Source organism: Malus sylvestris, chromosome 4, assembly GCF_916048215.2.
Source record: "Malus sylvestris chromosome 4, drMalSylv7.2, whole genome shotgun sequence".
In the NCBI taxonomy this organism is placed as follows: Eukaryota; Viridiplantae; Streptophyta; class Magnoliopsida; order Rosales; family Rosaceae; genus Malus; species Malus sylvestris.
The window spans coordinates 16,700,781-16,772,869 of record NC_062263.1 but is presented as its reverse complement, the minus strand read 5'-3'; the positions used below and the strand labels follow the sequence as shown (position 1 = coordinate 16,772,869).

At 39.2% G+C, this 72,089-nt stretch overlaps 3 protein-coding genes and 1 pseudogene across 7 annotated transcripts; 3 read left to right on the top strand and 1 right to left on the bottom strand.

Annotated features, from left to right (window-relative positions):
• Positions 1-5,054: 5,054 nt before the first annotated feature.
• On the top strand, positions 5,055-8,121 carry LOC126617792 (isocitrate dehydrogenase [NAD] catalytic subunit 5, mitochondrial-like). Its single transcript, XM_050285846.1, has 7 exons — positions 5,055-5,391; positions 5,933-6,253; positions 6,338-6,499; positions 6,589-6,663; positions 6,945-7,054; positions 7,137-7,209; positions 7,616-8,121. Exons 1-7 carry the CDS (start codon positions 5,080-5,082, stop codon positions 7,805-7,807), a joined length of 1,245 nt encoding a protein of 414 aa, XP_050141803.1. The 5' UTR covers positions 5,055-5,079; the 3' UTR covers positions 7,808-8,121.
• A 9,013-nt stretch (positions 8,122-17,134) lies between these two features.
• Positions 17,135-27,559, top strand: LOC126617793 (adenosine kinase 2-like). 4 transcript variants are annotated; one of them, XM_050285849.1, is made up of 11 exons: positions 17,140-17,193; positions 17,563-17,609; positions 17,720-17,751; positions 17,837-17,939; positions 26,018-26,083; positions 26,228-26,304; positions 26,394-26,491; positions 26,593-26,663; positions 26,754-26,820; positions 26,921-27,104; positions 27,236-27,559. In XM_050285849.1, the coding sequence occupies exons 4-11, from the start codon at positions 17,869-17,871 to the stop codon at positions 27,376-27,378; spliced, it is 777 nt and encodes a 258-aa protein (XP_050141806.1). In that variant the 5' UTR covers positions 17,140-17,193; positions 17,563-17,609; positions 17,720-17,751; positions 17,837-17,868; the 3' UTR covers positions 27,379-27,559. The 4 variants fall into 4 exon arrangements, with proteins under 4 accessions (XP_050141804.1, XP_050141806.1, XP_050141805.1 ...); XM_050285847.1 differs by having other exon boundaries at positions 17,135-17,193; positions 17,720-17,939; XM_050285848.1 differs by lacking the exon at positions 17,140-17,193 and having other exon boundaries at positions 17,232-17,609.
• A 10,758-nt stretch (positions 27,560-38,317) lies between these two features.
• Positions 38,318-41,742, top strand: LOC126619418 (uncharacterized). Of its 2 annotated transcripts, none has more exons than XM_050287784.1 (3): positions 38,318-39,942; positions 41,022-41,119; positions 41,226-41,742. In XM_050287784.1, exon 1 carries the CDS (start codon positions 38,482-38,484, stop codon positions 39,865-39,867), a length of 1,386 nt encoding a protein of 461 aa, XP_050143741.1. In that variant the 5' UTR covers positions 38,318-38,481; the 3' UTR covers positions 39,868-39,942; positions 41,022-41,119; positions 41,226-41,742. The 2 variants fall into 2 exon arrangements, with proteins under 2 accessions (XP_050143741.1, XP_050143740.1); XM_050287783.1 differs by having other exon boundaries at positions 41,220-41,742.
• A 649-nt stretch (positions 41,743-42,391) lies between these two features.
• LOC126619419 (indole-3-acetic acid-induced protein ARG7-like) lies at positions 42,392-42,928 on the bottom strand (annotated as a pseudogene).
• Positions 42,929-72,089: the final 29,161 nt, after the last annotated feature.

Below are 72,089 nucleotides of genomic sequence, written 5' to 3'. Positions count from 1 at the left end.
GGGCTTTGGGGAAAAAATAGCCCATGTAGGTCTAGAGGGCTACAGGCCCAGAAAAGAAAGAAAAAAAATTGAAGCCCAAGTGGGCTGAGTACCGAGAAGCCTAAGGCCTCGATGGGTGTATCCAAACAAATTGCAGCGATGCTGGGTATGTGGTTCATCGAAGAAGACGGTGGCACCACCACTAATAATGGTGATCATAGACGACGAGACAAGCCAGGGTTTAACAAGGACCTAGGATTCACGATGGAGTACTTTCTCGACATCGGTAGTGGTCCAAAACTAGTGAGATTCTCTGAGAATCTCCAAAATACAATCGATTTTCAAATTTAATCTCGAGGTTTCGAGGTCGGGGACAACTTCCGATCGTCGTAGGTCACCGGAGCTCGACTGCAAGCGAGTTGGCGTCGGGTGTAACGAAGAAGAAGACGCCAAAAACTACGTCATATGCTTCTGTGTCTGGGTTTTGGACTTGGCTTAGAAATTAAGCGGCTCGGCTTGGCTTGGGACGACCGAGGCTTCAAACCGTGGCTCCAACGCTTTTCTGTTTTTTTTTCTTTTCAAGTTTTAGTTTTAGGGTTTTCAGAACCCAAAGGGAATCAGGGCTTGAAGCCCAGCAAAGAATGAAGGCCCATGCGAGTAAGCTTGGTTCTCACGCACAGCAAGCCCAAAAAGGCTGCTTGGTTCCCTTTTTTTTCAGGTAGGGTTTGGAAAAAAAAACCCAAAATTGCTTCTATTTTATTTTGATTCTTTGACTCACAAATTCCACATGGCAAAAATTGCGTAATGCATGAAACGTGTGTGTATATATATATCGAAAGGTAAATATAAATGTACGGGGTTCATGCATTATGGGGAATGTTTTCATGCTTCACCGTCGTTTCAAATATCGTACTTTATTTTAAGCGTACCTGATTGGCAGAAAACAACAAAAGCTTTTGAATTTGTAGAAGATCTTTCTCGGAAAGCCGAAATTGCATCTCCAATGCATTGTATCATGTTCAACGCAAAAAAATTAAATTGAATCAATAGCATATAGATCAATTCAATAAAATAATAAATTAATCATAAAAAGACAATTAAAAAGTAATGCTCCCCTGATTGGAGATCAAACTCTCTTTAGCGCAGCGTTAAGAGTTTGCTGATAACGTGTTGTAGGCATAATTTACTGAACAATTATGGAGGCCAGAGAGAGAGGGGATGCAGCATAGATAGAGAAGAGAGAGATGTGTAATTGTGAGGTGTGTTGTATCACATTGTGCCTTTATTTATAGTAGTAGGGAAGGTTAATTCCTTACCCTTTTAGGATTACAACTCTAATAGGATATTAACTACTAAAGGGAATATTCAAAGATATCCTTCGATACACTAGGATTTACACAATCACATTCCTAATCTAATACGACTGCAACACTAATGAACTTTTATTGATAACAAGGAAAATGTGTGGCATTTTTGTAAATAAGTTGAAGTTTAGGGCATTGACATTTTTATAAATAAGTTGAACTTTGGTAGCGCTAACTATTTCTGCATAATGTAGGTCAATAGTTTCTTAATATGAAGAAAATATACCACCACCTCTTTGTTTTTCTAAACTTCAACTTATTTACTATATTGTCATCGAATTCATGGTGGGATTTACTTGAAAAATTATGCGAACAAAAACTACAGTAGAGCAAATATGGCCTAGGAAATTCTGCGCACAAAAACTACAATAGAACGAACATGACACTTTTTAACAGCCATCAATGTTGACTCCAAATAGGATCTGACAACAAACCAATTAATATCCAAATCAACATAAACTTTCTGATCAAAACCAACAAAGCTACCAAAAACATCGAAGTAAACCTAAAATGAGTCAATAACACACTAACACAAAACTAAAACACTTACTACAAGAGACTCATGAATAACCACATTGAGACTGCACTTATTGACGGTAATAAACAAAAAACAAATCTACGATGATCTATGACAAGAGGAAGGAGGAAGAATAGGTGAAAAGGAAAAGTGATTGCCATCAGCTCGAAGCCAAAGCTACAGACCGGCTATCAATTTCAATTTTAAGGTCGTGTGTCTGCCGTTCTAGTTGTGATTGAATGAAAGGAGAAAAAAAAATATAATCTAAACTACATATCAATAGAACTCCCTTTGTTAACCAAAAACCAATAAAATTACAATTTAACCTTTAACACATAATTGAAAAAATGTTAGAAAATAAAAAAATGTGAGCATTAAAGTAGTTTCGCATAAGCAAGTTTTTACCTTTTTTTTTTGTTTTTTTGTAAACCTCACAGCCACATCATTTTATCATCCTCTAAACTAGCTCTATCTTTCTCTCTCTTCCTAAATGTCACCCCTTTTTTAACGAATGCCTGCCAATTCAGTTAAAAAAAATTGGCTCCTCACATAAAAATTTATAGAACAATATTTGAGAAAAATATAAATAAAAATTATATTTCTGCAGTGTGTGCCTTTTGCTACGTTTAATTGAAGAAAGATTATTACTAGTCAAAGAAATTAAAAGAAATTAAAAAAAATGAAAACTAAAGAATTTTTTTTGAAATTTTTGAGTTTTAACGATGAGGATAAAATAAATGGTAAAATGAATAGTACCAAAATTGATTTTTTAGTTTAAAAATGTGATTTTTCGTTAAAGTGAACAGTACCGGTAACTTTTCGTTAAAGTTCTCATAAAAAAATGGAATTGTTATTAGCACTCCAAAAATCACATTTGGCACTCCAAACTTTCTATAATTAGAAAGAAAAATACATCTTGTGAGGAGTGTAGAATGAGATTTTTCGTTAAAGTGAACAGTACCGGTAACTTTTCGTTAAAGTTCCCATAAAAAAAATGGAATTGTTATTAGCACTCCAAAAATCACATTTGGCACTCCAAACTTTCTATAATTAGAAAGAAACATACAACTTGTGAGTAGTATAGAATGAGATTTTTAGAGTGCTAATAATAATTCCCAAAAAAAAATTATTATTAAACAACCAAATATTCCTCCACTCTGTTTGTTCATTTGGTTCGGACTTGGATCCTCTCCTGAGCCCAAGGAGAGGATCCTCCTGACCAAAGAACTTGGATTGTTAGATGAAAATCCAACGATTATAATTATTATAATTTAAAAGACCCTGTTTGTAGCGAAGTCCTTAGGCCATCTCCAACCGAATGGTTCAGAGGGCCAGAGGGCCGAAAATAGTCGTAAAACCGTCTCCAACCGAGGGCTAGGTCAGATGGCTCGGGAATCTGGGAGGGCCCCACGGAATTTCAAATGGCCAAAGGGCCAAAGGGCTGGCTATTTTTTTTTTTTTATAGTTTTCCTATTGCTGTCGGTTATAACCGACAGCATTAAAGAAGGATTTTTTAATAATGTCGGTTATAACTGACAGTAATAGGTATGCATAGGCAAATAATTTTTTTTTATTTACTATTAGTGTCGGTTATAACCGACACTAATAGTTTGAAATTTTTTTAATATAACAGCTAGCTGTTGGATTTTTTTTTTTTAATTTAAACATTTCTTTTCTTCTATAAATATGGTGAAGTTCTTTCAATTCTTCACTTCATTTGCAATATTTCCTACTTCAATATTTTTCAATATTTCCTTCAATATATTTCTCAATATTTCCTTCAATATATTTTCCAATATTTCCTTCATCTATAATATTTGTTTCAATTTTTCAATAATTTCCTTCAATATTTTTTCAATAATTTCCTTCAATATTTCCTTCATTTTTTTTTCAAAAAAATGGCCTCATCTGCAATGAAAGGTAGGGCTTGGACCCGAAAAGAAGATGAAGCTCTTTGCAAGGCTTATAGATGGGTCTCAGAAGATAGTGTGAGGGGGATTTCTCAAACCAGTGAAGGTGTTTGGACCTATGTGTCCAAAAAATATTTAGAGTTCTACGAAGGCACCATTCCACCGAATACCCGAAACCACGAAAGTTGTTCTTCAAGATCGAAGAAACATCTTCATCCAAGTTTGAATAAATGGCATCAAGCACTATTAGCAGCCGCAAGTAGACATGAAAGCGGCGCCAATTACTATGACGAAGTTAGTGTTTTCACAGTTTATTTTAAATGTTTAATTATATTACATTTAATTTTTGTAATTATATGTCATTATATTACATTTAATTTCATGAATTAATTTCCTAAAATTTTTGTAATTATATTTTCTAGGTACACCAAGCGGAGGAATTGTATATGGGCAGCTCAAAACCCTTTCAGTTTCACGGTTGTTGTGAAATTTGTAAAGGGTGGGTGTTATTTGAAGATCCACCTCAACATAGAGTGAATCCTTTGGGAGCTGCATCCCCATCTGTAGATATGAATGAAGATGAATCTCCTACCATTCAACGAACAAGGGTAGAAAATCCGACTCCGTCCGAAAGTTCTTTACCTAGGGCTATGGGACGAAACAAGGCCCGAAGGTTGAGGGAAAAGGGCAAGGCAAATGCTGATTACGCCGCTCAACATGAAGTGGCGGCCTCATTGCGATTACTGGCGGAGCAAAATGCCCTTGAGGCAGAAGAAAGGAAGTGTAGACATGAAGAACGGGCCAAACAAATACAAGAAGAGATGGATGATAAGAATATGGAAATGAACACTTCGAATTACACTCCAAGGAGTAAGGCCTATTTTGATAGGAAAAAAAAGGAAATTATGTCTCGGCGGCAATTGTTTACCTCTGACTATACTCCTACAATGGCGGATGATGAAGATGATGTTGATTATGGATATTAAATTGAAGTCGTTGTAATTTTTAAATTTAAGTTAATGTTGTTTTTAAATTTAATTTGTAGTTTTTAAATTTAATTAGTAGTTTTTAAATATAAGTTGTTGTTTTTACATTTAAGTTGTTGTAGTTTTTAAATTTAAATAATAAATTATGTTTGGCCCTCGGTTGGAAACGATTTTTTGTGACAGGGTTAAAACGAGCCCTCTGGCCCTCGATTGGAGACGGAGACAAATATGGCCCTATACTGTTCATTAAAATATTAATATCTTGAAAAATCTTAAAAGGTCAGAAGGCTAAAACGAACTCTCTGACCAGCCATCGGTTGGAGATGACAAACCTCTCCTTGGGCTCAGGAGAGGATCCAAGTCCATTTGGTTGTGAGAAGAAGACCAAAAGTCGGGACTTATTCTTTTCCGATCGCCAAATTACACACAATCAGCTGCAAATGGCTTCCCACCTATTGAGGCGCGCCTCCAGCCACTTCCTCTCCGGCGCCGTCAACCCTGCCCATAGCTTGCTGTCGTCATCGTCCCCGTCATCTCAGTCAGCTAGGGTTTTCTCCTCCGCTTCCACTCCGATCCGAGCCACCCTCTTCCCCGGCGACGGTATCGGCCCCGAGATTGCCGAGTCCGTCAAACAGGTTAATCTCCGATCTCCATCGCTTCCTTCTTATCAATTTTTCGTTTACGCTCCGTTTCTTTTCCGTCAAGATTGTATGTATATGTGTGTGTTACACAGATACACACACTGGCTCTCAAAAGTCAAATCCACTTTAAATTTAGGGTTTTGAAATCTAGTGAAGTTTGTATCTTTCATGGAATATTAGACTGCGATGAAGACAATATTATTATTTTTTGCTGATCGAGTATGTATGTATTTGTCGTTTATTCGAAACCGTTTATAGTTGGATGATATGATCTGTTGTGAAGATTTTCAACCGAATTGTCTTTGTTTGTTGATGTGGTTATCCATTTTTGTATATGCGAATTCGAGAGCTAGCTACTCATCGTAAAGATGTGATTACATCAAAGATCGATAATTTAAATGCGAAAAGTCGATAGCAGTGTGTTATTAGTACTATGTCCTAGGTGAATAACCATCGGTGTGCGATGGAATTTGTTTGTATTTTAGTTTGTTATGGTTTGAAGTGTTGATGCAGTTTGCAATTTGCACTGGTGCAGGTGTTCAGAGAAGCTGACGTGCCAATTGAATGGGAAGAACATTATGTTGGGACTGAAATAGATCCGAGAACGCAGAGTTTCCTAACATGGGAAAGTTTAGAGTCAGTGCGGAAAAATGGGGTAGGCTTGAAAGGGCCAATGGCCACACCAATTGGGAAAGGTCATCGTTCCTTGAACCTTACTCTGAGGAAAGAACTTAATTTGTATGCAAATGTCAGGCCTTGTTACAGCCTTCCTGGCTACAAAACTCGATATGACAATGTCGATCTTATCACTATTCGTGAAAATACAGAGGGAGAGTATAGTGGACTTGAGCATCAAGTAAGTGTTTAAAGAACAAGCGGATGAATATACTCAAATATTCTATGTACAAAAGTTTGATTTAGTTCTTTGTTTTGGTGGTAGGTGGTGAGAGGTGTTGTTGAGAGCCTCAAGATCATCACCCGTCAGGCAAGCTTGAGGGTGGCTGAGTATGCTTTTCATTATGCTAAGGCCCATGGAAGAGAGAGAGTCTCTGCAATTCACAAAGCAAACATTATGCAGAAAACTGATGGTCTTTTTCTTAAGGTCTGCCAATTGTTCATGCAAAAATTTTATTCTTCTCGATTGTTTTTCTAAGTATGCTCATATCAAAACTGGTTTGGTCTTTGTTTCAGTGTTGTCGTGAGGTTGCAGAGAAGTACCCTGAAATCAAATATGAGGAAGTTGTCATTGATAATTGCTGTATGATGGTATGAATAAATTTCTTGATAAAACTTTTACGGAAAGACTATTTGTGTGCATGTAAAACTTGGTACTTGGTGTCAAATGATGCTACAGTCTTTGATCTAAGGGAGCATTTATGATATGCCTCGCAGACTTTTAACAATACATTGAGAAATTTTGAAAAAGACATATTAAACATGGAGTTTTGGATTTTTCTTTAAAAGAACAAAAGAACACAACTAAGGCAACACCACACTAACTAATGATAAAACTAAGGCAATGCTAATTGAAGGATTTATTTTTGCAGCTTGTGAAGAATCCAGCACTTTTTGATGTGTTAGTGATGCCTAACCTCTATGGTGATATTATAAGTGATCTTTGTGCTGGGTTGATAGGTGGTTTGGGCTTAACGCCAAGGTATGGTGTATATATGCATTTTTTATCACCTACTGTAATAAGAATAAAAAATCATCTAACGTTGGTTGCCTTTCATATGCAGCTGCAATATTGGAGAGGGTGGCATTGCCCTTGCTGAAGCTGTACATGGTTCAGCACCTGATATTGCTGGAAAGGTGAACATTCTTGAACCTTTTGATGTTCAATCTGCTATGTATATAATTTCATTCTCCGCGGGTGAGGAAAGTGCTTATGTGAGGCCAGAGTCTCTTTTTTAAGTTTTCTTTAGGGACAGGCTCATCTCATCTGTCCTATCCCGTAGTTTTGTATATCGTAACTGTAGGTGTAGACCTCCTAAAGAGGATTAACATAGAAACCTGCTTGGTATGGCTCTTGAATGGGAGGAATTGACGATGTTGGTAACTTGATAATAAAAGCCATTCTAGTATTCAAATCATTGATTACATTTTATTGTGACTTGTTTCGTTTTTTAATTTGTTCATTACTTAGGAAGCTCTCCCGTAGAAATATGTTTTACCAATAAGTTTCCGCCTAATTCATTCTTTGGTTGAAATTTTGTAGAATTTGGCAAATCCGACCGCCCTGCTTTTAAGTGCTGTTACAATGCTACGCCATTTGGAGCTCCATGATAAAGCAGATCGGATCCAAAATGCAATCCTCAGCACAATTGCAGAGGGGAAGTTCCGAACCGCTGACCTTGGTGGCTCTTCATCAACTTCTGACTTTACGCAGGCAATCGTCGATCATCTTTGAAAGGATACGGCTAAGTAGGATTTGTAGTCAACAGATTGTTGCGACTCCTTTCGGAGAGCCCTTCTGAAACCTTTTTATTTATTCAGTTGTTTTTGAAGGGGAATAATATCACTTCGCTTCGATGATCCAGAAGAGATTTGGCCAGTCGAGGAGAGATTTGAAGGGCAAAAGTGGAGAAATTAACATATTTTGGTATCCACATATTCATCTTCTTATACAAAAGTTTTGAAATAAACTTATTATGTTCAAGGGGCTTTCTTCTGTACTATTGGTATTCGTTTATTCTGTCAATAATTCATGAAATAATTAGACAATGATGTCTTTTTTTCCCCTCTCTCCTAGGGATGGGCAACGGTTATAGCGGGCGAGGAACTGCAGTTATTTATCCATAACCTTTTATTTTTATAAACGCATAATCGTTTACCCGTTGGGTAATTGTCTAAACGGTTATACCCATACCCATAACCGTTTATAAACGGTTAACTATACTCATAACTGTGTACCCATTTAATCGTAATCATTTAGTACCCGTTTACTCATTTATCATTTTTAAATCCGTTTATCTTTTCTTTTTTACCATTTACTCATTTTTCATCCGTTTACGTGTTTTTTTAACTTGAAAATTAAAAAATAAAAATTTGTCATAATTTAGTTTTTTTAACAATTAAACACCATTATAGGTACATTCATCATACATTTCCGTATTTAATTTTTTAAGTCCGTATACCATTCCAATAATTGAAATAATAGTTTACAGACGATATTTTTAACTGTTAGCAATGAAGGTAATATAAAATTTGTTAAGTATTCTTGGATTACGAAAACTGTTAAAAGACATTATTCTTGGATTATTTGACTCGGAATGTAAAATATTAACATAATATATATAATGGACCATGAAATTTAAAGTGGTTAAGGAAAACTATATTATATTAGCTATAGAAGTCATGCACTATAGTCAATAGCATTGATCTAAGTTTTGTCATATAGGGAACATGGTTTGTGTTAATTTTACATATATAAAATAAATAGGTAAATGGTTACCCGTTTATAACCGCGGTTAATACCCATAACCGCCCATTTAAATTTCGCGGGTAAACGGTTATACACATAACCGTTTATTTATCTAAACGGTTACCCATAACCGTAACCGTGAAATTTAAATGGCCAGGTAATCGCGGTTACCCATTACCAATGGGTATTTGCCCATCCCTACTCTCTCCCCTTAAGTTATAGAGAAATGCTAAGGAAACTCTCAATGGACTTTATGTCGTTTCATGTTTTTGACATAATATTTTATAATGTAGGCAAGACAATTTTACTAAAAACATAAGATAATGAAGAGTATGTGGATAATCTAATTTTTTTTCTAGTCTCCTTAATTCGACTGGCACAAAAAAGAAAAAAAAAAGAAAATAATTTTGTACTTAAATTATCGTCTTTTTTATTTTTTATTTTTTTATTTTTTATATCCTACACTTGTTTACATTTAATGCAGTGGAAGGTTTGAATACTAATTAATTAAATTAAATTCTTAATTAAATTTATATAATAAAATTCATCTATATAAGCATGTATAAATAGGTTTTATTTATTTATTAAAAGATGGCAAGAATGATGTTGAGTCCATATAAGTTGTTTACTAATTTACTTCAATCGGAATGAAAACTAAGTTGATGACTAAATTGCCCTTACATAAATAAATTATTTTCATACTAATTAATTAAATTAAATTCTTAATTATATTTATATAATAAAATTATCTATATAAAAATATAGAAATAGGTTTTATTTATTTATTAAAAATGACATAATGAGTGTCAAATGAAGGGCAATGTTGGGATAATAAAAAACAAGTGAGGGCATAATTAGAATAAAAAATGCATTCCCGATTCCCTTACCCTCAAGGAATTCAAATACCTCACAAAACTAGGGAATCCGATTTCTCCAATTTCAGGAATTGAATTCCTTGTTTCATATGGGCTCCATCACTTTTTAGATTCCTTAATATTTAATAAACAGAAAAACTAATGAAAATAGCTTGAAAACTTTGAGGTTTAATGATAAGGACAAAATAAAGGGTAAAGTGAATAATACCAGAATTTGTTGTGGTCTATTTTATCTGACAGAGGGACTAGGGCCGGCGGCAGAGAGAGAGAGGAGAGAGATGTGTGTTTGTAGAATTGTAGGGGAATGTGTGTGTTGTTATCCCTCCTACATTGTGCCTTTATTTATAGTAGTAAAGGGAGAGAAGATATTCCTTCTCCTCCAAGTAATACAAGTTGTAATAGGAAAGGATAACTAGAATCAAATCTTATCTAGGATTTACACAATAATACTTAAACTAGGAATGTTTACAACACTCCCCCTTGAGTGGGTAAATACTCAAGGTAGATTCAGCATCATGCAGAAGTTGAGGAAGTCGACTCGTTGGCACTGATTCCAAGGAACAACGCTTATTCTCAATAAGGTAGGAACTTGCATAAGTAGTAAGTCTCACTAAAAACCCTAAGGCTATGACAAAAACCCAAGTAGGGACAAAATCCATAGTCTAAGGAAAAATGCGTGAGAAATGCAAAGTCAAAAGAAACGTCTACAGGACGTCATCAGGGATATGACCAGCCCAAGGTGGGTGCCTCGTTAAAACCTAGTTAGCTAGCAAAAACCCAGTGGGAAAAATGCTCCTAATCGTAGGGAAAAAGAGTACATTAAGATCAAGCAAGTATCCAGAAGATACTCCCCCTGAGTTTGACATAATTCCACAGAGAAATAGCAAAGTTACAACTCAGAAAGTTTACGCATACCAATTCCATGAACAAGCTTCTGAAACGTCGCCTTCGGTAGTGATTTGGTGAAGAGGTCGGCCAGATTGTCTTGTGATCGGATTTGCGTGACTTCAATCTTCTGATGCTCTTGTTGTTGATGTGTAAAGAAGAACTTTGGCGCAATATGCTTGGTGTTGTCTCCTTTGATGTAACCCTTCTTGAGCTGTTCGATGCAAGCTGCGTTGTCTTCAAAAATCGTCGTCGGGGCATTAACGGCGGAATGAAGATCACAGGAGCTTCGAATATGGCCCACTACTGCTCTCAACCAAAAGCATTCCCGAGTTGCTTCATGTAAGGCGAGAATTTCAGCATGGTTAGACGAAGTGGCAACTAAGGTCTGTTTAGTTGACCTCCAAGATATTGCGGTGCCTCCAACGGTAAAGACATAACCCGTTTGAGAACGCGCCTTGTGCGGATCAGATAAGTATCCAACGTCGGCATAACCAACAAGGCGAGAATCAACCCGATGAGCATAGGGTGCGGCATCACTCGAGGATTCGTAGGGATAGAATAAGCCCAAATTCGTAGTACCCTTAAGGTAACGGAAGATGTCTTTCACGCCAGTCCAATGTCTGCGTGTTGGTGCATTGCTGTATCTTGCCAAAAGATTAACAGCGAAGGAGATGTCGGGTCTAGTGCATTGAGCTAAGTACAATAAAGCGCCTATCGCACTTAGATAAGGAACTTCAGGCTCCAAAATCTCTTCATCATCCTCCTTCGGACGGAAGGGATCTCGCTTTGCATCTAGCGTACGAATGACCATAGGAGTACTCGAAGACTTCGCTTTATCCTCATTAAAACGACGCAACACCTTCTGGGTGTAGTTCGATTGATGTACTAGGATTTCATCCGAACAATGCTCTATCTCGAGACCGAGACAGTATCGAGTCTTACCTAGATCTTTCATCTCAAATTCCGACTTCAGGTGCGAAGCAGTTCTCGCGAGCTCTTCAGGAGTTCCGATGAGATTCATGTCATCGATATATACTGCAACAATCGCAAATCCGGAATGTGACTTCTTAATGAACACACAAGGGCATAGTTCGTTATTCACATATCCCTGACTAGTCAAATACTCACTTAAACGGTTATACCACATTCTTCCGGATTGTTTCAAACCGTATAGTGAACGCCTCAGCCGAATTGAGAGCGTGTTCCGGGGTTTGGAAATATTTGAACCAGTCAATGTAAGTCCTTCGGGAACTTTCATATAAATTTCCGTATCAAGATCCCCATAGAGATACGCGGTTACTACGTCCATCAGCTGCATATCCAGTTTTTCGGAAACTACCAAACTGATAAGGTATCGAAAAGTAATCACATCCATAACGGGTGAGTAAGTTTCGTCATAGTCAATCCCGGGGCGTTGTGAGAAACCTTGTGCTACAAGACGAGCTTTGTAACGCACAATTTCGTTCTTCTCATTACGCTTCCGAACGAAAACCCACTTGTAGCCAACGGGCTTCACATGTGGAGGAGTAGGAACTACAGGTCCAAACACCTTACGTTTCGCAAGTGAATCAAGTTCGACTTGGATTGCTTGTTTCCAGTTTGACCAATCAGCTCTACGTCGACATTCATCAACGGAACGCGGTTCAATGTCATCGCTCAACATGATCTCAGTAGCTACTGCAAATGCTAATGCATCGTCGACAATCATCTCATTTCTACGCCACACATCATCTAAGCTAGCATAATAGACCGAAATCTCACGATTCTCGGGATGAGGATTCGTCTCTTCAAGGACGCTTCCATAATCTAGAATTTCCTCATGAGTTGGGTAAAATGAGTAAGCGATAGTCGGATTCACGGTAGGCTCTTCAGGACCTTGTGCCGTGGTTTTCCTCTTCCGGGGGTGTGAATCCTTTGAACCAAGGGGTCTGCCACGCTTTTGTGTAGGGGCAGATGATTGGCTAGCCGCTAATGTACGTGGATCACCAGAATTGGCATCCCGGGCTTCCAGGAGGGTAGTCCGTCGTACATTTGGTACATCCATCTTTGCAGGCGTATTCGCAGCTGGAATATGTGATCTTGTCACGCGCGCTAGATCGGTGAAAGCATCTGGCATGCTCTGAGCTATGCTCTGGAGATCTAATATGCGCTGCACTTCAGCTTCAGACTGAGCGGTGCGGGGATCTAAATGAGACAAAGTGGGAGTCGTCCACGATAATTCGCGTCGTTCATTAGGAACGTTGACGTTCTTATCTCCCCTTAACGACGGGAAGACTGTCTCATAGAAGTGACAATCCACGAAACGAGCGGTAAACAGATCGCCTGTCAAAGGTTCTAAGTAACGAATAATCGAAGGAGAATCATATCCGACATAGATTCCCATCCTTCGCTGAGGCCCCATTTTTGTACGTAAGGGCGGCGAGATCGGCACATAGACCGCACAACCAAAAACGCGCAGATGTGATATGTCGGGTTCGCATCCGGTGACCAACTGAAGGGCACTAAATGGTTGTGTCGCAACAGGCCTCAGGCGGACCAACTTTGCTGCGTGCAATATTGCATGGCCCCAAGCAGCGATCGGGAGCTTGGTACGTATGACCAACGATCGAGCAATCATTTGTAAACGCTTAATGAAAGCCTCTGCCAGGCCGTTCTGGGTGTGAACATGGGGTACAGGATGTTCAACTTCAACCCTAACCGACATGCAATAGTCATCAAAAGTTTTAGATGTGAATTCTCCAGCATTATCCAATCGAATAGATTTGATCGGATAATCAGGGTGGTGAGCCCTGAGCTTGATAACCTGAGCCAACAGTTTGGAGAATGCAGCGTTCCTTGTGGACAACAAGCACACGTGTGACCAACGTGTAGAAGCGTCAACCAAAACCATAAAATATCTAAATAGTCAGCAGGGAGGTTGAATCGGTCCACAAATGTCCCCCTGAATCCGTTGTAGAAAAATGGGAGGATTCGAACGAATCTTGTCATAAGAAGGCTTAGTAATAAGCTTTCCCATAGAACATGTTTGGCATGCAATTTCATGGATCGAACCTAAGCTTCGGGTTAGTGGATGCCCGTGTGAAGTTTTGAGGATACGGCGCATCGCTATTCGTCCAGGATGTCCCAAACGATCATGCCAAAGTGTAATTTCGTGCGCGGTCCCTGTGGTAGGGCCGGCCACATAGTGGCATTCTATGGGGCGTATGGTCGTAGTATACAGACCACTCGGGTTACGCTCCATCTTCTCTAGAATACGCTTCTGGCCATATTCGTAGGAAGTTACGCACAGAAATTCAACTCCGTTTTCTACGTGGGTTTCAGCGTGGTAATTGTTATCTCTAATGTCCTTGAGACTTAGTAACGTTCTTCCGGAACGTGGAGAATAGAGTGCCTCAGCAATGGTCAAGATTGTACCATTGGACAACATTATACGTGCCTTACCGTATCCTTCGATCAGGTTGGATGGGCCTGAGAGGGTTGTCAGAGGTGCATTCTTAGGTACGAAGTTAGTGAAATAGATGCGTTCACGCAAAACAGTATGCGTGGTTGCACTATCTGCCAGACAACTAACTTTCCCACTAGTCATACCTAGAATGAAAAATTAATTTGAATCGGTCACATGCATAAAAGTTTATAAAAACAAGTATCAATTCGAAATAATTTCATTTATTCAAGGAAAAAACTTAATATCCAAAATAAATCGCCAACTAATAATCCAAAACATAAAGGAAAATTGTTCAAAATCAACCAAAAAACAAGGTGGGGTTCGGCCACAAGGTGGAATTCGGCCCCAATTGTCTTATTTTAACTGAAAAATAAGTCTATGTCTAAGATTCTAATCTTCCATAGGAGTGGTATCCTCCTGAAAATCAGAAACCTCCATCTTTGTAGTCTCCGGTTCGTCCACTTGCAGGAAGTTTGATTCAAACTTCGTACGACGAGAATGATATGCATCCACAACCTTCTTGGGAGCACGGCAAATACGGGACCAATGGTCCTTGGAACCACAACGATAGCACATATCGTCATTCATTGTGGCAGGTGCTTTGCCCTTATTCTTGAAGTTCGGGGCCTTGGGAGCGAGGTTTGGGCGCTTCTGGGCTTTGTTTCCTCCCTTGGATGGGCCTTGGCTCTGTTGACCTTGGTGGGATGGCTTCTGGCCGCCCTTACCACGCCTCTTTTGGCGTTTTGGGTGCTGATTAGTGCTATAATGTGCTTCAGGCACAACAGTAGCCCCAGTAGGTCGAGCTTGATGATTCTTCATCAACAGCTGGTTCTGCTTTTCAGCAAGAAGTAAAACAGAGATCAAATCCGAGAACTTAGTGAACGTCTGAGCTCTATATTGTTGCTGCAGGACAATATTAGAAGCAGAGAAGGTCGAGTAGGTCTTCTCCAGGAGATCCTCTTCAGTCAAAGTTTCATTGCAAAACTTGAGAAGTGATCGGATTCGACAAACTTCAGAATTATATTCATTCACAGACTTAAAGTCTTGGAAGCGCAAGTGCTGCCAGTCGTGTCTTGCTTCAGGCAAGAATATGTCCTTTTGGTGATCGAAACGATCAGCCAAAGCGACCCATAATGCACGTGGATCCTCCTCAGCAAGGTACTCAGTTTGTAGAGCGTTATGGATATGTCTTCGGATGAAGATCATAGCAGTGGCTTTTTCAGCCTCGCCAACAGGTTTATCTGTTGCTTTTTTAATAGCAGGACGCAAGTTCTTTGCAGTGAGGTGGAGCTTCACATCTTGAACCCACTTGAGGTAGTTCATTCCAGAAACCTCCAAAGCGGTGAAGTCGAGTTTGTTCAAGTTCGACATGGTCCTATCAAAATAGATGGACAAGATGTGGTTAGTGTAATGGAGAAAAATCAATCCATTCACATAGGAGTAGAACATACAGGTTCTAATAGACATGTATTGGTTTAATTTTGCATGAAAAACTTCGGGTTTTCATGGGTGATATATTTAAGTGAAAACTTCGGGTTTTCTAACAAGGCATGTGTATAAGAAACTTCGGGTTTCAAAGTAATTATGAACTTCAGGTTCATATATTCCTGCAGGTAAACACAAATATATATGCAAACAAATATGCAAAGAATATATGCAGAAATATTGTATAATGATAAGTGAATTAATTTATTTTTGGTCTTCGGGGTCAAATTAAAATGTGGGTGAAAATATAAAAACCCATATTATTTTAAAAAAAATTAAATAATAAAATCTCGGGGCCTAAAAATATAGGCCAAGAACCCTCGGGTGGGATTACAGGCCCACGGGGTGAGAAGAGGGGAATGGGCTGCTGTGTGCAGCCCTAAAAATTTATTTATTTTTTTTCGTTTTTTTTATTTTTTATTTTTTATTTTTTATTTTGTATTCAATTATATTATATGCATGTATAATTTTAATGAATCACATATTTACGTTGATGCATATGCAAATAATAGTTTCAATGCATGTACATATGTAGGATTCAATTCATGACAAATATCAAATTCACATAATTGTAGCAATTTTGATTATGAAGCATACACAATTTATGTAGAATCTAAAATACGTAAAACGTAAAGTTGGGTCATGCATCATGGTGAATGTTCATGCTATCAGGGCTTGCAAAATATCGAGTTAAAAGCCGTTGTTTGGAAAGAACCTGATTGCGTGATGATATGGATGAACTGGTTTGATGCAGAAAAAATCTCCAACGTCAGATTCCTAAGCGCAGCGGTAGGAGCGTGCTGATAACGTGTTGTGGTCTATTTTATCTGACAGAGGGACTAGGGCCGGCGGCAGAGAGAGAGAGGAGAGAGATGTGTGTTTGTAGAATTGTAGGGGAATGTGTGTGTTGTTATCCCTCCTACATTGTGCCTTTATTTATAATAGTAAAGGGAGAGAAGATATTCCTTCTCCTCCAAGTAATACAAGTTGTAATAGGAAAGGATAACTAGAATCAAATCTTATCTAGGATTTACACAATCATACTTAAACTAGGAATGTTTACAACAGAATTGACTTTTTAGTGTAAAAATGTGATTTTTCGTTAAAATGAACAGTACATGTGCTTTTTGTTAAAGTTTCCTTTAATAAACGTCGGAATACTCCGTAATTGAAATTCAACTCCCTTTCTTTATTCCGATTACCCTTCCGTAAACATTCCTACCAATAACCAGAGATCTGATCTGATTTCTCCATCTTTGTAATTGCTACGGTTTCTTAAGCTTAAGCTCTCGCTGCGATGGTGTCCGAGGGAATTCTGTTGGGGATGGGCAACCCACTGCTCGACATCTCCGGCGTCGTCGACGAGGAGTTCTTGCAAAAGTAAGTCGCATTCTCTCAAACCCCTTTTGTTCTTTTTTTTTTTTGCTTTCTTTCGCTCGGGGTTTAGGTCCATGAAGCTTGATGTTGCCCACCAGCTGTTTGATCTATTGCCTAGGCATTTGGGCTTTCTAGCTCAACTGTATGGATGTAGCTTATACTCTACGCTTTGGGTCACTGTACTGTGAGCTAGAAGAACACATAATTGGTGTGGTGGCATTGATTTTGTTTGCTTTTTTGTGTCACAGATATGAACTCAAGCCCAATGATGCGATTCTTGCCGAAGACAAGCACCTGGGCATGTAAGTGATTTAGTTTTCGCCTTTCGAATTTCTACTCTTCTTGCATAAATATGAATCTGTAGCGGTTTTGAGGGTAATTTTTTTTATTCTCCATTTCAAAGAGAGGGATATTAGATTGTATTTTGGTATTGCACCGACACGAAATTATTGAACTTTAAAGTGTGTCCCTATCGTAGTTAGATTCAGTGCCTTATTTATCTGGGTGACCACGCAAAAAGGATTGTGTTCATATAATATATCGGTAACAAAATGTAGTTCCATTAATGAAAATTAAGTCCCCACACTTCCGTCTGACTGCGAGACAATTTTCCATGGGTAAACATAGTTTTTACTAGATGCAATCTTGACCAACATGGATGTTTGTCTCAGGTATGACGAAATGTCTTCCAAGTACAATGCGAAGTACATTGCTGGAGGTAGGGCACTGAATGTGTATTGTCTGGTTTTGAAATAAATATTGTTGCAGATGTGCTAAATTTGTGAATACTACGAGAATAAGTTGAGTTTTAACTTTTGAATTGTGCAGGTGCTACTCAGAATTCCATCCGAGTTGCTCAGGTGCTTGATGAATTGCTCTTTTGATCATTTATATCCTTAATGAATTGTTATCACCATTGGGCGTATTTCTCTTTACCTTCTGCAGTGGATGCTTCAAGTACCTGGACAACAAGTTATATGGGCTCCATTGGAAAGGACAAGTATGGGGAAGAGATGAAGAAGAACTCAAAACTTGCTGGTGTTAATGTAAGTTGTTCTTATATCGATCTTGCTTTATTCATTATATAATATTTACTTATGCATGCCTAAAAAGAAAGGAATTTTTGTCAACGAAAAAAGAGAGAGGGACTTTTATAATTCATAGTATTTAAGTTGCGGTTTGAAAGAGTAAAGTCTTATTTTTTTTCCTCCTAAATTGTCTATCCACCCATTTTTGGTCGAAGTCTCTCCACCTCAAATTTCCCAATTTCACCCCAACGGTACTAAGTGGGTTGGTAGTAAGGCAAAGGATCTAGAAAACTCAGGGTTTAAACTTTGGTATTCGGGCACAAATAGAACGAGAAACGGTGTTGGCATCATCGTGGACAAGACCTTGGTACAAGATGTTGTAGATGTCAAGAGGGTAGGAGATAGAATCATGGCAATCAAGATTGTAATAGGACAAGAACTTATCAATGTGATTAGTGCGTACGCACCTCAAGTAGGGTTGGATACGAGTTCGAAGGAGAAATTTTGGGAAGATCTTGGAGACTTGGTGCAAGGAATTGCTCAGACGGAGAAGTTATTTATAGGAGGAGATTTAAATGGACACGTGGGCAGGGAGACAGGCAACTATGGAGGTTTTCATGGTGGCCATGGTTTTGGGGAGAGAAACGAGGATGGGGAAGCTATCTTGGATTTTGCAATGGCATATGATCTCTTCTTAGCCAACACCTTCTTTAAGAAGAGAGAAGAACATGTGATCACCTACAAGAGTGGGTCGTCAAAAACACAAATAGATTTTCTTCTAATGAGGAAAGGGGATCGTATAACTTGTAAGGATTGCAAAGTTATACCAGGAGAGAGCGTGGCTAATCAACATCGCTTGTTGGTGATGGATGTACATATCAAAAGAGTAAGACAAAAGAACAAGACTTGGAAGTGCCCAAGGACTAGATGGTGGAATCTAAAAGAAGAAAAACAAGCCATTTTCAAAGAGAAGGTAATCACCCAATGTGTGTGGGATAGAGCGGGGGAAGCTAGCCAAATGTGGGATTCCATGGCTAGTTGTATCCGAAAAGTAGCAAAAGAGGTATTAGGAGAGTCCAAGGGCTTTGCCCCACACCAAAAGGAATCTTGGTGGTGGAATGAGGAGGTACAAACAAAGGTGAAGGCTAAGAAGGAATGTTGTAAAGCCTTATACAAGGAGAGGACTGATGAAAATGGTGAAAGGTATAGAAAAGCGAAGCAAGAGGCGAAGAAAGCTGTCAGAGAAGCTAAGTTAGCGGCTTACGACGATATGTATAAACGACTAGATACCAAAGAAGGAGAGTTGGATATCTATAAACTATCTAGAGCAAGGGAAAAGAAGACAAGGGACCTAAACCAAGTGAGGTGCATCAAGGATGAGGATGAAAATGTTCTTGCTACAGAGAACGCGGTTAAAGACAGATGGAGAGGTTATTTTCATAATCTTTTCAATGAAGGACATGAAATGAGTGCTTCTTTAGGGGAGTTGAGTAACTCAGAAGAGTGTAGAAACTACTCTTTTTATCGTCGAATCCGGAAGGAAGAAGTGGTTGTAGCTTTGAAGAAGATGAAGCATAAAAAAGCAATAGGCCCAGACGATATACCAATCGAAGTGTGGAAACTTTTGGGAGAGACAGGTATAACATGGCTCACTGACCTTTTCAATAGGATTTTGAAAACGAAGAAGATGCCAAATGAGTGGCGAATGAGCACTTTGGTGCCTATCTACAAGAATAAGGGCGACGTACAAAATTGCATGAACTATAGGGGTATTAAGCTAATGAGTCATACAATGAAGCTCTGGGAGAGAGTCATTGAGCATAGATTGAGGCAAGAGACACGGGTTTCGGACAACCAATTCGGGTTCATGCCAGGGCGCTCAACCATGGAGGCAATCTATCTCTTACGAAGATTGATGGAAAGATATAGAGATGGGAAAAAGGATTTACACATGGTCTTTATAGATTTGGAAAAAGCGTATGATAGGGTCCCAAGAGACATTCTTTGGAGGATTTTAGAGAAGAAAGGAGTACGAGTAGCATATATCCAAGCTATAAAGGATATGTATGAAGGAGCAAAGATTGCCGTAAGAACTCATGAAGGACAAACCGAAAGCTTTCCCATAACTGTAGGATTACATCAAGGCTCATCCTTAAGTCCTTACCTTTTTGCGTTGGTAATGGATGAGTTAACACGACATATTCAAGATGATATTCCTTGGTGTATGCTTTTCGCAGACGATATAGTGTTGATAGATGAAACTCAGGAAGGGGTAAATGCAAAGCTTAACCTTTGGAGAGAAGTGTTGGAATCTAAAGGTCTTCGCCTAAGCCGATCAAAGACAGAATATATGGAGTGCAAGTTCAGTGCAAATGGAGGCCAAAACGAGTTAGGGGTGAGGATCGGAGATCAAGAAATACCAAAGAGCGACCGTTTTCGTTACCTAGGATCTATCTTGCAAAAGAACGGAGAATTAGATGGAGATCTCAACCATAGAATACAAGCTGGATGGATGAAGTGGAAGAGTGCATCCGGCGTGTTGTGTGACCGCCGTATGCCACTGAAGCTCAAGGGAAAATTTTATAGGACGGCAATAAGGCCGGCGATGCTGTATGGCACAGAATGTTGGGCGGTGAAACATCAACACGTACACAAAATGGGTGTAGCGGAGATGAGGATGCTTCGTTGGATGTGTGGGCACACGAGAAAGGATAAGATTAGGAATGAGGATATCCGGGGTAAAGTAGGAGTAGCCGAAATTGAAGGAAAGATGAGAGAAAATCGGTTACGGTGGTTTGGACATGTGCAAAGAAGGCCTACTGACGTTCTGATTAGAAGATGCGACTATGGGACAGAGGTTCAGGGCCGAAGGGGTAGAGGAAGACCTAGGAAAACTTTGGAAGAGACTCTAAGAAAAGACTTAGAGTACTTAGATCTAACGAAGGACATGACACAGGATCGAGCACAATGGCGTTCTAAGATTTATATAGCCGATCCCACTCAGTGACTTGGATTTTCCAAGTCTCCAACCGAGAAGTTTTCCTCACTCGGGAAATTAAGGGAACACTACCCCAACCTACATGCTCCACTCAGAAAGCTTCAACATACAAGCTTTAACAAAAGAAAATTCAAAGAACTTAGCGAAGAAGGCTTTGGTGTATTTAACACAATACGTTGAAATGAAGGAAAGCTTATTTATTGATATCCCCGATAAGCTACAAATATGTACATATACATGAGTCAAAATAAGCACACAAGAGGGAGCCTTCACAAAGGTTGCTTAGGAGAAGTCTCAGCAGTCGGTAGAGCCCCAGAAAGAGAAGGCACCGGAGGGGGATCATTTGGAGCCTCAGTACTGGACAGAACCCTAGAAGGAGGAGGCATCAGAGGTTGATCATTTGGAGCTTCATTACGCGGTACAGCCCCAGAAGACGAAGGCAATAAATGCCTTTGGAACAAACCCACAAATCTCTGATGATCAAGTAAAACCTGACCATCAGTTTCCTTCATCTGGTCAAGCTTCCTCTTCATGTTTGTAGCATAGTCATGTGCGAGCCGGTGCAACTGTTTATTCTCATGCTTGAGCCCTCTAATCTCCTGTTTGAGACTCATCACTTCAGCCGCCAATGATTCAACTTGGCGGGTTCGAGCAAATAGGCGTTGGGCCATATTAGACACAGAACCTGCACACTGAACACTGAGAGCCAGCGAATCCTTAACAGCTAACTCATCAGACCGTTTGGAAAGTAGTCTGTTATCTTTGGGAGTGAGAAGGTTCCTGGCCACCACCACAGCGGTCATATCATTCTTCATCACGGAATCCCCAACGGTAAGAGGACCAGTAGGGGAGACGAAGGATGGGCGCCATATGTTGTCTGGAGAAGGCGGGGCTGCCTCTTCAACAAGGTTCAAGTCAAAACGACGGTCGGAGGGGCCAGACATTTTCAAAGGTGTTGAAGAGAGAAGAGGTCGGACAAATCAAGATCTTAGAAGTGCAAGAATGAAGCTTCTACTGGTGGAGATTCAAGTGTGCTTTGGAACTTAATGCCAGCCCCTATAAAAATCTGCACTCGACGAAGCTTCAGAAATCGAAGAGGCGCCTGCTCAGAAATCGAAGAGGCGTTTGCTTTCTCAAAAGCTGGGCTGCTTAGAGATCACGAGGGTTGATCTCAGAAATCGAAGAGGCGTTTGCTTTCTCAAAAGTTGGGCTGCTCAAAGACCACGAAGGCCGATCTCAAAAATCGAAGAGGCGCTCGCTTTCTCAAAAGCTGGGCTCCCCAGAGACCACGAGGGCCGATCTTAGAAATCGAAGAGGCACCTACTTTTCCAGCCTTTTCCAGCCTTGTCAGCACCTGTCACACGCACACTCAGTTTTGCGGAAATTATGGGCATTCTGTCAAAGACTTCTGGGGAAGTAGAAAACACATGAATCTTACTGTTCAATCACCCACTTCTCACACGCAACAATAGCTCATGGGTACCACAGATAACTTTGCCAAAGTTCTCTGCCAAAGTTGAGCACGTGAAGCTTGCAGCTCCCACTACATCGCTCTGACCAAGAAGGGTAAAAGAATAGCAAAGAAACAGCACTAACAAAGTTTAGACCCATAAATTTTGAAGGTCTAGCTACCATATTATTACCCACAAGGGTAAAGGAACAGTACCACTGCTGGATAATTGGAAAGTCCCTGTGTGTCAACCTCTGTGCTTCGTGGCAAGGTAGACTAGCAAACATGCCCAACCTTTACTCACATTCGAGAAAACACTCCCAATAAGATTGCTTGCTCCAAAATCGAAGAGGCACCGTCCTCCGAATCTCGAGAGCCAGACTCCCAACATGACTACTTTCTTAAAAATCGAAGAGAGGGTAAAGGAACAGTACCATTGCTGGATAATTGGAAAGTCCCTGTGTGTCAACCTCTGTGCTTCGTGGCAAGGTAGACTAGCAAACATGCCCAACCTTTACTCACATTCGAGAAAACACTCCCAACAAGATTGCTTGCTCCAAAATCGAAGAGGCACCGCCCTCCGAATCTCGAGAGCCAGACTCCCAACATGATTACTTTCTCAAAAATCGAAGAGACACTGCTCCCCGAATCTCGAGAGCCAGACCCCCAGCATGATTGCTTTCTCAAAAATTGATGAGGCATCGTTCTCCGAATCAATCGAAGAGGCGCTCGCTTTCTCAAAAGCTGGGCTGCTCAGAGACCACGAGGGCCGATCTCAGAAATCGAAGAGGCACCTACTTTTCTAGCCTTGTCAGCACCTGTCACACGCACACTCAGCTTTGCAGAAATTATGAGCATTCTGTCGAAGACTTCTGGTGAAGTAGAAAGCACATGAATCTTACTGTTCAATCACCCACTTCCCACACGCAACAATAGCTCATGGGTACCACAAATAACTTTGCCAAAGTTCTCTGCCAAAGTTGAGCACGTGAAGCTTGCAGCTCCCACTACATCGCTCTGACCAAGAAAGGTAAAAGAATAGCAAAGAAACAGCACTAACAAAAGTTTAGACACATAAATTTTGAAGGTCTAGCTACCATATTATTACCCACAACTGTAAAGGAACAGTACCACTGCTGGATAATTGGAAAGTCCCTGTGTGTCAACCTCTGTGCTTCGTGGCAAGGTAGACTAGCAAACATGCCCAACCTTTACTCACATTCGAGAAAACACTCCCAATAAGATTGCTTGCTCCAAAATCGAAGAGGCACCGTCCTCCGAATCTCGAGAGCCAGACTCCCAACATGACTACTTTCTCAAAATCGAAGAGAGGGTAAAGGAACAGTACCATTGCTGGATAATTGGAAAGTCCCTGTGTGTCAACCTTTGTGCTTCGTGGCAAGGTAGACTAGCAAACATGCCCAACCTTTACTCACATTCGAGACAACACTCCCAACAAGATTGCTTGCTCCAAAATCGAAGAGGCACCGCCCTCCGAATCTCGAGAGCCAGACTCCCAACATGATTACTTCCTCAAAAATCGAAGAGACACTGCTCTCCGAATCTCGAGAGTCATACCCCCAGCATGATTGCTTTCTCAAAAATCGAAGAGGCATCGTTCTCCGAATCTCGAGAGCCAGATACCACAGACCACTTTTTCAAAGTGCTCTGACAGAGTTAAAACATGTGAAACTGGCAGCTCCCACTACCGTGCTATGACCAAGCAGGGTAAAGGAATAGCATTACTACTTGTTGTTAGGGAGACTCCTATATATGTCGACCTCCATCCCCAACGGACAGGCAGACCTGCAAAAATGCTCAACCCTTCATCATATCTGAGAGGGCACTCCCAACGAAGCCTTTCGAAATATTCAGCTTTCTTTCCCCCCGATAATACCTCTGCAAACAAGCTATACTAGAGCAAGAATATCTCATATCATCAGGGTTAAAAGCAAGAGTATCCCATATCATGCTTTTTCCCTGTCTTTTCTTTTGGCCTTGTTTTTACCTGCAAGACAAGGAGAAAGAGAGCAATCAGTCAGCACTTGGAATCAAGCTTCCAGCCAGGAACTGACTGCCTGGAACCCCTTACCTGATTACTTACCTGGCATTGCTCTCGAGTACTCATCTTCAACATCTTATGTTTCCAGGGAAGATTCCGCATCTGCTTGAGGAACAGATAGGGCAAGTGCGAAGGATACAAGGAAGCATGTGGAGACAAGCGTAACAGCACACGTGCCGATACATTCATTACTCTGTCAAAAGCAAAAGTATCCCATATCAGCAGGGTGGAACGTACTCTAGATTTGATGGACTTGTTTTGACCCTCAAATTCTTCAGTCGGCCTTATACTCTGGAGGAAACCAGAAAACCCTCCAGCTCAGTTCAAGAATAAGCCTGTGGAAAGTTACTTCTTCAAAAGCAAAAGTATCTCATATCATCTCTTCTCATTTTTCTTCTCTTTATCCTTCATGCTGCTGCAAGATGGGGAGAAGGTGAACAATCAGTCGGAGCTCTGATTGCTTACCTTGTCTGTCACCTCTTTCAGCAGACCCCCTAGCTCGGCGACTTGGGGGACTCCTACTACATGGTTTGTATCGCGCTTGACCAAGCCTGAAACTACAAGTAAGCTTCAAGTGAAATTGATACATTACCTTGTGCATCTCCACCAGTTAAAGATACCACCCCTGGATGGAGGAAGAGTACTTCCAGAGAAGATGCCACATCTACCTATGAGACAGATAAGGCAAGTCAAGACGACACCACACTCCGATACTTAGAAGTTTCGTGATTACGAGATCATTCTCCCACAATATTTCCTAATGTCATTTGTACTAAATCATTCACTTGTACTCACTAAATGAGAGCTTGAACCTATGTACTTGTGTAAACCCTTCACAATTAATGAGAACTCTTCTATTCCGTGGACGTAGCCAATCTGGGTGAACCACGTACATCTTGTGTTTGCTTTCCTATCTCTATCCATTTATATACTTATCCACACTAATGACCGGAGCAATCTAGCGAAGCTCACAAAAAGCGATCGTTTTCGCTACCTAGGATCTATCTTGCAAGAGAACGGAGAATTAGATGGAGATCTCAACCATAGAATACGAGCTGGATGGAAAGAGTGCATCCGGCGTGTTGTGTGACCGTCGTAGGCCACTGAAGCTCAAGGGAAAATTTTATAGGACGGCAATAAGGCTAGCGATGTTGTATGGCACAGAATGTTGGGTGGTGAAGCATCAACACGTACACAAAATGGGTGTAGCGGAGATGAGGATGCTTCGTGGGATGTGTGGGCACACGAGAAAGGATAAGATTGGGAATGAGGATATCCGAGGTAAAGTAGGAGTAGCCGAAATTGTAGGAAATATGAGAGAAAATCGGCTCCGGTGATTTTGAACATGTGCAAAGAAGGCCGACTGACGCTCCGGTTCGAAGATGTGACTACGGGACAGAGGTTCAGGGCCGAAGGGGTAGAGGAAGACCTAGGACAACTTTGGAAGAGACTCTAAGAAAAGACTTAGAGTACTTGGATCTAACGGAGGACATGACACAAAACCGAGCGCAATGGCGTTCTAGGATTCATATAGCCGACCCCACTTAGTGGGAAAAGGCTTTGTTGTTGTTGTTGTTGTTGTTGTTGTTCACTATTATGAGGATGAGACTGCCCCAACAGGAACTTGTGCTGTCTGTGTTGTTGGTAGTCACTGGTCAGTTTATAATTAAGCAATTTTGAAATTTCAAACTTTGCTTCCAATTCGCTAGTCATCCGTTAACTGTTAATATAGTTTGAAATATTCACTCATAATTTTCAACCTAGTGGACTGACAGCATTCTACGGTGTGTATATTTAGGTCACTTGTTGCCAATTTGTCAGCTGCCAACTGCTACAAAATTGAGCATTTAAAAAAACCTGAAAATTGGGCACTCGGTACTCTTTCAACCTTTGTGTTTAGGCTTGTACTTCATTATGCAGTAATTCATTCTTGTGACTTGATTCTTTGAATCCTGTTTGGACAGTTGAGAAGGCCAAGTACATCTACATTGCTGGGTTTTTTCTAACTGTATCCCCAGACTCCATCCAGCTTGTTGCTGAACATGCTGCTGCAAATAACAAGGTATTTGAAATTTTATTTCTTCAAATTGTTTTCTTATTTGCTGCTTTCAGTAGCTATTGCTAAACAGCGTCTTGACTCTTGAAAATTCCCTTTATCTGCAGGTTTTCTCAATGAACCTTTCTGCTCCATTCATCTGCGAGTTTTTCAAGGATGCTCAGGAGAAAGCCTTGCCGTAAGCTTTTCATTTTGTTCTGGGCATAATAATCAAGTAATAAGGACATACTTAAGTAGGGCATGCCTTTTTTTATTTATTAAAATGTAGGTATGTGGACTATGTTTTTGGAAACGAGACGGAAGCAAGAACCTTTTCAAAAGTTCATGGCTGGGAGGTAAAATTGCCTATTACAACATGAGGATTACTGTTAATCTATGTTTTTGGAAATTGTTTACATTCATATCGTTAAATTATTTTGACTTGTTGAATCAAAGACCGATGATGTCGAGCAAATAGCTCTAAAGATCTCCCAATGGCCCAAGGCATCAGGGACACACAAGAGGATTGCTGTTATCACTCAGGGTGCAGATCCCGTAGTTGTTGCTGAGGATGGGAAAGTGAAAGCTTTCCCAGTGGAGAAGTTGCCCAAAGAGAAATTGGTAGACACCAATGGAGCAGGTATGTTTTCTGTAACAGTTAGTAGCATGTATAAAAAATTTAATACATTTGAAAACATCTAGTAGCACACTACAGTTAGAAACGCTCCACTGCGAGTTAATTACTAATCTATTGTGTTACTTTTTGTCTAGGGGATGCTTTCGTTGGAGGTTTTCTGTCTCACTTAGTTCAAGAGAAAGCCATCGAAGACTGTGTCAAAGCTGGCAACTATGCTGCAAATGTTGTTATCCAGAGGTCTGGCTGCACCTACCCAGAGAAGCCCGATTTCAATTAAGTCATTCATTCCCTTTGTTCTCTAGTAAGTGTTGTTTAAATTTTGATTGCTCAGAAGTCTATTTGATTGGCAATGTTATCTTTGTATTTGCTTATTTGGAGTCGGATTTGATTTTGCACCCGCTTCTTTGAACAAGGGGGTTAAATTGTGTTAGTAGAAATGAAATGTAGTTTTGCAGCTCTGCTTGATGTCTGTCCAGTAGCAGGTTTGAACATCTAATATCGGTCATAGATAGTTCAATCAAATAGTTCAAATAGTTCGAATTGGTTGTGGTCCAACCAATGACATACTAAAACAGTTGATTCTATACAATCAACAATTTGCAACGCATCCTTTCTAACTTCTAAGAGCAATTCTACCCCAGTGGAAATTGCCCAGCACCAAGTCCAAAAAACAGCCCAGCCCCTTGTCAAGTTGCTCCAGCCCGCGAAAGAGCCTGGGACACAGCCCAAGCTGGGCAACGGGCCAACCTATTTCGGACAGACCCAGAGACCGGCCTGTTTAGAAGGCGCGTGCAGCACAAGCGCGCAGAAGCACGAGTAGGGAACCGGGTTGCAGGCGGGAGGGGCCCGCTTGTCAGCCCACTTGTGGAGAACCCGGAATAGGGCTACGTGGCCCTCCTCAGTGCCGTTGGATTTCCAACGGCTAGTTTTCTAGACCGTTGGATTTCCAACGGTAAAAAAAATTTAAATTTTACTTTTAACATGGACCGTCAGATCAAAAATCAACGGTCCACGTTCTTTTTACAAAAAAGTAAAAAAAAAAAAAAAAAAAAAAGGCCCCAACGGTCAGAAATATGACCGTTGGCCACGTGGCAAGTCCCTGGCTCTTGCATTTGAATATTTTTCAAATCCAACGGTCCAGATTAATTAACTATATTAAAATTCATTAAACAATATTAAAAAATACAGAAAAATTATTAAAAAATACAGAAAATTTTAAAAAAATTACAGAAATAATTGAAAAATCTTATTTTTTTTCCTATAAATACCTAACCCTCATCTTTCACCTTTACACCACATTTCAATTATCGAAATCTTATCGAAATCTTGGCTAAATTATTGTACCACGGAAGTGACACGTGGCGTGTCGGGATTGGTTGAAAATAATATCGGAAATTTATTCACAAAATAGTACGTTCAGATAATGACACGTGGCGTGACGAGATTAAAACTATTTTATTTTTTTATTCTTTATTTTAAATGGGTTAAAAATCTTATCCGAAATAAACTTAAAAAAAAAACACACCAAATAAATGCGCTGGGTGCCAGCGCATTTTTTTAGGGGTGGAGATGCCTTGGCCTATTACTGTTCACTCCAGTCTATTACTGTTCATTTGAGTGGATAAATGCGCTGGGTGCTGGCGCAAAGTCCACAGGGGTGGAATTGCTCTAAGGGAACTTTGATTGTTTGAAGTGGTGCTGCGCGACGGGGGTTCTCATCCTCTATTAGAGCACTTCCACCGGGGTGCAAATGTGCCAGCACCCAGTCAAAAAACCAAGCTGGTGGTCAGTCCATTCACTCCAGCCCACAAACTTGCTTGGCACCCAGCCCAAGCCAGGCAACAGATCAACCCATTTTTGACAAACCCAGAGACCAGCCTATTTGGCTAGCATGTGCAATTCACTCGCGAGTGAGCGCGAGTAGGGGACATGGGTGCAGGCGGTGGGGCCCGCTGTCAGCCCACTTGTTCTTTACCCGGAAGTAGGCGATGTGGCCCTCTCAGTGCTGTTGGATTTCCAACGACTAGTTTTTCTAGACCGTTGGATTTCCAACGGTAAAAAAAATTTAAATTTTACTTTTAAAATGGACCGTCCGATCATAGATCAATGGTCCATGTTTTTTCCCCAAAAATAAAAATAAAAAGTCCCAACGGTCAGAATTATGCCTGTTGGCCACGTGGCAGCTCCTTGGCTCTTGAATTTGAATATTTTTCGAATCCAACGGTCCAAATTAATTAACTACATTAAAATTTATTAAAAATTATGAAAAAAATATAGAAAACTTATTAAAAAATACAGAAAATTTTAAAAAATTTATTTATTTTTCTATAAATAAACCCTCATCTTCCACCTAACACCACATTTCAATATTTTCAACACTTTCTACATTTCAATATTTTCTACACTTTGAGAGAAAAAAATGTCTACGTGGAAGCTCATTGAAGATGTTACATTGTGTGAATGTTGGGTTCACACAACTCATGACCAATTACGAGTAATGAGATGGATAAGCGAGAAATGTGGAGTAAAATTATGAAAGCGTTTTGCGATGTACATGGAAAAGACGCCAGAAGCAGTCAAGGTCTTCAAAATAGTACGTTCGGATAATGACACTAGGCGTAATAAGATTGGTTGAAAATCTTATTGTAATCTTCGCTAAATTATTGTAAACAAATAGTGACACGTGGCGCATCAGAATTGGTTGAAAATCTTAACGGAAATCTATTCACAAAATAGTACGTTCGGATAATGACACGTGGCGTTACGAAATTGGTTAAAAATCTTATCCGAAATTAAAACTATTTTTTTTTATTTATTCTTTTATAAAAAAATTTAAATGGGTTAGGTGCCAGCACATTTTGTAGGGTGGAGATTGTTTGTGCCAGCGCATTTTTAGACTGGGTGCGAGTGCATTTTTTTAGGGGTGGAGATGCTTTGACCTATTACTATTCACTAGGGTCTATTACTGTTCACTTGAGTGGATAAATACGCTGGGTACTGGCGCAAAGTCTTTAGGGGTGGAATTACTCTTAGAGGGGGTGTGACCTCAATGGTTCGCAAACTCTTCGAATGTGAAGAAGTGTAACCCAGATCATTTGTTGGGGAACGAACTTATCTCTTTTGTTTGGGAGCTTAGTTATAATCTTAGTTACCCCTCTTTTGTTTTTTTTTTTTTTTGGCAACTGGTAATGCATTACCGAGGCTAAGAAGCCAGAAAGTACATGGAAAGCCTACAACGAGGCAAATAGACAACAAAGCCAAAGATAAATGACGGACAGCAGAGGGAGTAACAAGAGAGATGCTATAGCCAAGCTATCACGTCTCTCCCTTCGCTGCCCAAAATACATTATGGAGGACAAGGTAAACCATCATTTTGAATCACAAAAACCAACGAAGATGGGGGTCTATTAACCCATGAAACATCGCACATCTTTGAGCTCCTCTACGATGCCAATAGGTCCACCGCTTTGTTGGCTGATCTTGGGATCCAAAACCAGCGACAGTCCTAGAAAGACACCCCCAAATATTTAGCTTTCACCAAAGAAGGGAAAGCCTCCCATCTGCCATCCTCAATTGAATCCGATAAAACATATATAGCTTTGTAAGAATCAGACTCCACAATCACCCTTCGAAGCCCTAAGGCTAGACCAAACTCATAGCCTTTGAGAATAGCCACAGCTTTAGCTGCTCCCACTGACGGAGCCCGAGTGGCATGCCTGATTGCCGCAACGAAAGAGCCTTCATGACTAGCAGAACCACTCCCACAAAGCCAGAGCATGTCGACGCCAACCAGCTGGTATCAACATTGATCTTAGTAAATAGCAGAATATGAGGAGACCATCCAAGCACACGATCAGCCCTCATCAAAGGTTATGGAATAACCGGATTTCTTCTGATAGCATCGAGAAAGGCCTCAACCGAGGAATTGATAGCACATAGGACCTGTACGGGATTTATTTGTCACTGACTGTATAGAAGGTTGCACCTGGCTTTTCAGATATGCCAACATGAGAAGGTTACATAGCCATTCGGTCACTGCGGGTTCTCGCATGCAGGTTCGAAAGAAACCACTCCATCTAGTTCGAAACCCCACACTTGTCAATCTTTAAATATTCCCTCCAAACCAGATAGACTCTACCCATGGGCAAAGAAGAAACAAGTGTTCGATCAACTTCTCCTGCTTATGGCATATTGGACAAAACGACATAGGAGTAGATTGCCGATTGAACAAACCCTCCATCGTAGGGAGAGCTCGGTGGAGGGATTTCCACATGAAAACTCGGATCTTCGCTGGGGTTTGGAGCATCCAGATAAGCTTCCACACCCTGCTCGGGGTAGCCTGGGAAGATGAGGGACGATGAACCACCTGGGGACAGATCCGAGCTTACATCCAAGGATACCCAGTCTTCACCGTGTACTTTCCGTTCTTAGTTACCCCTCTTTGGCTGTGTTATGTTTATAAATTGCAAGAGTGTGTTTAATCTACTACAGATTTCGTATTGGTCTTTGTGTTGGCGAGCAAGAATTTCAATAATCTTGTTGGCTCATTTATGTGTGAGCGAATTTGAGTGTATTTGGGACTTGTGTTTGTGAGAGCTTGAACACTCTTTGTAATCTTCTTTGTTACTAATGAAATTTCTCTGCCATCTCCGAACTAGATGTAGGCTTGATTTATTGCATTATAATACATGGTAAGAGAAACTTTTCTACTTCTGGAGATAAAAAATCTAATGTATTGCGAGTCATGACTTAAAATACTCTAAGTGGCTCAATGGGCCTGATTAGGCCCGAAACTACATGGAGGCACCCCATTCTAATTAATCACATTAATTACTTCACAGTTTTTTTACCCTTGATTCTAAAATTGGGAATGTGATTAGTATGTTCTAATTGATCAGATATTGAGACGATTATATTACTTTAATAAATGAATTTTAAAACACCCTTTTAATTCAACTTTTTGATAAGGATAATAGAAATTATCATCTAGGGTCTCATAGTCGGTGATGCCTAGTTGCATATCATACTCTCAAGCCAATGTGAAATTATAGGTGAGAACCTATTTCATTGGAATTACAGAACAATATGGTCTTTCTCTAAAACAATGCTCGTAATCACTTTAATTTAGCCTATATCATGTAAATTGCCTAAGTGATCGATCATCTAATGTTTCCACGAGTTGTGTGATTTACAAATTTCTTATAATGCTCTAGCGAGAGACTACCGAATCATGTAGAATAAACTTTTGACTATGTTGTAGAATTACAAAGTCAATGATTTATCCATAGGAACAACTATGATGCCTCGGGTTTAATGATAAATTTGTATTACAATGAATAATTTCTTATTGACATGAGTGTATCTTCTTGTATACACACATAATGACTCTTATTATATGCTCGTGTTGAGTGAACTTAATCTTCATTAAGCACCTATGGGTATGTTTTAGGCTATTTCCAATGCATTAGAAAAGTTAAAAAGTCACATATATGTTTTGACTTTAAATTTGACAATTTTTTTCTATTGCAGTTAAAAAGTTGGAGTCATACGACTCTAGAGACAAGTGCAAAATCAATATTTGATTAGGCATTTCGCTCAAATATTTATATATGACCATGCGTTTGACTTTTATTTGATGTGCATTAAAGAGATTATACAATATTTGGAGTGAACTTTGACTTTAAATTTAATTTTATAACTTTTAATTTTAGATTGAAGATATCCCGTCTCATGTCATCTGACACTTGCTCCTTCAAACTTGCACATTATTGATCAAACTCTTGGGCTTCTTACCCGAAATCTACCGATACATGTTTGACTTAGAAGTGAGTCGAAAAAACTCACCGTGGATCAAGCGCCAAAGTAAAGCCAAATCCTCAAAGAGAAAACAATAGCGGGACATGGATAGCTCGAATGAAGGTAAGCTGTCCATGGGATTTCTGACTAAGAGCATTAGCTACGACATTTGCCTGACCAAGATGATACTCAAAAGTGCAATCAAAATCACCGATGAGTTCTATCCACCTCTTATGCCTCAAACTCAACTCATTTTGTGTGAAAACACACTACAACTTCTTTGGTCAGAAGGGGTGCTGTAGAGAAAACATCACCAGATTTTACAGCAAGGGAAATTGTTACCAGCTCTAGGTCATGAATAGGATAATTCTTTCAGTGAGGTTTGAGATTTCCTGGAGCATAGGCGATGACCTTCCCATGCTACATTAGAAAACAACCCCAAACGTGACACGGACGCAAAACAAGAGACTTAAAACTCATCTTCCCATGCTACATTAGAAAACAACCCTAAACGTGACACGGACGCAAAACAAGAGACTTAAAACTCACCACCAACGTCAAGAAAAATAGGGATGGGAGCATGAGTAAGACGATGTTCCAAACTCCAAAAAGTTTCGTTCCCAACTTTTGTCCCACATAAATTTCTACAAAGAAAGGGTGTCATTAGGTTTTCAAGTAAGACAGTAACCACTGGCTCAAGGCCGTAAATAGGATGGTTCACTTCATGCGGTTCCAACCGTTAAGAGGCACACACGTTACTCGGTCATGATGCATTAGCGTGCAGCCAAACATTCAATAAACATCACCATAGAATTCGAAATTTATCGATGTCATTGAAAAGTGTAAGAACAATGATGAAGTGAGACAATACTTTAGTTGTCAGAAACTTCATTCACCTTCAACATGTCAAACAAAATTGACTTGTTTCTTAGCCAAAAAGGAAATAGGGTTATGCTCAAAGAATTGTTAAGAACTGTTGATAAAAATTGACAAGACCAATGATATTTCGTATTTCACAACACCTTGTGAGGATTTTCAATTTTCAACAGTCGCAACCTTTTTGGAAATTGATAAGAATAGATTCTGCTACAATATAGTCTCCCAAGAAAAGTATCTTATGTAAACAAAACCAACGTTTGAAGAATTTGGTGTAAAGCTGACTGTTGATGTTTAGTGAACTTGACCTCGTTGTTGGAATAGATAAGAAGATTATCGATAAGAAAATCACAGAACCGTCGGAATATGGGTGGAATAACTGGTCAGTTAGGTTCATGAACGTCGCTGGAGCATTCGTCCACTTGTTAGGAAATGCAATCACCGAGAAATCTTCGAGGGTCCACACGAATTTCCTCAGCAGAAACAACAAGGTCGAGGACATTGAGTCGATCTAACCAAACTAACACTTGCTAAACTTTGCATACAACTAGTGCTTACTCACTTTCTCCACACGAACTTCAGATGTTTCAAGCAATCTCCATATAGATACAACTCTGCCCACTATTCCTAGGGAACACAAGTTGCAGAGTATCATCATTGTTTTAGATCTTCAGCTGGTTTTAATCAGACTTCCTCTCATAGAGATTTTTTTATCTTTCGCAAAGTATCGATCTGTTGTTGAAAGTCGTCCATCATTCCATTTCATCACCGATGAGGCACAATCCCAACATGAATTTCATACTTCAGATAAGGATGTGGCAATTCAGACAGAAAGAAGATTACACAACTACGTCGAAAAAGCACCAATAAATGGAAGCCGTGACATCCAAATGATATCAAGGTCGACAAACTACTAGAGTAAGAAACGATCATAAGTATGCTTTGAACAAACCATGCTCTGATACCAAATTGACACGCTAGAACCCGATATTCTCCAAACACCAGGGTAGGCACGTGCTGGCTGACGCCCGAGGGTGACGAAGCCATATTAACATGCATGAGAGTTATGAAGAAAGAACGAACACAAAATAAAACACGTAAATTTAACTATAATGAATATGCAAATGTAAGAACGTTTTCAGAGCATACAACTAATCAATAATACTGTAGAAGAAATACTATGAAAAGGTATGAACAAAGGAATGGGTCTTACACCAAGAAGACTCGAAGATGCCGATGCAGGAGTGCCCTGATGCCGGGATTGTACGACTCGATTCTAAGTTCTGAAGGAGGCGCAAAACAAAGCATGAGTGGACCAAGTTTATATATAAGCAATACTAAAACAATTACTCTTCAAATGCCTAACCCCCAGTTTTAGAAAAACTCATATAGCTAATAAGTAATAGGTTTTCCATAGCATGCCATAAAAACTTCGTAAAACATATGTCGTATATAATGTGCTTAGTAGTGGTATCACAATCACCTGAAGGCACTATATCGCCCACCTGAAGGCATATATATTTTCTACCCGAAGCATTACATCGCCCACCCAAAGGCATATATATTTTTCGCCCGAAGGCACTACATCGTCCGCCTGAAGGCATATATATCTTATGCCCAAATGCACTACATCGCCTGTCTGAAGGCACATATATCATTAAATATCCACAAAGTAAACACAAAAAATCATGAACATAATCTTTCCAAAATATATACCATAAGAGCTTAATAGCTCAAACATCATATCATAAATCATATTCATAAATATCTCAGTAACGTAAATTCAATAAAGCATGATATTTCATAAAGTGTAAATCCGATAACTCAATAAACATTATATTATAAAAATAATGCTTTTCATGTATGCATTTTTAGTAATAAAAACATGCATTTTGGAAGGGGTCTACTCACAGTACTCCGTCACCGAAGAACTGTTCAAACTAGGGAGGATGGAATCACCACTAACAAATGCACCTAAGCACATAAAAGGACCAATTAGTAAAACCCCATTAAGACGATTAAATTTGGGAAAACGGAGCGTGAATTTAGAATCAGGGCGTCGAATTATCCTAAGTAGGGTCCCGAGAAAATTTCGTAAAAGTCAATGCAAAGTCAATGTAAGGAATATCCCCTAACAAAATATTTCAAGAATATTCCCTGATGGAATATTCCCCAAAGAATATTCCTTAACGGAATATTCCCCAAAGAATATCCGGCATTGACCCGGTTCGCCGGAAACCCAACAGGAACTGGGTTTTGGCCGAATTTTTGGGTATTATTCAAAGCTCCATAACTTCTTCAATACTCAACGAAATTGAGTGATTCCAAAATGAAAGTCACACCTTGGAACGAGACAAACAAATTAGTACCCTTCTCGATGGCTAACTCATTGTGGTTTGACCGAAAAATAGCATGAAAGCCGCGGAGGTTGCCTGAAACTGGGTAAACTTTAAAAGGTTATAACTTCTTCATTTCTCAGCCAAATCGAACCCATAATATGTCAAAATGGCTTAAGATGAGAGATTACCTATTTGGAAGCCAAAAAGTGGCCGGAGATGGCCAAAAAATGCCTACAAACTCACGGGTGTAGCTGAAAAATTGGGGAAGAGTCCCCTCGCCCTTTTTGGGTTCATGGGGTTCACATAGAGGGTGAGGGATGGTGGTGTGAAGCTGCTGGTGTTGTTGTTATGTTTGTGTGCTTTCCTAGAGAGGGGAGGTTAGAAAGGGATAAGAGAAATGAGAAAATAGAGAGTTTTAGATAGAGTGAAAGGAGGGAAAGAGAATGACAGGGAGAGAGGGTCGACAAACAAGGGAACATGTGGGCCCCTAGTGGATCACAAAACAAGGTCCACTAAAGACAAAAATAAAAGATATCTCCCAAACGTGAAATTACAAATTGCCCTCAAAGTTCCATGTTTCGTAAAATCTAGGATGGGTTGTTACATAATCACTCTAATTTAGCCTATATCATGTAAACAGCCTAAGTGATCAATCATCTAATGATTCCATGAGTTGTGTGATTTAGAACTTTCTTTTAATGCTCTAGCAAGAGGCTACTGAATCATGTAGAATAAGCTTTTGACAATGTTGTAGAATAAGCGCTAGTTGGGTAGCGAGCTGGGGTGTAGTGCCTAGGCGGCTAAGCGGGGTCTAGACGAGGGCCTAGGCAGACTAGGCGGATTTAAGTAAATTTATTGTATGTTGTATAAATAAGTGCCTATTTATACTTTAAAAACATACATAATTATATTGAGATACCTAAATTGCAAAATAAAATGACGTATAAATTATAAAATATTAGACCATATTGAAAACATGGGGAATAAGCGTATAATGAGTGTTCTTCCAAGTATTCAACAAGTCTCTTACATTTTATTGAAAAATTAAAATGCAAAATGAAAGTGATCTATTTTATGTCTAAGTTTATTGAAAACATGGGGAATAAGACGTTAGGCGCTAGTCGGGCGGCGAGCTGGGGTTTAGCACCTAGGCGGCTAAGTGGGGGCCGTCTAGGCGAACTAGGCAGATTTAAGTAAATCTATTATATTTCGTATAAATAAGTGTCTGTTTATACTTAAAATATATATAATTACATCATAAATTATAAAATAGAATGTCATATATATTATGAAGTATTGAAACATAATTAAAACATGGGGAACAAGCATATAATGTGTGTTCATTTAAGTATTCAACAACTCTTTTACAATTTATTAAAAAAAATAATGCAAAATGAAAGTTATCTATTTTCTGTCTAAGTGAATCGCAACCTAGGTGAGTCTGGGCGGGCTAAGTGGGTGCCTAGGTGGTCTATGCAGGTACCTCAATAGGTCTAGACGCCCTTTTTAAATTTTCAAATGCCTAAGCATTAATCGGAGTGGTGACCAACCGCCTAGCGCCTAGGCTCCTAAGCGGTGCTAGGCGGGAATTTTTAAAACAATGTTAGAGTGTTTATACAATATTTAGAGTGAACTTTGACTTTAAATTTAATTATATAACTTTTAATTATTAGATTGAAGATAACCAAAGAAATTCAAAACCAATTAGTACTTGACATATTGTAATATTCTTATCCACTTCTTGGGTTAATATATCAAAACAAAATTTAAAATTAATTAGTACTATGACATTGACATGGTAATACAGGAAGAAATTTGTAACGTCTGTATCACCTATCTTATTTTCGATCATTTCGTTTCACTTTTACGAAATTTTTTTTAGTGTATCTAGAACATAAAGTAGTATATTATATGTAAATTTTATTTTTTATTTTTCAAGTATTCGTTTACTTACAAAATAATATAGGGAACTTTAACGAAAAGCACCTGGTACTGTTCACTTTAACGAAAAACCACATTTTTACACTAAAAAGTCAATCCTGCTACTATTCACTTTACTCTTTATTTTGTCCTTATCATTAAAACTCAAAGTTTTCAAACCCTTTTCATTAGTTTTCCTAATAATATATGATTACATGTGGCGTACCAGCTTTATTACGAACAAACTAAAAATCTCTCCACCTTTTGCATCAGTGTTGTAAACACACGCTAGTCGCTTTCTCTCTCTCTCTCCCTCTGTATCTCCTCACAAAGTCGTCGCCACGACAACTAACACCAACGAACAACACCACAAACAAATAAATAGAAACGCCGAGAAATACCAAAAATAAATAAAAAAGGAGAAACGTTTCTTTTCTAAAAAAACCGCGATGAGCGATCAGCATCTACGGCTGAACCACCTCCGCAGCACCTCCCAGCTCCTCCGACAAGCCACGACGTCGTTCGCTGCCAACCTCTTCACCTTCGTCTTCCTCTCCCTCCTCATCTTCTCCTTCCGCACGGTCGTCGAAAATGGGACCCACCTCCTCACCTCCTTCGTCGACCGCGACCCTTCTCTCAAATCCCTCCTCTCCCGCCTCGACCTCGCTGGCGCCGGCAATACCAACCACCGCTCTCCCAGATCTCCAGCCGAGTCCCCTTCTCCAATCACTCTCCGCCGCCGACACCGCCCATTGCTTCACCTCACCCGCGTCGGAACCTTAGACGATGATTTCTTCTCCGGCGATGACGACGACGCTCGCTCCCTCTTCGGCCCCAATCGGATCGCCCCAATCCTCATTTTCTCCTCCTCCTCTCACTCCACCTCCAAATTAGGGTTTAATGGAACTTACGGGACTAGGGTTTCTGAAATTGTGCGCTCCAGCCTCACGTTCAAGGCCGAGAAATTCACCATTTCCAATGACAGATCTAGAGGTAGGGATGGCGACGGAGAAAGCAATGAAGGGGAGGAGAAAGGCGGCGATGAAGAAATGGACGATCGGGCCGTCGATTTGCAATTCTTGATCAACGGATTGGAGCTGGGTCGCCGGGACGTGGCGACGTTGTTCTTCCTTGTGAGTTTCTTATCTGCAGCTTACGGTTGGGTAATTCTAGGGTTTCTTGTAACGTATTCATGGGTTCTTGGCATTGTTTTTACAACAGTTGTGAATGATCTGATCGGGCGGTTTACTTCGTTTTTTGGTCTGGTTTGGGATGGGTCCAGATTGGGAATCAAGAGGCTCTCTGGGTTCATTCTCATGAGGTGGGCGGTGAGAGATGCTCTCACTCAGCTTCTGGGATTGTGGTATTTCGGCGAAATTGAGGACCAGTACTCTTTTTTCAAGCTGTTTATTAGGTTAAAGTTGATGCCTTTTTCGGTTATGCCTCCCTGGATTCGAGGTTATGAGAAGGAGCTTACTGGGTTTTTGTTTGTGTGGTACTTGTTGGACACATTGGTGGCATTCGTATTTGCTGTCGATGCTTGGGTAGCTATAGTGGATTCGAGGAAGAGTGGGAGAGAAATTGTCAAGGAGGGCTGTTATTTAATGTTGTCAATGTTGAGCCAAGCTATCCAAATCAAGTGTTTGGAATCGGTACTTTGTGGGGGATCTGTAAGATGGGTTTTAACTCGAATTTGTGGAAGATCGTTTGCCAAGCTCTTTCAGTCGACTGTTGAAGTTTATTTTATGGTATCCTGGCTCATATTTTACTTTGCAGCTAGGGCGAGGTGTCGAGATGCTAGTTCTCAGGGGGGGAGGATTGGAGCACTAGATTGAGGGCCTTAGGTGATACTTGGCAGTAATTAGCTGGCAGTTTCTCTTGCATGCTTCAATAGTAACACTACATTCCTGGTAATCTTTCAGTGCTCTGTGTTCCTGCTTTGGATTCCCTTATTCCGCACTGCCATTGTTTGGTGTAGTTTGCTAGACAGATGTTGTATGTACTTTACCTTGAGCCAGTATACTACTTGTGTATTACCTTGCACAAGAATCCTTCATGTGTAAATGACGTTGCAATCATTGTTTTAATTCTCCGCAGTGTATGTTACTTTTTATGATGATAATGAAAGAAATCAGAGTCGTCATTGTGATAGTGACTTAGATTGTTGTAGTATTGATCTTTATGTCATTTCAATTATGGAAGAATTTCTTTTTAATTATACCATTTTTACATGTTTGTTATACACATTGCACATAATTTCTGAATGTGCCTTAATTTACTGTTATGGATCACCATATATGGATGTATTAGTGTTTGTCTTATGGTAAAACAAATGTGATGCGAAAACTAGATGACCCTTGGGAGTGTATATATTTGCATATTCTTGAGGTATGCTGTGCAGGTAGACGAGTGTAGGGTTATTTTGCTACAACAATCATATGAAATGTGTATAAGTATCAAGGACCGTTTTCAGAGGTGGACTCGGAATACTATGTACTTTTAATATGGTCTTTGCTGATTGAATAGGTTTTTTGTTGGACATGCCAATCATTGATTTAATGTATTTTTACATTAAGAAGTATTTAAATAGTGAATTTTTTTATAACCTGCATGGATTCATTTCTGGTCTTCTTTAAGGATGAAGAATTTATGTTGGAATAAACGTGACTGGCACCAATTGGAGATCACCGTGTATATGTAGATACTTGAGTTCTCCTGCTTTCTTTGTGGACTTTCTTAGGGTTGGTGGATGCTCTGGAAAATGATTTAAGCTTTGGGTGTAGAATCATTCATAATATTGCCATATATATATATATACGCACACACACACACATATATATTCATTATTTACAAGGACTGTTGTTTACATAGGATTAGGACCCCTGACTTTGGTGTTGGATCCTTTAGATCACTGTCAAACTTATTTCTCCTATATTGAATATGTTTGTTTGTTATTCGTCTCATTTGTTATTCGTCTTGCATGTTCAAGCTGCATCTGTCAAGGCTATGCGAATTTGGCATGCGGTTTAAGGTGCTAAAAAATGCAATGAATTGAGCTAAACAGTTGAGAGGTCTGGTGCTCTAAATGTAGGTGAACATAGTTTACAATCATATATTTTGAAGTTTCTTCTCTTCTTTTATGTGGTCGGTGTACAATTTGAGGTCTCTAATAGCCTGTTTTATGTAGAAACAGACTTTGATGTTGAAGAAGGCAAGTCTATATCGTCTCCTTTCTAGAATTGAAGCCGCCGCTTGGCTGAAACCCAGTTTTTAAACCAATTTTGCGGCAGTGATGACCGATGAACACTCACTCCATTAGTCATGTTCAAGTTGTCGTTCCACTCAGACAAAATCAAGAAAGAATTTTTTGTTAGTCGATAACAAGTCCCGTCTCTTCAAACAAACATAGAATCTGGTCATTGCGGTGCTTTGAAATTTCTTCCAGCTTCCACTGTTGAATTTGATAGAGTTTATGTCTGAATAAGTGATGAGTTTTGTAGGTTTAACTTGTCCTTGGCTTCTCTGTTCATTTCCTAATTGGCAGCATTCCTCTCTGTAATTTCATGTCCATAAGACCTTGGCTTGAATTCTGCAAATCCCACACTGCTAACAAACAATGACTTCAATATTTTGTATATCAGGAAGCTCATTAAGCTAAGTTGTCATCATATTTTCAGGAATTAATACGACAAACATGTCACTTGGTACTAGTGGTATTCTTCTTTATTTGTAATTGAGCGGTCTTAGGTTCGATTCTCGCAAAAACAAATTTGAACCACATTATTGCTAGTTCATTGTGAGACTAAGTTCACATCTTCCCTTTAGTGAGATAATATTGTTTGTTCAAAAAAAAAAAAAAAAATTCCAATAGACTAAAAATTAAATAAAAATCTCAAATATTTAGACAGCAACTACAATGTGGGAGATGAGAAATCATAGGGATTTAAATTAAGAGGAATGACTGGTGAAACAATGAAGGGCATAAAGAGAAATGGTAGTGCGAAAATCATTTTATTTTCCTTTTATTTTCAGTGAAATATGTGCAACTATTTCAAAATTTTCAAGGTTCCTTACTTCCTTTCCATCAATATTAAAGATTACGAGATGATTATTTTAGAGTGCTGATAATGATTCTCCTGTAACAATGTCGTACCAATAGAAGTTGGAGTTTCGTTCATAAAAGTTGAGCAGTGGTCCAGTACTGTACTTCAGATTTTGGTGCTGATGTACTTAGTTTGGAATCTGAACCACTCCAGTTATGTTTCATACACACCAAATTCCAAGCCTATAAAAACAGCAGAGGAAGCAGAACAGAACTTACTAATTTTTGAACTGAGTCACAATTTGGTGACCTACAAATTAGAATAATATTAATCTCTTACAACTCTCCATATTGTACAACAACAATAAGGCCATATATTTCTCCTGATTTATTATGATTGGAGCAGAGACCTCATGAATCAACTAAATACCTCAGTGTTCTTTGTTAGTGCACTCAATTGAATTCTCAGAGACACAGAGGAATCCTTCGATGATCATCCGGCGAGCTAGCACAGCGAACAATGTCGAGGAAAAGGCTCTCATCACACGGGATGTAGAGCTTCGAATCAGCATTGTAATCGTATTCTTCTTGAGCTTGATCGAGCAATGCCTTGAAGAGAGGGTGGTTAAGCAAGGTGATTTTGATCACAAACCTCTTGTGATTTTCACCTACGTAGATTACCAAGTGACCCTTTGGGACATCTTTTGGGATGGAGTTTTCTTCTTGCATGGAAGGCCAGAGAGGCCATTGGCAGCAGTTTTCACAGCACGTGGAAGAAGGTATGCTCCCTCCACTCCCTATCTTCCTCCACTTGTTTCGTTTGCACACACCCTTACAAACTTTCCCTTCATCATTTTTTTTTCTTTAGCTAAGTATACCCACAGAGAGAGATGAAATAGGTGAGGTGGTAGTGGTTAGTACAAAGATGAAAGGTATATATAGATGTGGGAGAGGAAGCTGAGATGTGATAATTGTGATCATCATGGGGCAACTTCTAAGAGATGGTGTTCTTTTCCTTTCAGATTTGCATATTTGCTATCACCGGTTAGATCTGTTATTAGCATTTTAAAAAATTATTCTGCAATCTTTCTTATTGCTTGTAGAAAAGAACAAAAGTATACAAAATGACTATTTTGAAGTGCTAATACCATATCACGATAATATGTCAATATTTGTTAAGTTATCTAAGCATGTTATAGATTATTGATAACCAATAAGTTATATTGACTTATTATCAACATGTTATGTAACGGTATATAAATGCTTTGCAGTACCATGCTGTACCCCAAACTTTATAGTAATGCCTCTTGATAGGAAATTCTACGAACATGCATGTCATCTCAAAGATTATAATCTATAAAACATGGCACATTTGGCGGCAGGCTTTTTCCCCCTTCTGTTTTTCACAATAAATCATGGTGCTTGATGAGTGATTTTTGAAGTTCTCGAAGTTAAGACCCCACAAGTTGGGAGAGGAAAAGATAACATATGAGATTAGGATGGGACTGGCGAAGTGTGCGATCCCACTTGCTTGTTCTCCAATTATTTTTGCTCAATTTAATATATAAATCTGCCGGAAAAAAAAAAAAATTCTGCACAATGATGATTCATATGCAAGGTTCTAAACATCGCTAAACGCTAGTCAGACGGCGGGTAAGGGTCTAATGTCTAGGTAAATTTATGTAAATTTATTATATATATTGTAAATAAGTGCCTATTTACACCTAAAAAAAACTATCCTCGTATGGATAATAAAAGAATGATAAAATGCAAAAATAGAAGTAGAAGAATACACAAATTATATACATAAAAAAAGTTCAATATTTAAAAAACAGTAAGTATATAATCATAATGAGGATGATTTGAATGATGGACTAAATTTTTCTTCTTCATGATCTTTCTATTGGATTGGACATAGACTAAATTATTTAACCTTGTTGTATCTAGTTTATTTCTTTTCTTTGTATGTATCCTCTCAAAAGTGCTCCAATTCGTTTCACTATTGGATGAACTTGTAGTAAATCCATCATTTGCAAATTAGGTACACCATTTCCATAAGTATACAATCATGAAACCAAAAAAGAAAAAAGCACACAATTAATAAAAAATATAAAAAATATTAAAAGAAAACCGTCTAGGACCGCCTAGCTCCAGATCGATTTTTCGAAACGATTTTCCCAAAATCGGGGCGGGCCTTCACCGCTTAGTGCCTAGGTGACCATCTAGGTTGATTTTTAGAACATTGGTCATATGTAATTCTTCATAAACAATGGATTAAATTGTGAGAATTTTCTATGGTGTTTTAGCGTACTAGAATTTCTTATATTTTAGAGTTTAAATTATTAAAATTTTGATCAAAGATACAATAATTAATATTCAATGGTTAAAGATCTGGAGTATAAGATACTCTAAAACTCCATCGAATTTTTGTCTTTCTTTTTTTTTCTTTTTAAAATATATTTATTTCTCCACTAATAACTAGTGACATAAAAGATTTGATCAATAATGTGATTATTCACTAGACATTTGAAAATTAACAAATGACGTCTAGATCTGTTTAGGCATCCGTCTAACTCGCCTAGACACCAGCCCGCCTACGTCACGACTCTTAGTTCGAAAAAAATAAAAAACTTTCATTTTACATTTTATTTTTTCAATGAATTGTAAGAAACTTGTTGAATACTTGGATTAACACTAATTATGTTTGTTTCCCATATTTTCAATGTATTTTAATACTTTATAATCTATGTATTTTATTTTACAATTTATGTATCTCAATATAATTATGTATTTCTAAAGGATAAGTATACATTTATTTATATGTTATATAACAAATTTAATTAAAGGTAAAAAATTGCCTAGACGCCTAGACACTAGGCTCCTGCTCGCCGCCCGCGGCCCGCTGCCCGACTAGCATCTAGCGTCTTTTAGAACGTTGTGTGGTCAACAACATTTTGTTGCTTTTTTGAATCGAACACTTAAATTAAGTTGTATATATAATGTTATAGCATGCATGCATGTACTATCCGTACAACATTGTTGCTCTGCAGTCTTAAAACCGTTAGCCTGCAGTTTAGATTTGGATAAGTTTTTGCGAATCTCTTCAATATCTGACCTTATAAGCATTCAGGAGAAGAGATGGGCTATATGAGTAAGAGAGTACCAAAGGGGATGGATGGATGTATCCTGCCGGGTTTGCAGAGCATAAGATGGGAGTCACATTTTTAGTCTTATATGGAGAGAGACTAGTTCTCGATTCTTTCAACATTCTCCATTTGCTCACCAACCAAAAGGATCAATTTTAAGGTTTCTCTCTTCCGAAATCATGCATAGATAAATTATACATAAAGACACGATTTAACCTAAATTCGTAAAGCATATTACCTTACCATACTATGAATATATAAATCATTACACTAATTAATTCTTTGCCAAAATACAACATTCATATTTGTCACAACATAAGCATTGTTTTCTGATAATAATATTAGTTTGGCAAAGACTATCAATGTAGAATAAATGACTGAAGGGATCGAAAAACAATTGAAACCATGAACCACCATTTCGAATAGAACAGCAAAGGTGAAGAAGACTCTGTGCCGACGTATGGGAATTTTTTGTCGATTCCTTCATAATTTACTATCCCAAAAGGGATTATAAGACTTTAGGACCTTTATGGTATGTTTTTTTTTTAAATTTATTTATTTATTTATTAATTGTATACAAGCAACCTCTAGGTTGGTGGGGCCGTCTCTTTTCGATTAATAAACTTATCTCAAAATTGGGTAGATTTCAAATTGTTAGTTGATTCTAGTTTAGGATATGTCGTTAAGTTTTTCTATTACTTTATCACACTGCGTCAGCTATTATCTATTCTTGATTTGACAACATTAGCATTTCCTTTTTAGAAAAACACGATATTTATTGAAATAAGGGAAATATGTACATTAATATGGAGGATGGGGTGCACTATGGAGCCCGATAAAGCTTTGTTTGAAATTTCAATCCATACGAAAAGAAAAAAGTGTCCCGCACAATTAACAACATAACCATCCTCCAAACAATACAATCATCACAAATTAATTAAGAAACATCCTCAGTTAAAGCATATTCTAACGAGTTTAGTAATTAGCCAAGCATTTTCTAGGTATATCCACATATCATCTATGGCTCGACCTAGTTATTATTGCGGAGTACATACAACTGTACAAGCATCTTAAGGCGTTTAGAAGTGTTTTTAAAATAAAGTGGTGTTTTTAAGGAAAATAATTTTGGGTTCTAAAAGCACTTGAAGTGCTTTCGGCAAGAAACACTAGTTAAGTGTTTTTCGAGGATTTACTTGCATTTTTACTAAAAATTAGTTTCAAAAATACTTTCACCAAAAACCCTTTAGTTATTTTAAAAGCACTTCAAAATAAACTCTTAGATAAGATAGACCTCTTTGAATCAATCCATATTTAAAATAAAACTTGAAAATGCAAGCAATTGTGGAATGGTGCAGCTTTGTGCATGGTGGATTCTGTGGTTGTGATTCTGAGTGGGTTCAGATGTTTGAATTTTGAAGTTGATTTGCTGAGAGATGAGTGAGTGTCAGCACACTGATTCATCCTCCCTAGAGACAAACTTGGCTGTGCTAGGTTGGTTGAAAGAAAGAGTTCCTCTTTCCGACAATTTATCAATTTGACTCAAACTGGCAACACTATTTCTACAGACATGGAGACGGACTGAAAGAGGAGTTAGTATCCTTGAACTATTCCTCCTGTCAAATCTCATTCAACATTTTCATAAACTCTTCATATCCAGCTATAACTTTTTCCTCTCCGATTTCTTAATCTAAAGAAAAGAAGAAATAATAAATCAACTTCCATTTGTTCAAGACTTTGAAACTATATATGTTTAGAAGCTTTAGTTAAAGCAAGTTAAGATAAATTATTAACTAAATTCTTTGTTCATTGCTACTTCTCTTCTCAATACCAAAAGATATGGGTCGGCCGAGATTAGAGAGCAGACCCGAGAGCATTCCTCTCCCACAAATGGTTGAGAATATCTCGTTGACCGGTCTCACGTAAACTAGTCTCTTATACAAGGTTGATCTCATTTAAAAAATAGAGAATTAAAAAAAGATAGTCCATAACTATCTATATATAATCATATGGAATTTTAAATTTCACTTTGTTGGAGTAAAGTTCAAATATCATGGACAAACTTCTTGTATTGAAAAATCAAAACAAACATCACATAATGATGCATATATATCATATCATGTATATATAGAAATTGAAGCATGCATGCATGCATGCATGAAGATGGTGGGATCTTATGAGGTGGGTCGTAGACAAAGGTGATAGGGTGGGGGAGCTTAACAAAATGATGTATGTAGTGCACATGAGGTTGGGCAAAAGAAGGCTAGCCTCTCACGGGTGGGTGAGACGCTGAGAACCGAAGGATCAAGAGACAGATATTTCCGATCAGAAGTCATATATCATATGCGCATTGCGATGGTTTTTTACGGTGCCTCGGAGGAATATGAGATATTTTGAATATTTTAACTGTTCAAATTTTGTTTAAAAGTACAAAAATACAAAAATTAAAATTTAACAATTAATATATAAATATCCTGTAATTCGGAGCATCATAACATTTTTTATTCGTTGCAGCCCACAAGCAATATTTTTTTGCATAGAAATGATTTAGTTGGCCTTTCTCTCTCTCGATCTCTGAGGCTCAGCTCCCCCATGCACGTGTATTCGTCCGCTCTTCTTAGCTGTCACCCTGGCACTTCATTTTCCAAGTTCCACCTTCAACCATCTCCCATAACTTCCCATTAATTCCTTCCCATGCTTCCTTTCGGAAGCAATTCTTCTGTTTCCTTCTTCTTTTACCCATTTCATTCACGTATGATAAGTAAATATATGTGACTGAAATGTTTTAAAATTGTTGTATGAGGTTGTAATTGTACTCAAATTTTAGGGGGTAAAATGTAATTTACCCGAAAAAAATATATTTTTCTTAACAAATCATAACGAGTCAGGTCATTTTATCTGTTGGGTAAAGTAACTTGACCTATTAAGGATCCGTTAAGATAACGGGTGTGACATGCCACGATCCGTTAAGATAACATGTGTTACACGAATACGACACGAAACACAACAAACACAACTCGTTTGCTAGGCCTAGCCACCGACCCAATTAATCCCTAAGTGTTTGAAAAACTTAGGCACCCGCTTAGACACGCACCTAGGTCGTGACTCTCACTTAGATAGAAAATCAATTAACTTTCATATTGCATTCTTTTTTTCAAGAAACTGTAAGAGACTTGTTGCATTCTTTTTTCCATTATGTTCTAATAATTTATAATCTATATGTCATTTTATTTTAAAGTTCATGTGTCCCAATGAAATTATGTACTTTTTAAGTATAAGCAAACATTTGTTTATACGATATATAATAAATTTACTTAAATCCGTCTAGCTGCCTAGGCACTAGGGCCCAGCTTGCCGCCCGACTAGCGTCTAGCGTCTTTTAGAACCTTGATTTTTGATGGATTTTTCAATGACACTTCTAGCTGATGTTTGCTAATCTGCATATTAGAAATATGAGAGTACGACAACGCACATATTAATTAGTCATTCTGCTCCAATTGTTGTTCCCTGCCGCGAATCGTTGCCCACCGACCTTTGCTACTCAGCTCATCGGGTGTTTCCTTTGTGGATCCCATTTAGGGACATGCTTTGTGTTTGGGTGGCTTTTTAAGTGTACTTTACACTAATTGGTAGAATTATGGGAGTGCTCATAGCGAGGGTGGTTTGCCACCCCCATTTTCCGTTCGTCAATATGGTTTGTTGGTTCTTGTTCTTGGCGGTGACGGCTTCACGATGATGGTGTGACTGTTTGGATTAAAACTTAAACTTTGGGCTCAAAAGGGAGTTGGCCCAAAAAGAAGAGAGAAGCTCGAAGTCAAGCCCAAAACCCAGAAGACAGAAGAGGCCTTTCTCGACTAGGTGCAGACCATTGACACCACTTGCTCACCTACCCAAAGACCAAGTGGTATAGACCAGCCAGCTAATCAGCCCAAAAGTACTTTATAGTGGCAGTACAAGTAAATAGCTGATGAGTCACTATCCTTCAAACTACATTCGGGCAAGATGGCTGCTACAGGAAGCCAAGCCAAAGTGTTTATAAAAGAAGAAAGAGAAATCAGAGTTGAGGGCACTCAAACAAACAAACAAATACAAGCAAAAACTCTGCTCAAAAGCCAGATTTGCTTTCAAACGAAGCTGTAGTCAGCCCAAGCCTTCATCCATTTCGGGATAAACCCTCATTCAAGCCTTTGTAATAGCTCTGCTACCCTGTTCAACTCTTGCTGTAGTATCGATTTCTTTCTATAAACCCATCTCCCTACCCTTTTTTCTAAAGCTTTCAACCTTCTTGATAAATCATAAAGATAGGAAGTTGCAAGACGATCAGCCTTGCCCGACAAGGTTAAACCTTGCCCGACCTTCTTTGTTTCTGTCTTTTCATTCATTAACCTAGCAATATGTTGTATACTTCAAGTTGTATTCAAGTTATTTCTAGTAAGATGGCTATTAAAAGACTCTCTCAGTACTTGAATCCGATTTGAATATGTCTTCACAGTTCAAACCAGATCTAAGTTCTAAGCTCTCGGGCATGTAAGATTTGATCACTTAAAAGTCCTTGGCCTCAAGGCATAAAAAAAAACCTTATGTGGACTTAACCCATCCACGACAAGCTTTGATAACAAGAAGTCCGAAGTTACATGGGGTGTAAGTAATCAACCTATTCCTTAGTTTTATTTCTATTATATTATGATTACCATAGAACATTTTGAGTATGGAATGAATTCTGATGGGAAGCCTCAAGGCCTATATCTAAGGCACTACAAAGGCACCTATTTGGATTCATTCTATTCCTCGGGCTAGAACGTTTGAGTATAGAAGGAATTCTGATGGGAAGCCTCAAGGCCTATATCTAAGACCCTACAAAGGCACCTATTTGGATTCATTCTGCTTTTCGGGCTCAGGTAATTAGAAGTATAATGGTTATAAGACTCATACAATCAATGAAGCGGACATTATATGTTCGAGTACTGAGTTAGTTACTGACTTATAGCCTCAAGGCCTACACCTAAGGCCCTGCAAAGGCACCTGTCATATCTAACATAGTCTCTCGGATATATATACAACTAAAACTCAACATCTGTTTTACATATGCCATGCTGAAGATAGCAGTGGCACGCATGAGCACTTAAAAGTTAATCTTGATTGTGAGCCTCAAGGCCGACACCTAAGGCCCTACGAAGGCACCTTTCAAAGTTAACTCTGTCCTTCTCTTTCAGCTTTGCCCGACAAGCTTTGCCCGATAAAGCCCACCAGTAAAGCAGAAGCCCGACATAAAGCATCAACCGGCGCCACCCTCTCGGGGAGCTATGTGCTCGTCGGCCAGGGAACATCCTCGACGGAAATTCCTGCCACGAACATAGTTTTGGCACGCCCAGTGGGACTATCTTTTGATCAAAAGAGATATGTCACAACGATCAGAAGATTTGCAAACTGCTTTGTTGCAAATGCTACAAAGACTGGAGAACGTCTCCGCAGGTTTCAGACGAGAAGCCAACCTGGTTATAAGTCCAACTATTCCTATATCTTTACCTCTATCTGGGGAAAAAGATAATAGAATTGAAACCAACCAGCTAGAGGAAACCGTGATGGATAAACCTACGGATTCCTTCTCAGAGGCCCCAATAAATATGATCATTATGGCCTGGGCTGAGAAGGGAAAAGAAAAGGTCACAAGGGAAGAAGAAAGAAGATTGGTTGACAAACCCACAAAAGGGGTGGTCAACTTGCCCGAATATCCAAGAGTTGCTATAATCAAAGGGATAGTGCTGTGCAGTAAGTGCCAATGCGAGTGTGAGCTCAAAATACCGCCTACAGGAGCCCTCATAGATCAGGAACTGATTAGAAGGAATGAAGAAGAAAAGAGAAGAGAGGCACATGAGAAAGCTCGGTGGACTGCAGGAAGGGATACCTCTCGAAGTGTCTTTCAGCGATTAGGAGGCGATTCCCAACCAAGGGCTTTATCAGAGATATTTCGCAACCATGAAGTGTCTAAGGAGGCAGAAGATAAAGATGCCAAGAAGCCGAAAGAGAGGGGTGTAGAGCACTCTTAGTACGGCCATATGGGAAAAGAAGTCAGGAGAAATAACAGGATAACAAACCCTGTCAAGAAAGATAATACTGCCCGCCTCGGGCTAAAATGGTATGTGGTTGGGAAAAATAGACAGCCCGTTAAACAAATGGGAGCCTCCATGGTCAGAAGGGTTCAAAGGCAACACAAAGCCTACATGAATTCCTTAAAAACTCCTGCGACGTCGAAAGTATCCAAGAATCAAAAGTTGGAGAAAACGTCATTTGGGGGGGAGTAGTCAGCTCCGCTGGAGGAGTAAGAAGGAGGTGGAGAAGGCTAACAACAAGGCTGAAGGCGAGGGAAACCATGTGCCACAAAGCCAACACCCTAGGAAATATGGGATATTGAGGAGAGCTCAAGAAGATATAATCATGGTGCCAACTCCCGGATGGAAGACAGAGTAACCCATTTGCTTTGGGACTGTTTCGCTTGAAAGGAAACCACTTTCTCCATCATTAGTGGAACCTTTCGGGGAAGTTCCAAAACAAACACCGTATTCAGGTGTAAATCAGCAGGAGGGGGCACCAGAACCACTGCTTCCAGCAGATGTGATGGCTTGGTTAGATGAGTTCATGGACCAGATTAGGAGCAAGAAAGAAGAACTGCCAGAGCCTAGCAACTTTCATATCAACATGGTATACGTGCTATCCGCCATGTTTAGTGCCAGACCTGATCAGCCTGCCACGATGGAAGGAGACTATATGACAATTGAGCCAATGATGGCTCATGTCAGCGTGGAGGTAGCTGAAGAGGGAGAATCGGGGAAAGCTGAATCATTTGAAGCACCCAAGGATGGTCCTTTAAGGATCTATACGGACAAGATGGTGTTCAGCCGCCTGAGCATTTCACTTGCCAATCACCTGAAGCCCATATACGTTACAGCCCATTTGGAATGAGTGTCTTTCAAAAGAATTTTAATTGATGGAGGAGCGGCTGTTAATGTACTACCGGCCAAGCAAATGAAAAAGTTGGGGAGAAGCACAGAGGATCTTATTCCTACAGACCTCACGGTTTCTAGCTTCTCAGGCGCTATCACCAAGACTTATGGGATATTGCCTTTAGAAGTGTATTTGGGGTATAAACAGATCATGTTGGCATTCTTTGTGGTGGACTGCACTTCCACCTATGGAGCCTTACTCGAAAGAGATTGGATCCACCAAAGTCTTGCCATACCCTCCACTCTACATTAACAAGTGGCTGTTTATCATGAGGCAGGCGTAGAAGGACCAGGCTTTTGGGAGATGGTAGAGGCCGAATCACGGCCATTTCTTCCCACAGCCAATGTTGCTGAAGCAAGTTTCTACAATCCCAACGTAGGAATTTTGAAATGTTCAGGAGCAGACGAGAACGGCCGCCTTACCAAGGTGACGGCCCAAAAGCTTCTAGAACAAGGAATGCTCCTTACTAGAGGGAGTGGGATAAACCTTGTATCATCCCAACACCGCTACATCATCAATGATAGAACAAAAGAAGAAGGATCAGGTAATGGCAGTCAGATCCCTGATTCAAAGACTGTTGGTGTATGGGAAAGGAAGAAGACAAGAAAATGAGCTCTTAGACAGAGAAGAGCAAGAATGGCAGGTGGGAGCTTCAACCAGCCAGGATGAGAGCAAGGAGGAATCTTGTCAAGAAGAATTGGAAAGGGCCATTCAAATGGCTGAGTGCATATACGATCTAGATGAGCCAGACGACCTGCCCGAGAGCCCGGAGCTAGTTGAATTTTTGTGTGCAGAACCTGATAAGCCACCACCAGAAGTCCAAGATCCTCTGGAAGTTATTGATCTAGGGACAGAGGAAAATCCAAGACCAATACAAATTAGTGGTTTATTGGAGATTGATGATCGGGCAAAAATTATTTGTCTTTTGCAAGAATTCAAAGATTGTTTTGCTTGGCATTATATTGAGATGCCAGGTTTAGATGCAGCCTTGGTGGAACACAGAATGCCCATCAATGATGGATATAAACCTGTTAAGCAAGCACCGCGAATGATGTTGAAGGAGATAAAAGAGAAGATCAAAGAAGAGATTGAGAGGCTAGTAAAAGTCGGATTTATCAGGCCAACCAAATATGTGGAGTGGTTAGCCAACATTGTACCCATTTTAAAGGCTATAACAAAAGCAGTACGATGTTGTGTTGATTACAGAAATATTAATGGCGCTACACCGAATGATGAGTATCCCATGCCCATGGCAGATCTATCCATAGATGCAGTAGCAAAACACAAAGTCTTATCTTTTATGGATGGAAATGCCGGGTATAATCAGATAAAGATGGCTCCAGAGGATATACACAAAACAGCTTTTAGGTGTCCTGGGCATGTGGGGTCATATGAATATCTGGTCATGCCATTCGGGCTCAAGAATGCCGGTGCGACGTACCAAAGGGCAATGAATGCCATCTTTCATGATCTGATTGGCCATAATATGGAGGTATATATTGATGACATCGTGGTGAAATCCAAGACAGAAGAGCAGCATCTGATAGACCTCAGGCAGGCATTGACAAGAATGAGGGTCCACAAATTGAAGATGAATCCAAAGAAGTGCGCGTTTGGAGTGAGAGCGGACAACTTCTTGGGATTCCTGGTTCATTAAAGAGGTGTAGAAGTGGACAAAAACAAATTGCAGGCAATAATGGAGTCGCCTTCACCCACCAACAAGGTGCAACTCCAGAGGCTGCTGGGCAAAGTTAATTTCTTGAGGAGATTCATTGCCAATTTAGCGGGTAAGATCCAACCACTGACTCCTTTGCTAAGACTGAAGGATAAGGAGAATTTCGAGTGGGGACCACCACACCAAAAGGCTTTCGACAGTATCAAAGTTTATTTGATTTCTCTGCCAGTGTTGGTGCCACCTCAGATGGGAAAACCCTTGAAGCTATATATCTCTGCTTTAGATAAATCGATCGGGAGTCGGCTAGCTTAAGATAATGAAGGCGGGAAAGAGCAGGCAGTGTACTACCTCAGTAGAATTCTGACCGAGGTAGAAACAAGATATTCCCCAGTAGAGAGATTGTGCTTAGCCCTGTATTTTACGGCCAATAAGCTGAGGCATTACATGTTACCTTGTCACGTACACATCATCGCCAAGACGGACGTGATAAAGTACATGTTATCAAAGCAAATGCTAACAGGAAGGATTGGGAAGTGGATTCTAGCATTATTAGAATTCAGCTTTCAGTATGTACCCCAAATGGCAGTCAAAGGCCAAGCAATTGCTGATTTCTTGGTGGAGCATCAAGAGTCTCAAGATGAGATAATCAATATCCCGGGAACCTTGGAAGTTACTAGTGTTTGGATTCCGCCAAGCAAATGTGTCTCGGGCAAAGAGGAGTGGGTTCAGCAAGAGATAAAAAGAGTGGCTGGTCTATAAATTACTCCGTGGAAGCTATAATTTGATGGTTCCCACACTCAAAAGGCTTCAGGAGCAGGGATTATAATTATCAACCCTCAAGGGGTATATCATTATTACTCGTTTCTCTTGGATTACCAAGGGAATACCAATAATCGGGCAGAGTATGAGGCCTTAATAATTGGTTTGGAAATCTTGATGGATCTGGGGGCAATGGAGGTAGAGGTCTTTGGCGATTCAGAGTTAGTAATAAACCAGCTAAATGGGGAGTTCAAGTGCAAACATATCACCATGGTCGGATATTACTTGGCGGCCACGCAATTACTGAGTTATTGGGACTCTGAGATATCGGTTAGTCATGTTCCCAGAGGATCCAACCTAGCGGCCAACAAGATGGCGCAATTAGCTTCAGGCATGCTAATACAGGAAAGAAATATATGGGTTGGATGTCGAGATTCAAAGAAGAAACCTTCCTTCTATCCTGGAAAGAGGGTTTAGTTTGGATGTAATGGTTCTAGAAACGGAGATAGAAGATTGGAGGTCGCCCATCATTCATTATTTAAGGGACCCCTCTTCACCCACAAGCAAGAAGGATAGACAGCAAGCAACTAAGTATGTTTTGTGGGCGAATGACCTGCTAAGGAAAACTCCAGACGGGTTATTATTGAAATGCTTAGGCCAAGAGGAATTTATGAGAGTAATGGCCGAAGTACATGAAGGAATTTACGGAGCACATCAGGCTGGAACGAAGATGAGGTGGTTGCTGAGAAGATAATGTTATTTCTGGCCCGATATGGAGAAAGATTACAAGTCTTATGCCCGAGGCTATGAAGAATGTCAGAGGCATGGTCATCTCCAACATGTACCCTCAGTGCCTTTAAATCCAGTGGTCAAGCCTTGGCCCTTCAGAGGATGGGCAATGGACTTCATCAGGCAGATCTATCCAGCTTCTAGCAAGGGGCACACTTTTATCATTGTAGCAACAGATTACTTTACCAAATGGGTAGAGGCCTCGGCCGTGAAATCCATAACTTCGGCTGCAGTAAAAAATTTTATTGAGACCAAGATTCTGTACAGATTTGGAGTGCCCGAAACCATAGTAACGGATCGTGGGCCATCTTTTATTTCAAAAGAAGTTGAAGAGTTTGCAAGCAAATACAAAATACAGATGATCCAGTACAGTCCTTACTACCCGCAGTCAAATGGCCAGGCAGAATCCAGCAACAAGATTTTGGTAAACATTATCAAAAGAATGGTGATAGATAGTCCGGAAAAGTGGCATGAAAAGCTGGGGAATACTTTGTGGGCATACAGAACTTCCAAGAGGGCAGGAACAGGGACAACTCCTTATGCTTTAACTTTCGGGCAAGATGCAGTGCTTCCTATGGAGATCAATGTAAGTTCTGTCAGAATTCAAAATCAGTTTGGGTTACACAGTGAGGAGTATATCGAAGCCATGTGTCAAGGGATTGAAGACTTAGATGTAGCCCGAATTGAAGCCCTGAGCCAGATTCAGGAAGGGAAGAAAACTGTTGCTTGAGCTTATAACAAAAAGGTGAAAACAAAGTCTTTCAAGGAAGGAGATTTGGTGTGGAAGACAGTCCTTCCTCTAGGAGCTCAGCTTAAGGGCTTTGGAAAATGGAGCCCGACATGGGAAGGTCCTTTCATGATTAGTCGAGTATTAGGCAAATGAGGATATTACTTGGCAAACCTCAAAGGAAATTGGCAGAAACATCCCATTAATTTTAAATTCTTGAAAAAGTATTGTCCTACATTATGGGATGTTAGAGATTGTTATATTGAAGATGATGCAAAGTAAAGCAGGTTTGGGATGCTAAAGTACAGTGTATATTCATCAATCATTCAAGAAGACAGAAAGACACAAAGCTGCGAAGATAATGTTTATTTCATTTCGACAAATTGGTGAAGTTTACAACAGATTCAATTCCGATGTGCTACATTCTATTCCTTCCTGTTGCAATGACGTCTAAGCTGGGTTTCCGATGTCTTCATGGATAGAATCCGATCAGGTGATCGGGTTGTGCAGCCAGGATGAGCCTGGTAGAGGATCCTCAGGCAGAGTCATCACCATATATGATGGTGAAGCCTGATTTATCATGACGACGAGCAGGAAGGCAAGTTTTCATGAGGAAAACCCCTGACCAAGGGTGTTGGAGATAGCGGGGTGTTTGACCAAAGGTGTTGGGGATAGTGGTTGTCTGATGGAAACTCTTTTTCTCACGAAAAGGGAGTTTTAGGAAACCCCACTTGAATCCTGAAGAATTCATTTCATAGTTTTGGGAAGAAAACTAAAAAGGCAGAAGTACTCAGGGTTAATAAAAGCGAAGACTGAAAGAGGTTTGTTGGCTGAACAAAAGCAATTTCAAGCTTGAATTTATAGAAACCTCAGAGGATAGCCCAAAGGTCGTGAAGAAGAGCAAGAGACGCAAGATCGTAGACATCCTGTCTAGAAAACACAAGTTTCAAGAACGGGTATACAAGCATGCGGATATTCAATCAATATTGGCGCCTGAAATTCCAGTCTGAATATTGATTGAAGGGGGCACTGTTTGGATTAAAACTTAAACTTTGGGCTCAAAAGGGAGTTGGCCCAAAAAGAAGAGAGAAGCCCGAAGTCAAGCCCAAAACCCAAAAGACAGAAAAAGCCTTTCTCGACTAGGTGTAGACTATTGGCACCACTTGCTCACCTACCCAAAGACCAAGTGGTATAGACCAGCCAACTAATCAGCCCAAAAGTACTTTACAGTGGGAGTACAAGTAAATAACTGATGAGTCACTATCCTTCAAATGGCATTCGGGCAAGATGGCTGCTACAGGAAGCCAAGCCAAAGTGTCTATAAAAGAAGAAAGAGAAATCAGAGTTGAGGACACTCAAATAAAAAAACAAATACAAGCACAAACTCTGCTCAAAAGCCAGATTTTCTTTCAAACGAAACTGTAGTCAGCCCAAGCCTTCATCCCTTTCGGGATAAACCCTCATTCAAGCCTTTGTAATAGCTCTGTTACTCTGTTCAACTTTTACTGTAGTATCGATTTCTTTCTGTAAACCCATCTCCTTACCCCTTTTTCTAAAGCTCTCAACCCTATTGATAAACCACAAAGATAGGAAGTTGCAAGACGATCAGCCTTGCCCGACAAGGTTAAACCTTGCCCGACCCTCTTTGTTTCTGTCTTTTCATTCATTAACCTAGCAATATGTTGTATACTTCAAGTTGTATTCAAGTTATTTCTAGTAAGATGACTATTAAAAGACTCTCTCAGTACTTGAATTCGATTTGAATATGTCTTCACAGTTCAAACCAGATCTAAGTTCTAAGCTCTCGGGCATGTAAGATTTGATCACTTAAAAGTCCTTGGCCTCAAGGCATAAAAAAGAACCTTATATGGACTTAACCCATCCACGACAAGCTTTGATAATAAGAAGTCCGAAGTTACGTGGGGCACAAGTAATCAACCTATTCCTTAGTTTTATTTCTATTATATTATGATTACCATAGAACGTTTTGAGTATGGAATGAATTCTGATGGGAAGCCTCAAGGCCTATATCTAAGGCCCTACAAAGGCACCTATTTGGATTCATTCTATTCCTCGGGCTAGAACGTTTGAGTATAGAAGGAATTCTGATGGGAAGCCTCAAAGCCTATATCTAAGGCCCTACAAGGGCACCTATTTGGATTCATTCTGCTCTTCGGGTTTAAGTAATCAGAAGTATAATGGTTATAAGACTCATACAATCAATGAAGCGGACATTATATGTTCGAGTACTGAGTTAGTTACAGACTGGAAGCCTCAAGGCCTACACCTAAGGCCCCACAAAGGCACCTGTCATAACTAACATAGTCTCTCGGATATATATACAACTAAAACTCAACATCCGTTTTACATCTGCCATGCTGAAGATGGCAGTGGCACGCCTGAGCACTTAAAAGTTAATCTTGATTGTGAGCCTCAAGGCCTACACCTAAGGCCCCACGAAGGCACCTTTCAAAGTTAACTCTGTCCTTCTCTTTCAGTTTTGCCCGACAAGCCTTGCCCGACAAGCTTTGCCCGATAAAGCCCACCAGTGAAGCAGAAGCCCGACAGAAAGCATCAACCGGTGCCAACCTCTCGGGGAGCTGTGTGCTCGTCGGCTAGGGAACATCCCCGACGGAAATTCCTGCCACGAACAGTGACTGTTTGGGTGGAGGCAGCTGATCCTTTTGTTCAGAATTAAGGCTTCTTTCATTTATGCCTCTTATGAGCTTTGTTATTGGGTATGACCTTGTATTTCTTTGTATTTGGGTTGTTTTGGATTGTCGCGGACTTTCTTAACCTTGTTGTAGTCTTCATTTTTAATGAAATTAGTTCTCTTTTAAAAAAGAGAAAGAAAAAAAAGAGAGCAAAATATACTTAAGAAACACAATATATTCATGCATGGAATTAATTAACATCCATTCGTACAAGTGGAGAAGCTGTATATTCTTTACAAATTTAATTAATTGACTTGAGCATACTTCTTTTTACTGTATTCATGCCTGGGCCTGGGTATTCAAAGTCACCCTCAATAATTATATGACCAAGCATATCTATTGAAAACGTTTTCATTGTGACTGATAGTCCTAGCTAGCTCATTTCAGCATTAGGGTTAGGTGGTTCTGGCAGTGTTGGATGATAACTTCATGCATGTTCAGATAATGTTGTTCGAACTTCAAACATTACGTAAGAACTTCTCCAATGGGAGAAAGTAAATTTAGAGACAGTTTTAGCTCCCCCGTTGCAGCGGATAGAAAAGTGGGGATGCATGTAAAGGGTTTTTCGCTCCAATGAATGTAAAAATATGTGTAAATCTAACTCTGACCAGATGTTGTATATGTACGTACCCTTTTTTTCTCCCCCTTGAAGCTAGTATGGACGCGAACATGGTAGTGGCTCTCCACTTGCTACATTTCACTGTATTTATTTCCTACAGATAAGAGCCCTAGGCACATTTCTATTCGCTGTATTCTACGTAGTAAAGATTAGCTCCAAATGCATAAATGGGTTACATTGGTGAATTAACTATTGATGAAGTTACCTTAGGCTTCATTCTTTAATAGATGTTTGGGTTTTATATAACTATATTACACATATACACACTCTTTCACGTCGGATTGATGACTCCTAGCCATTCACGTATTTGGATTTGACATGTATCAATAGTTGAAAGTCATCGATACGTATGCAACGCACTGTTTCTAGCATCTTGAAATAAGAAGATGATAAGTATTTAATTATTATACCCTAGCTATTTGTACAACATCTCAAATTCACCAAATTCAATAAAAGGCGACCCCAAGCTAACAAGGCTCCCTGCTTTGCGAGGGTTAGGGGAGGAACGTACATCGCACGTAGCATTACCTTTTCTTTGCAATCAATTGGCAATACGGAGAATAGCCTAATTACCTATAAGAACATGCAAGGTCTCTTCTTTCCCTGATGTGAGATTCACTCTGAACACGTCTCCACATGTGGAAAAGGCCTTACTGTAACGGTTCATCAACATGTGGCGCCCTGTATTCAATAATACATCAACTGCAAGCTTTTCTCCACTTGGCAATGTATTATTGAATTGGGACATCACATGGCAGTAAACTCGTTCTATGTGAGTTATTATCCATCACGTATGGTGATTTCAAGCCTAGCACGTGACCAACACAAATCGGGAGATGTGGAGCACGTGTGGTCATTGGGTTTCGCACATGGGACAACATTGTCTGTGATCATGAAAAAGTTGAAGTTTTACCATAAAATGAATTGACAATATGGTGCCCAATTATTGATAAGCACATGTAAAGTTATGTGTGTGTATATATATATATATATTTTTTTTTTCTTTCCAATATGAGATTCGTATATCATAACATCAAACCTCAAATACAAGTACATCAATCCAATTGAAGGTTTCCCTAATTATTATCATTTTACGAAAGCTAGAAAACAAAAAGAAAAATCATTGTATCACCTTAGTTATTACTAGATATCAAAACCCATCGTCTCTCTATATGAAGTGTTGCACTCACATGTATTGTATGTAGTGTCCCACACTGTACATAATACCTCTACCCGTTAATGTATGGATAAGGGAGGAACGTGATGACCTGACAAGAAGAACACATGCATATACATCTGGGAAGTAAATGGATGTGACAATAACACGCATAAGTTTGAAAAAATATATCCACACAACATGTGATTTCTCTACCAATGGCAGTAGCACCTTATCTCAGGCTGTAGGAATGTAAGTCGATCGATTATCATATGCATGAACGAGCAATGTTCTCTTCCCAAGTTTTTTTTTTTTTTTTTTTTTTTTTTGTGGGACAATGAGTCCCGATTGCTCATTCATGAAAACTTGAACTACTAAATTTACAATTTTTCAAAATAAGTTTTCTACGTTGTTAGACAATATAGCAAGATAATATTAAAGCGTTTTTCTTGCCTTTGTTTCGAGGAAATTGACTAAAACGATCATTTTTCAAATCTCAATTACTGAAATAGTCATCTTTATAAAATGTCGAATATGTGAACTATCTTCAAACCTTGATTGGTGGTCACATTGTCGAATTTGGATGAATATGTTGTTTTCGTATGGTTCGATCACATATTTGGGCTTAGTTTTAAGAAAAACAAATGGGTTTAGTTCACAAGTACAATTGCATGGATCAATTGGCTCAATTCACAATCAGTGGCTGGCCTATCTGTTCAGTCAAAATCACTAGAAAGTTGGACATCTTTATTTAACTATTAGAAATAGAACCCACCATGGTGGCTCCTTTAGTCATTTTGCTTGTTTGTTGTGCGCCCTGCTGGGGCTGGTTAGGTTGAAGTTGTTAATATCTTCCAAATAGAGTAGATAGATATTTATGGTTGGGATTAGGACAATGAAGAAAGTGAGTACTTAGTAGTAGGATTAAGGGGCACATGCTGATTTTGTATTGGATGTCCAAACCGTTCAGAAATAATTAAAAAAAAATATCATGATTTTATTTTCCAACTTAATCTGTGGGCTAATGTAAAACAATCCAAAATTACCTGTCACCAGTTGCTATTTCTAGTAGTTAAAATTCTCAGTGGTAATCACTTAGTATTACGATCTAGTGGTATTCCTCTTCATTTGTAAGTGAGAAGTTTTAAGTTCAATTTTTGCCAAAAACAAATTTGAACCACATTATTGCTAGCCATTGTGCGGCTAAGCTCATCCAATTTCCTTAGTGTAATGATTTCCAAATTTAATTGTTCCACTTTCACCTAGTGGAGGTCAAATCAAGGGCCTAAAATATGATATGATTTTCTTTCACAACAATTAGAGTTAACAGTAAAAATATTTATATATTAAAAACACAGTTGGCAACTTGGTGAGTATGATTCAAGATTACAAGGAGCTTTTGTCGCCACTTACATAATTCTAAATGTTATCTAACACAATATTTTCTTGATTCACTTTAGCAAAAAATAATATATTATGCATGTGGTTCAACATCCTTGTGAATAGGTGTTAGAGTTTTCACTCAGCATTCCAAATTCGAAACTCTCCCCTCTCTTAAATTATAATAAATGACATCTTTAAGACATTTTATCTCATCTAATACTTATCTTTTCATTTCAATACCATTATAGTAATAGTCTCGAAACTCCTCTCTTCTCTTATTAATAACTAGCATTTGCCTACATATTTTGTGTGTATGAATACATTTTTTTAGAAAATGAGAAGGAGAGAGAGAGAGAGAACGTGTTGGGAGAGTGGGAGGTTTTTGTTTTTTTTTTTTTTTTTTTGGTTTTGTTTTGTTTTTTTTTTAATTTTAAATAGTAGAGATATTTTAACATCATGTAACATCCCATATCGCCCAAGGGAATGATCCTTAAATGTATATTCTCATCCCTACCTAGTACGATGTTTTTCGGATCTCACTGGTTTCGGGTTCCGTAGGAACTCTGAAGTTAAGCGAGAAGGAGGCCAGAGCACTCCCATGATGGATGACCTACTGAGAAGTTGCTCGTGAGTTCCTAAAAACAAAACTATGAGGGAATGGTAAGCAAGCGGACAATATCGTGCTACGGTGATAGAGCGGGCCTGGGATGGACACATCACCTGTACGAGACTTCAATAAAAAAACAATAAAATTTGGACATGTGAAATTACATTATTGCTCATCATTTTTTTTATGTGATACTAAGTTGTCTTTTCATCTTCTTTTGGTTGACAAAAAGGATTTTATTAATTAGTAGAGATAATAATCCTAATAAATCATTATTTAGAAAATAACTTGCACATAACCGTCACAGTGTTGGATATTTTTGTATGTTATGGTTTTCCCTTATTTATTTATTTAATTTTTTTTTAAAGGGACCTGGTGAAAGAAAGAAGGTTTTAAGGTGCGTAAAAAGGGATTTTAATTTTTTTATTTTTTTAAGACTCTATTTGTTCACACATCTAGTGTACAAGAGGGATATGCAAATTAGGCCTTCTAGATACAATGAAGCTCAAATTTAATATGCCGTTCAACAATGTATGCATTACTAATTTTTTTTTTATATTTTTGTAACAAACGATATTATTTATACTAAGAGTGTAAGGAGTGGACTAAGTCTCACAATGGTCTAGCAATAATGTGGTTCAAATTCGTTTTTGACGATAATCGAACTTAATATCTTCCACTTACAAGTGAAAAAATATATCACTAGACCGTAATACAAAGTGACGTATACACTACCAAATTTAAACTAAGCACAAGAGGGAATAGATCAGGACACTCAATAATGTCTGGAAACTAAACTCGAGAAATTAGTTTATAGACTTTGTACTTTTTTGGTGAATGATGGAGGAAGGAATAACATACAATATTACAATTCAGTTAGTTATTTCCTACAAAAAAAATCTATTTTTTACAGGAATAGGTGTCACTTCGGTATGATTAAGTAACCATTCACAAAACCTTGCATTGCATCACTTGGTTTGTATCTCTACAAATTAATAAAACACTCATTATTAACTAAAATTTTATGAAATTATCAATTTAATTCTCTAATTAAAATAGAGAAATGTAATTTCACACAATCAAATTTTACTTTTTTTTTTCAAAACCTCACCTACGTGTAATCATAACATATCTCTAATTAAAAAAAATAAATAAATAAAACTTCTCACTCCCACATTCTCTATCACTCTCTTTACCTCTCTCCTTCTATTTCAAAAACAAAAATAAAAAAATTTCTCACACACTTTGTGTGTACCCATATGCTAGTACCTTTTAACCAAGAGGTGCCACTTTGTACACATATATAACATGTTTTTTCAATTTGAAATTCTAAACTGGTAATTTTTATTTTAACAAATGATACTATCTACCCTAGGGGGAGGACGGTGAATTTAATCTCACAATAGGTTAACAATAATTTGGTATTTAAACTTCTAAAATATGTTTATGAAGTTTTTTACGAGATAGATATACCAAGTATTAATATTTAAAACCAAGGGGATCTTACTCTACCTTTGAAAAGATACACAAATTTGAATTTCAAAACAGTGCCGACTAGTCGTTCGGGACCTTCGACTTGTCTGTTAATAAGTTACAGAGATTGTCATGCGTCGATCGGATGTCAACTTTCTCTGACCGCTAGGATTTCTCTGTTTTGCTTCCCAAATTTCTCCTTTTGTTTTGAAAATTTTCCGAAACACACTATCGTCTCGCGTTTCTATATCATGTACAAAATTATATTTACGTAACTTTATATTATTAGCTCGAAACGCAATGATGATGATGAACATGTTTTGTGATTTGAAATGAAAAACTGACTCAAACAAACGACAATATCCTTTTGTGCTGGATTGACTTACTTTGTGTTGGTGAATAATATAAGGGAGGCTTTGGATGCGATCCCTAACTATGAATATTCTTTGATTGAAAACTTGTTGGTTTTCAATTTTTGATCAAAATCCCTAAAATTAATATGATAATTTATTTCTATATACATTGCTATATTTTTTAACTTAAAAATTAAAAATTTTAGTTGTTTATATGAATGAGATTTTAAATAAAAAATCATAATTTGTGGGATTAAAAATATTAAAATATAAATATACTATTGTGTGTGTGTGTGTGTGTGTGTAAACATGGGTACATTCATCAAAATTAACCAAAAAATTATTGTATCAAACCATGGGGACATTCTTCAAAATCACATAAAAAAAGAAGATATTAGGCTTAATAACATTAGTAAATTTCTTCGATTAAACTTGACATAGATACATTTTAAAATCAAAGAAAAAAGAATGTACCCATATAAGTTTAAAAATGGATTAGAAAAAAATTGAATTGTTGTGGTCTATTTTATCTGACAAGTTTAGGGTGGCCGGCAGCAAGGAGAAAAAGAGCAAGATGTGTTTGTATAATTGTATGGGAATGTGTGTGTGTTGTTATCCATCCTACATTGTGCCTTTATTTATAGTAGTAAAGGGAGAGAAGATATTCCTTCATCCCCAAGGAATACAAGATACAATATAAAAGGATAACTATAATCAAATCTAATCTAGGATTTACACAATCGCACTTAAACTAGGAATGTTTACAACACTCCCCCTTGAGTGTGTCAAGGTAGATTTAGCATCATGCATAAGTTGTGGAAGTTGACTCATCGACATTGATTCTAAGAAACAACACTTATTCTCAATAAGGTAGGAACTTGCATAAGTAGTAAGTCTCACTAAAAAACCCTAAAGAGAAGGGACAAAATCCATAGTCTAAGGAAAAATGTGTGAGAAATGCAAAAGTCAAAGAAACGTTTGCAGGACATCATCAGGGATATGACCAGCCCAAGGTGGGTGCCTCATTAAAACCTAGTTAGGTAGCAAAAACTAGTGGGAAAATGTTCCTAATCGTAGGGACAAAGAGTACATTAAGATCAAGCAAGTATCTGCATGATACTCCACTTGAGTTTGACACAATTCCAAAGAGAAATAGCAAAGTTACAACTCAGAAAGTTTACGTATACCAATTTCATGAACAAGCTTTTGAAACGTCGTCTTAGACAGTGATTTGGTGAAGAGGTTGGCTAGATTATCTTGTGAACGGATTTGTGTGACTTCAATCTTCTGATGCTCTTGTTGTTGATGTGAAAAGAAAAACTTTGGTGCAATGTGCTTGGTGTTGTCTCCTTTGATGCAACCCTTCTTGAGCTGTTCGATGCAAGCTACGTTGTCTTCAAAGATCGTCGTCGGGACATTAACGGCTGGATAAAGATCGCAGGAGCTCCGAATATGGGCCACTACTGCTCTAAACCAAAAGCATTCCCGAGTTGCTTCATGTAAGGAGAGAATTTCAACATGGTTAGACGAAGTGGCAACTAAGGTCTGTTTAGTTAACCTCCAAGATACTGCAGTGCCTTTAACGGTAAAGACATAACCCGTTTGAGAGCGCGCCTTTTGTGGATAAGATAAGTATCATGCATCGACATAACCAACAAGGCGAGAATCAACTCGAGAAGCATAGAGTACGGCACCATTCGAGGATTCGTAGGATAGAACAAGCCCAAATCCATAGTACCCTTAAAGTAACGGAAGATGTCTTTCATGCCAGTCCAGTGTCTGCATGTAGGTGCATTACTGTATCTTGCCAAAAGATTAACAGCGAAGAAGATGTCGGGTTTAGTACATTGAGCTAAGTACAATAAAGCGCCTATTGCACTTGGATAAGGAACTTTAGGCTCTAGAATCTCTTCATCATCCTCATTTGGACGAAAGGGATCTTATTTTGCATCTAGCATACCAACAACCATAGGAGTACTCGAAGACTTCGCTTTATCTTCATTAAAGTGGCGCAACACTTTCTGGGTGTAGTTTGATTGATATACCAGAATTCCATCCGAACAATGCTCTATCTTGAGATCGAGACAGTATTGAGTTTTACCTAGATCTTTCATCTCAAATTCCAACTTCAGGTGTGCGGCAGTTCTCTTGAGCTCTTCAGGAGTTCCAATAAGGTTCATGTCATCGACATATACTATAACAATCGTAAATCTGGAATGTGACTTTTTAATGAACACACAAGGGCATAGTTCATTGTTCACATATCCCTGACTAGTCAAAAACTCACTTAGACGGTTATACCACATTCATCCGGATTGTTTCAAACAGTAGAGTGAACGCCTCAGCAGAATTGAGAGCGTGTTCCGGGGTTTGGAAATATTTGAACCAGTCAATGTAAGTCATTCGGGAACTTTCATATAGATTTCTGTATCAAGTTCCCCATAGAGATACGTGGTTACTACGCCCATCAGCTGCATATCTACCAAACTGATAAGGTAACGATAAGTAATCACATCCATAACTGGTGAATAAGTTTCATCATAGTCAATCCTGGGGCGTTGTGAGAAGCCTTGTGCAACAAGACGAGCTTTGTAACGCACAATTTCATTCTTCCCATTACGCTTCTGAACAAAAACCCACTTGTAGCCAACGGGGCTTCACATGTGGAGGAGTAGAAGCTACAGGTCCAAACGCCTTACATTTCGCAAGCAAATTGAGTTCGACTTGGGTTGCTTGTTTCCAGTTTGACCAAGCAGTTCTACGTCGACATTCAATTCTATGCCACACATCATCTAAGCTCGTATAATAAACCGAAATCTCATGATTCTCGGGAGGAGGATTCGTCTCTTCAAGGACACTTCCCTAATCTAGAATTTCCTCATGAGTTGGGTAGAATGAGTAAACGATAGTCGGATTCACGGTAGGCTCTTTAGGACCATGTGCCGTGGTTTTCCTCTTCCGGGGTTGTGAATCTTTTGAACCAAGGGGCCAGCCATGCTTTTGTTTAGGGGCAGATGATTGGCTAGCCGCTAATGTACTTGGATCACCAAGATTGGTGTCCCAGGCTTCCAGGAGGGCAGTCCGTCGTACATTTGGTATATCTATCTTTGCAGGCGTATTTGCAGCTGGAATATGTGATCTTGTCACGTGTGCTAGATCGGTGAAAACATCTGGCATGCTCTGGAGATCTAATATGCGCTGCACTTCAGTTTCAGACTGAGCGGTGCGAGGATCTAAATGAGACAAAATGGGAGTCGTCCATGATAATTCACGTCATTCTTCAAAAACGTTGACGTTCTTATCTCCCCCTAACGACGATAAGACTATCTCATAGAAGTGACAATCCGTGAAACTAGTGGTAAATAGATCGCCTATCAAAGGTTCTAAATAACTAATAATCAAAGGATAATCATATCCGACATAGATTCCCATCCTTCGTTAAGGCCTCATTTTTGTACGTAAGGGCGATGAGATAGGCACATATACGCACAACCAAAAATGCGTAGATGCGATATATTGGGTTCGTATCCGATAACCAACTGAAGGGCACTAAATGGTTGTGTCGCAATAGGACTCAGGTGGACCAACTTTGCTGTGTGCAATATTGCATGGCCCCAAGCAGCGATCGGGAGCTTGGTACGTATGGCTAACAATCGAGCAATCATTTGTAAGCGCTTAATGAAAGCTTTTGCTAGGCCGTTTTAGGTGTGAACATGGGGTATAGAATGTTCAACTTCAACCCCAACCGACATGCAATAGTCATCAAAAGTTTTAGATGTGAATTCTCCAGCATTATCCAATCGAATAGATTTGATCGGATAATTAGGGTGGTGAGCCCTGAGCTTGATAACCTGAGCCAACAGTTTGGAGAATGCAATGTTCCTTTTAGACAACAAACATACTGTGACCAACTTGTGGAAGCGTTAACCAAAACCATAAAGTATCTAAATGGTCCGCAGAGAGGGTGAATGAGTCCACAAATGTCCCCCTGAATCCGTTGTGGAAAAATGGAAGGATTCTAACTAATCTTGTCATAAGAAGGCTTAGTAATAAGCTTTCCTATCGAACATGTTTGAAATGCGATTCCTTGGATTGAACCTAAACTTCAGTTTAGTGGATGCCTATGTGAAGATTTGAGGATACGGCGCATCGCTATTTATCCATGATGTCCCAAACGATCATGCCAAAGTGTAATTTCGTGCGAGGTCCTAGTAGTAGGGCTGGCCACATAGTGGCATTCAATGGGGCGTATGGTCGTAGTATACAAACCACTCGGAATATGCTTCATCTTCTTTAGAATACGCTTTTAGCCATATTCGTAGGAAGTTATGCACAGAAATTCAACTCTGTTTTCTACGTGGTAATTGTTATCTCTAATGTCCTTGAAACTTAACAACGTTCTTCCGGAATCTGGAGAATATAGTGCCTCAGAAATGGTCAAGATTGTACCACTAGACAACATTATACGTGTCTTACCGTATCCTTCTATCAAGTTGCATGGGCTTGAAAGGGTTGTCAGAGGTGCATTCTTTGGTATGAAGTTAGTAAAATAGATGCGTTTACGCAAAACTGTGTGCGTTGTTGCACTATCTGCCAAACAACTAACTTTCCCACTAGTCATACCTAGAATGAAAAATTAATTTGAATTGGTCACATGCATAAAAGTTTATAAAAAACAATTATCAATTCAAAATAATTTTTATTAATCAAGGATTAAAAACTTAATATCCAAAACAAATCACCAACTAATAATCCAAATATAAAGGAAAATTGCTAAAAAATCAACCAAAAATAAAGGAGGGGTTCGGCCACTAGGTGGAATTCGGCCCCAATTGTCTTATTTCAACTTTAAATAAGTCTATGTCTAAGGTTCTAATCTTCCATAGGGGTGACATTAGCCTGAAAATCAGAAACCTCCGTCTTTGTAGTCTCCGGTTCGTCCACTTGCATGAAGTTTGATGCAAGCTTCTTACGACGAAAATGATATTCATCTACAACCTTCTTGGGAACTTGGCAAACATCGGACCAATGGTCATTTGAACCACATCGATAACACATGTCCGCATCCATGGTTTCAGGTGTTTTACCTTTATTATGGAAGTTCGGGGCCTTGTGATCGAGGTTTGGGTGCTTCTGGGCTTTGTTTCCTCCCTTGGATAGGCTTTGACTCTGTTAACCTTGGTGGGATGGCTTCTGGCCACCCCTACCACGCCCCTTTGGTGTTTTGGGCGTTGGTTATTACTATAATGTGCTTCAGGCACAATAGTCGCCCCAGTAGGTTGAGCTTGATGATTCTTCATCAACAGCTGGTTCTACTTTTCAGCGAGAAGTAAAACAGAGATTGAATCCGAGAACTTAGCGAACTTCTGAGCTTTATATTGTTGCTGTAGGACAATATTAGAAGCAGAGAATGTCGAATAGGTCTTCTCCAGGAGATCCTCTTCAGTCAAAGTTTCATTGCAAAACTTGAGAAGTGATCGGATTCGATGAACTTCAGAATTATATTTATTCACAGACTTAAAGTCTTGGAAGCGCAAATGCTGCCAGTCGTGTCTTGCTTCAGGCAAGAATATGTCATTTTGGTGATCAAAATGATCAACCAAAACGACCTAGAGTGCACCTGGATCCTCCTTAGCAAGATATTCAGTTTGCAGAGCGTCATGAATATGTCTTCGGATGAAGATCATAGCATTGGCTTTTTCAACTTTGCCAACAGGCTCGTCCGTTGCTTTTTCAATGGCAGGACACAAGTTCTTTGCAGTGAGGTGGAGCTTCACATCTTGTACCCATTTGAGGTAGTTCCTTCTAGAGACCTCTAAAGCGGTGAAATCGAGTTTGTTCAAATTTGACATGTTCCTATCACAAAATAGATGGACAAGATGTGGTTAGTGTAATGGAGAAAATCAATCCATTCACGTAGGAGTAGAACATACATGTTCTAATAGACATGATTTGGTTTAATTTTGTATGAAAAACTTCAAGTTTTCATGGGTGATGTGTTTAAATGAAAACTTCAGCTTTTCAAACAAGGCATGTTTATAAGAAACTTCAGGTTTCAAAATAATTATGAACTTCAAGTTCATATATTCCTGCAGGCAAACACAAATATATATATGCAAACAAATATGCAAAAATATAATTTTAGGTTTACAATTATAATTGAATTTTAATTATTTGGACTTCGGGCCAAATTAAAGTGTGGGTGGAAAAATATAAAACCCATTGGGCCTAAAATAATTAGGCAAATAAAATTCGGGGCCAAAAAAAAAATAAAAATGAAGCCACGGGTGGCTAAAAAAAATGTGCCGTGTATCCCAGGCCTAAGAATTGGGCTGGGGGTCTCGGGTGAGGCTGCAAGCCCACTATGAGTATTGGGCAGGGATTGGGCTGTTGTAGGCATATTTTTTTTAATTTTTTTATTATGCGGGCCGTGAGAAACTGTTGGGGTCGAGGGAGCTCCAAAGCCTAACGGGTTAGAGCAATATGCCAAAAAAAAGAGGGGCCAAGCCCAGTGGCTTAGGGCAGGCAAGGAGCCGATGGCTCTTGGTTTTGGCTCGGCGCAAGCTGCAAGCTTGGCAGCACGTGGGAGACAATAGGAGCCCAAAGGGCTGTGCATGGTGTGGCCCATCACCATGGATGTGGTAGGGCAAGACACGGGTTCAAAGAACCCTAACTGTCCTAATCACAATTTTTTTTTCAATTATATGCATATTCAAAACAATAATATGTTAATTTAATTCTGTGACATCCCACATCACCCAAAGGAGTGATCCTTGAATGTATATTCCCATCTCTACCTAGCACGAGGCCTTTTGGGAGCTCACTGGCTTCGGGTTCCGTAGGAACTCCGAAATTAAGCGAGAAAGAGGCCAAAGCACTCCCATGATGGGTGATCCACTGGGAAGTTACTCGTGAGTTCCCAAAAAACAAAACCGTGAAGGAATGGTAAGCCCAAAGCGGACAATATCATGCTACGGTGGTGGAACGGGCTCGAGATGTGGTGGACCTGGGCCGGGATGTGACAAATGGTATCAGAGCCAATCCCTGGCTGAAAGTGTACCGACGAGGACGTCGAGCCTCTAAGGGGGTTGATTGTGACATCCCACATCACCCAGAGGAGTGATCCTTATATGTATATTCCCATCTCTACCTAGCACGAAGCTTTTTGGGAGCTCATTGGCTTCGGGTTCTGTAGGAACTCCGAAAATAAGCGAGAAGGAGGCCAGAGCATTCCCAGGATGGGTGATCCACTGGGAAGTTACTCGTGAGTTCCCAAAAACAAAACCGTGAGGGAATGGTAAGCCCAAAGCGGACAATATCGTGCTACGGTGGTGGAACGGGCCCAGGATATGGTGGACCCGGGCGGGGATGTGACAAATTCAATTTGATGCATATACAAATATATTTGATTCAATTCATAGTAAATATCAAATTCACATAATTTCAACAATTATGGTTATGAGGCATACACAATTTATGTAGAATCTAAAATACATAAAATGTAAAGTTAGGTCATGCATCATGGTGAATGTTCATGCTACCAAGGCTGCAAAAATATCGAGTTAAAAACCGTTGCTTTGAAAGAACCTGATTGTGTGGTGATATGGATGAACTG

Excerpts from the sequence above, each read along its gene's own strand:
- LOC126617792 (XM_050285846.1), top strand. The coding sequence starts at position 5,080 with ATGACAAACCTCTCCTTGGGCTCAGGAGAGGATCCAAGTCCATTTGGT. Across the intron at positions 6,664-6,944 it reads TTGATAATTGCTGTATGATG|CTTGTGAAGAATCCAGCACT; the intron begins GTATGAATAAAT and ends TTATTTTTGCAG. Across the intron at positions 7,210-7,615 it reads CACCTGATATTGCTGGAAAG|AATTTGGCAAATCCGACCGC; the intron begins GTGAACATTCTT and ends GAAATTTTGTAG.
- LOC126617793 (XM_050285847.1), top strand. The coding sequence starts at position 17,791 with ATGAATTGTTATCACCATTGGGCGTATTTCTCTTTACCTTCTGCAGTG. Across the intron at positions 26,305-26,393 it reads ACCTGAAAATTGGGCACTCG|TTGAGAAGGCCAAGTACATC; the intron begins GTACTCTTTCAA and ends CTGTTTGGACAG. Across the intron at positions 26,664-26,753 it reads GCTCAGGAGAAAGCCTTGCC|GTATGTGGACTATGTTTTTG; the intron begins GTAAGCTTTTCA and ends ATTAAAATGTAG.
- LOC126619418 (XM_050287784.1), top strand. The coding sequence starts at position 38,482 with ATGAGCGATCAGCATCTACGGCTGAACCACCTCCGCAGCACCTCCCAG.